The sequence below is a fragment of the Equus caballus genome, chromosome 9, assembly GCF_041296265.1.
Source record: "Equus caballus isolate H_3958 breed thoroughbred chromosome 9, TB-T2T, whole genome shotgun sequence".
Lineage (NCBI taxonomy): Eukaryota > Metazoa > Chordata > Mammalia > Perissodactyla > Equidae > Equus > Equus caballus.
Window position 1 is genome coordinate 55,125,511 of NC_091692.1, and position 72,089 is coordinate 55,197,599.

General features: G+C 40.2%; 2 long non-coding RNA genes and 2 pseudogenes across 4 annotated transcripts; 1 reads left to right on the forward strand and 3 right to left on the reverse strand.

Annotated features, from left to right (window-relative positions):
• Nucleotides 1–842: 842 nt before the first annotated feature.
• LOC138915594 (uncharacterized) lies at nucleotides 843–5,045 on the reverse strand. Its single transcript, XR_011421624.1, has 2 exons — nucleotides 4,928–5,045; nucleotides 843–4,045 (listed from the first exon to the last, which is right to left on the reverse strand). It is a non-coding gene; the product is annotated as an uncharacterized lncRNA (long non-coding RNA).
• LOC138915588 (uncharacterized) lies at nucleotides 5,017–46,516 on the forward strand. Of its 3 annotated transcripts, none has more exons than XR_011421615.1 (3): nucleotides 5,017–5,142; nucleotides 16,943–17,666; nucleotides 46,061–46,516. It is a non-coding gene; the product is annotated as an uncharacterized lncRNA (long non-coding RNA). The 3 variants fall into 3 exon arrangements; XR_011421616.1 differs by having other exon boundaries at nucleotides 17,060–17,666; XR_011421617.1 differs by having other exon boundaries at nucleotides 5,073–5,142; nucleotides 17,383–17,666.
• Nucleotides 26,655–33,978, reverse strand: LOC138915579 (large ribosomal subunit protein uL15m-like; annotated as a pseudogene).
• Nucleotides 36,120–41,185, reverse strand: LOC138915564 (ligand-dependent nuclear receptor corepressor-like protein pseudogene; annotated as a pseudogene).
• Nucleotides 46,517–72,089: the final 25,573 nt, after the last annotated feature.

Sequence of the window (72,089 nt, forward strand, 5' to 3'; positions counted from 1 at the left end):
TAAACTGTAGTGGAGCGAGCAAGCTGGCACCGGGCTGCCCTGTGGGGACTTGCTCTTCCCGGTCACAGAGCTCTGGGTTTAATGGCCTCCAGACCTCCTTGGAGCACTAACTCTCTGCATCTATGAGTACAAGGGACACAGACGTCAAAAATTAGAGGACAAGTCCAACACCGAGAGCCATACTTCTCTACACAATCATCCCCACTGCCCTCAATTGTAGCAGTATTTTACCAGTAAAATTTGGGGGTGAAGAAAAGAGGAAGAAGAGTTAGGAAGTTAAATGGAATGCCAGCTGAAGAGAGATGTGTGATTGAAATGTCAAATTCAACAGTAAAGACATGAAATACAGGAAAATGCAGGAATGCATAAGGCACCTTTTTGTCTGTCTGTGTGCTAAACCAGTCCTGCCAACAAAGGACAGTCGTCTGCCACATAATGAGTTTTTCGTCAACAACGGACTGCATGTATGACAGTGGTCCCATAAGATTAGCACCATATCACCTAGGCGTGTGGTAGGCTATACCACCTAGGTTTGTGTGAGTACACAACAATTAAACCATCTAACAATTAAATCACCTAACGATGCATGTCTCAGAATGTATCCTGTCGTTAAGCAATGCACGAGTGTACATCATCTTTATTCACATTCACGCCTTGCTCTGTGGATCCAGAAGACACGGCATGTTCTCTTTTGTGTCTTCATTTATTTTTCATTCCCACTCCATCTCTGGCAACTTTCCCTATAGCCTAGAAGGTTTCAACTCATCTCTTTCTAGACCCCAGGATATCCATTAAAACTGTTTCCTGGGATACCTTGAAAGTTGAGTACAAACACTGCAACATTCAGGTGAAAGTTGAGTACAGCGATTTATTCATATGTTGGTTACAAAAGAAACACAAAACACCAAAGAAATGTGTTCCTAATATTTAATATTAGTGTTTCTAATACTTAATTCGTGAAGCAACCATAAAAGTAGGTAGGTACATCTTCTGTGGTACTCTGGCCAAAAACACATGACCTCTTCCAATCGTGAAAAAACGTCAGATAAACCCAAACTGAGGGACATTTTACAAAACAACTGATCAGTACTCTTCAGCAGGGTCAAGGTCATGAAAGATAAGGGAAGACTGAGAAACAGTCACAGACAAGAGGAGACTAAGGAGCAATGACAAAATGCCGTGTGGGATTCTGCATTGGATCCTGGTACAGCAGAAGGGAAAGAGTGAAATTCAAATAAAGGCTGAGTCTAGTTAATAATATTATCCAATGTTAATTTCCTATTCTTGATAATTGTACAATAGTTATGTAAGATGTTAACATTAGGGAAAGCAGAGTAAGGAATATATGAGAACTCTCTCTGTACTACTTTTGCAACTTTTCTGTAAGTCTAACGTTACTTTAAAATATTATTTAAAAATATTTTTTAAAAGTAGATAATAGTAAATAAGGCAACCACAGTTTTCTTCTTGACTCTATTGACTATTTTAGAATATAAATTGCATGATATCAGGACGCTTACTTATCCCAGCCACCAAATTTCATGGTGGGAAAAAAAAAAAAAAGAAAGAAAGATAAAGTGAACACGACATTTGCGGAGATCACTGGGGGTAGTCTTCTCATTAATTTATTCAATGCCTTCTTTTCCTGTGTTTCAGTGTTTGGAACAGAACCAGATATGATCCGGGATGGATCAACCACACCAATTGCCAATATATTCCAGGATGTTATCCAAAAGAGTGTGATGATGCTCCCGCTGGGCACTGTGGACGATGGAGAGCACGCGCAGAAGGAGAAAATCAACAGTGAGCAGGTTCTTGAGGGGGCTGATCTCTCAGTGTGCAAACCACAGGGTGTCCACATCAGTAACCTTCCGACATGCTGCATATTTTAGATTGAATTTATGTCATCAAATCTTCCTGTTTAAATTGTAGACTACTTTTCCTCCATTATTTGAATGGAAATAACAGTTTCTCTTTATTTCTTCTTTTGTTAGGTGGAACTACATAGAAGGATCCCAATTATTTGCTGCCTTTTTCCTAGAGACGGCTAAGCTGCATTAACAACGACGGGAACCTTCCAGCTTACATCTGAGCTGCTGACATATCCCCTCTCTCACATCCCTGGACAGGAATAGAATCTAAATATCCAGAGAATTTCTGTCCAGTAAACAATATTTTCCCTCTTTAATACGTCTTTGGACATTTGGACCAGTAATAAACTATTTTAAAGGTAGAGACACTGGAAATGGCTTAATGTCTCTGTTGCACACCTCTCTAAAGTCACAGCTACCTTCAACAACTTGATTTCCCCAAGTCTGGCCCCAGTAGTCCCCGGACTGGACTCATTCTGCCCTTCCAGCACAAGGATGGTTCTTCGATTAGACTTCTCTTGCCATTTGATTGGTGGAATTGCTCTAGTTTGCTGTGTCCTGAGGTGCTCAGGACACATAATCATTCATCCACTGACTGTCAGTACTTATGTCACCGTTGCTTTCACCACACATTCCTTTTATATTGTTAATAAAAACACTGGTCTACCCCACCGGCTACCATGATTTCCCTGGGGGTTCATTTTCAGATGAGTTATTGAAGCGTGATACATATTCACTTCTTGCCTCCCCTTCACTTTTTCCTTTCTTGAAAAGTTTTGAAACAGAAATGACCAATATTCACACTCTTATGCCATTTGGGATTCCTTGTGAGAAGATGCGTCTATCTTTATTCTAAGCCTCTTTACCTTTGCTGTGAGTGACGCCAGCCCACCGCCCCTCCTGCATCCTGTTCTGTCTCACTACCCCATCGGGAGAGGCCACTCTCCCTCTGACACCTGCGCACATGGAAATTCACCACAGCAGAATCAGCCCTGATGGAATTCTCTCACCCCGTTGGGATTTTACTCAGTGACTACATCTAAATTGTTCAAAGCTTTAAATAGCATCAATTTTAGACAGAGAACTGATCAACCTGACATCAGTAACACATCCCAAATTTAAAGCTGTCAGCTCAGGTTGCATTCATCAGTCATTTCAGTCGACCATCTTGTTTGGCTTGATTGGATTTGATGGTGTAAACAAATAAACAAAAGCACGTAAGTTTTCTACAGCTAAGTATAAGTAAACAAATCACTTCAGTCTTTATGAATTCACTATTTAAATAGCATTAATGGAGAAGAAGTTAAGGGTTTATTAAAAATGTTTCTCTTATGATTCCAAATAAAAACAAAGTGCCACACATTCCATCTCTTTGTGGGTGCTTGAAATGTCAGTTTTAAAGCTTGCTGCGTCATGTCTAAAACGGCTGGATCATGGGGCCAGCTTACCCTGCCTCTTGTCACAGAAACGGGACCCACCTGTGGCATCAGCCTCGCTGAGGCATCCATAAGGAGCCACTTCTTCTCTGGTGCTGGACAACATCAAGTCCTCTTGGTTAAATATTCGCAGGTGTTTGGTACTCGTCACTATTTAAGCACAGTCCATGCTCGCCAGATTTGGTTGAATCTTGTGAGGTTTTCGGATTCCGTGGACCTACCTGATGTATTTGGCAGAGGTCCCAAGGACTAACTGTACACGAGGTTTCTGACGCCAATTTATATTTTAACAAGGGTGTTCATAGTAGTCAATTAACAAAAGTTGGTTGTAAAATATAACCATTTCTGAGCAAGGGAACATCAGTTTTACCAAGTCACTAAATAAGAAGATGTATTTGCTGATCTGCATTCCTGCTGAATCTCTGAGACCTGCAGTGTCTTGGTCAATTATTCAGCTGCCACCAGGTGAGGAGAGGAGGAGGACGAATGAGGTCATTGAATCTAGGAAATTCCAACCCTGGGATGCCTGAGTCCAGAGCCGTGGTTTTCTGCCTCCCCGGGTCATGATGGGTCTCCCCAGCTCTCATTGATGGGTCCACGTTTTCTACCCAAACCCAAGCCATGTGGCTACCTGGGTCTTGCTGTGGTTTGGGAGCCAGATAGGAAGTATTTTCCGGATAGATTACATTCAGAGGGATGACAGAAATCCGCCCAGTGATTAGCCAGAAGACCAATTAACTAGTAATAAGAAGACAAAGAGGTTGGGGATAGAGAAATTTAAGTATTTGCTTTAAAAAATTTTACCAAAGAAGCATATGCACATGGATAAAGATGACCACCCAGTATACTTATTGGGAGTATATAGTGACATGATCAGGAGGGGACGTCATCGTATTGAAGGAGGGCAACATGTCAGGTTTGGGACTGTCCAGGTTTGGACTGTCAGTTAGATTTGGTAGATGCTCTTATGGAAGATAACGAGGACTGGGAATGTTCTTGGTTTTACGTTGTATTCATAAAAATAAACCTTGCGTGAGTGTGTGCTGGACAGTGCAAGAGCCCTGTGGTGACACACGTTCTCTGCACTTGCAGCTGGAGGAAGGCAGTCGGCCACAGACACACAAAGAACCTGGTCTGGGCTTCTTCGCGCTCCACATGTTCATTCCAGCGCATCCCTCCCTCAGCCTCTGTGTTAGCCAGACACCAGCCCAGCCCAGCGCAGCCCAGCCCCCTCTTCTGAGAACTGGACCCCGATCCTCCTGCATTTTTCATTAGAACCCGTTAGAATCCGAATTCGGCTCGTGGCTTCCTAGGGTCTGCGACTCTGAGGACCCCTGCTAGGAGCATCCAGAGGCTGTTCTCCTAACCCGGAGGTGCGCACGCGCCTGGCACAGCAGGAAAACCTCGCTCCGTTAGAGGAGGCCTCAGAGGCGCCGGGCATCGCTTGGGCCGGTGGAGGCGGAGGCCGGCCGCCCGGCCCGCAGGCCTCCGGCTCCCGCCCGGCCCGGGCGCGTCCGTTTCTCCCGCACCGCCCTCGGGGTTCTTTACCGCGGGCGGGCGAGCGAAGGGGTGGAGTGAGGAGGGATGGAGAGGGAGGAGGCGGGATCGCCCGGGGGTTACCCGCTCGGGGAGCCGCTGGAAGTGCCAGGTGGCCTTCCCGGTCAGACGCCGCCAGGCTCTCAGCCTGACGCGCGTCTCCCCTTCCTTAGATTGACTCCTTCGGCTTTCCGTTTTCCTCTTGGGGAGGGGTGGGACTTCCGGTTTCATCACCGGAAGACGACGAGCCGGAGGAGTCCGTCAGAGGGGCCAGCAGGAGCGATTGCGTCGGCAAACGGGTAAGTTATTCTCTGACCGGGCCGGGGGGGGGCAGGTTTGGAGGCGGGGACCGTCCAGCGTCTGCGCGGGGCCTGGGGGCGGTGGCTTGAGGGCTCGGGCCGGGCAGCTGGGCGCCGGGAGTCCCGCCAGGGCCCTTCGCTCTTCCTCCTCCCTCCTCCCCCCGCCTCAGCCCCTCCCCCGCTCGCCGGTCCCTCCCGACGCCGCCCAGACTCGCCCGACACCCGCCCGCCGCCCGCGCGGCGTCGCAGCCGCCCTGCCCCCGCCGTCACCTGCTCGCTCGCGAGCCGGGCTCCCGGGGACCCGGCGGGCCTCCGTTTCCCCGCGGGCCCGGGCTCTTGGCGCGGAAGCGGCGCCCCGGGCGCCCCACGCACCCCTGCACGCAGTCGCGGCGCTTCCGACCGCCTGGCTTCTCCGACTGGAACGCGGGCGCCCAGGCGGGGAGCTGCCCGATGTGGGTTTCTAGTCCGGGCGGTGGTGTCCGTGGCTGCCCGCCCACTCCCTGTTTTCCCCAGCGCACCGATGCGCTGCTGCCACCCTCGCCTCCTTCGGTTGAGGATGCTGGTGCCCGAGAGCACCCCGCCTGGAAGTGGACGGTCCTGGCCACTCAGGGTCCAGCTGCTCTCAGCAACTAGCGGGAGACCCCAGGCTGCCGCACGTCGCTGTTGGCAGCAGCGGGATCGTCCCTGGAGATACCCACCTCTTCCTAGTGGGCGAGCACGGCCTGAGTGTGCGTGCCCGCTTTCTGGAGCTTAGTCGGGGGGAGGTGGGTGCCAGGAGCTGCTGACCCCTGCGCTTGCGTTGAGTTTTGAATAGCCTGTTTATTGGGTTGGGGGGTTCTGGACTAGGACATCTTGGCAGGGTTGGCATCTGTGGACACATATGTAGGATTATTTTCTAGGTAATCATAGCCCGAATGGTGATTGTGTCGGGACTTTACAGTCCGTGCCGGTGGAACTAGTTACAGTATGCACCTGGTTTGCGGTGAAGCGTTAGTCCAGATGCAACACTGCCTGGGGAAGGTCACTAACACGTATTGATTAGAACATCGTTAGGAGAGCTCATTTGATGTATACTCTGTAGACTTCATGTAGCACGGCAGCCGTGTAGGGTCGGAATTACTAGTCCCTTTTCACAAACTGAGACTAAAGTTAAACAGTTTGACCAAAGTTAAGGTCAGGATTAGCGTCTCAAGTGTTTGTTACTCATTGTTTTTCAAGTTTGCTACATGTAAGGTTACTGACTTCTGCTGGCACGTCTGAAAAACACTGAGGCAAGGCTCTCTAGTAGCTGTTGTCTTCTTGCGTGACATGTAAGGCAGGTGTGATTATTACTGATAATACAGTGGCTCCTGGTGCCTTTTTTAAAAAACCTGTTTATTTCGGAATAATCTCAGATTTGCAGAAAAGCTGTGAGATAGCACAGAGAGTTCCTCTTGTATTCAGCAAAGCAGAGTGGCTCCACTTGAGCAAACTGCTTCATGCCAGTCACCATTCTAGGTGCTGGAGAGAGTAACACGCTGCCCTAGATGATTTCAAGGTCTGGTGGAAGAGACAGATCCATAAGCAAGTATAGTGCCTTTTGCTCAGTGCTGAAATGGAGAAAGGGGAGCACAGAGTAATTTATGACTGACTGCCTGGGAAGGAGTGGCGCGAGCTTGCAGGATACAGCATTTGAGTTAGGTCTCAAGGATTAGTGGGTATTCACTTGATTGGTGGGACATTTCTGCCCACATTCATGCTACCTAGGTTTGTGTTCCAAGAGAACTCTCTAACCTTTATAAAACGGACTCTTCTTATTTGATTCTCCTCTCTCCCTCTTTCTCACATCTCCCCTGAGAGGTTTTTGTCATAGTTTCCACAGGCTGTGAGAAGAATCGCGGTTTATAAATCCATGACTAGGAGATGAAATTAAGCTGTGTTTCTTAGTAATGGAAGTATCTAGATCTGTACGTTTTAAAATTCTTTCTCTTTCATAGTTGCTGAGTACTTCAGTGGTCTGATCACACACATTCTTTATGCGAGGTTGGAGCACAGTTCTTCTGAACTATGCCCACAGCAGAGGGGTATTTTGAGTGAGTGTGTTGGTCGTTGTGGGCTGCTCTAGGAAAACACCATAACCCCAGGTGGCTGAAACAACAGTCATTTACTTCTCCCAGTTCTGGAGGTTAAGTCCAAGATCAAGGTGCTGATTCCTGGTGAGGGCTCTTCCTTGCTTACAGACAGCCACCTTCTTGCTGTGTCTTCACATGGCAGAGATGGAGAGAGAACTCTGGTCTCTCTTCGTCTTCTTCTAAAGACGCTGATCCCGTCTTGGAGACCCTACCGTTCTGACCTCATCTAAACCTAAGTACCTCTCAAAGACCTCATTTCCAAATACCATCACATTGGTGATTAGGGCTTCGGCATCAAAATTGGGTGTGTGTGTGTGTGGGGGGGGGTGCACAATTCAGTCTGTAGTAGGTGGGTTTCTTGGAATTTTTGTTATTATGAGGAATTGCTCCAAAATAGGCTTGATAGAGAACTAAATAGGAAACTGTAAAATTAGCATTTATATGGCTTTTGCTACAGCAAAGTAGTGAACACAATTTTATTTAAAATCAGAAGAAATTATTGTAGCTATGTTAAGTCTGATTCAGAGGCTGGTGGATGCCAAGAAGAAATTTTAATTGTTTCATTTGGATGAAAGAGAGAAATACGTGGTGAAATACTGCAGTGGTGTTTTCACTTTTAGGCCTTATACAAATGAATGCTTTCATGGTTATCAAATTAGGGTGTAAGGACTGTGGTAGTGAGCTATTGCAGTTCCCTCACTGATCAGGAGGCTGAGCCCCACAGAAGCTGAGCGGCTAATGCATTGTAGAGGTGTTAGTGGCAGAGCAAGGATTGGAATCAGGCCTCCGGATTCACAGGGCCAGTCTTTCTGCTGTTCCATCAGTGGTTCTCAAACTGATGGTGCATCAGAGTCAGCTGGGGGGGCTTGTGAAAACGCAGATGCTGGGCTGGGTCTCTGAATCAGCGGGTCTGGACTGGGACTGAGAATTTGCATTTCTGACAAGTTCCTGGGTGATGTTAAAGCTGCTGACTCTGAGGGCACACTTTGAGAACCCCGGCCTTCTGTGATGTTGCCTTTGACCTCTTCTAAGAGGATAGTAAGTAAACGTCTGTGGGTTTATACCAGCTTGACCCTTCCTTGACGTTCAGAGAATCAAGTTCTTTAATTTTGTGTTGTGTACTGTAATGCACCAACAACATAATGATTAGATGGAAAAAAAGTACTAGAAATGGAGTATGTTTTAGAGTCATTTTGGCATCTTCAGGGATAATTTTTGGAGATAATTGTAGAGGTCAGAACCGCTTATGCTGAAGGGGATGCACTTGAGCTCCTAGCAGCAATCACACTAAAAAGGGTGCCGGTATTGATTGCTAGATTGTATGGGAGTGAAAAGTTCCTTCCAGTTTTGTTACTCTCTGTTTTTCTTTCTCATTTTGTGTACTGAAATGTTCTTAATGTATCAAAATCTGATCAGGCCCCAGCACAGTTCCATGCCCATAGTAGATGTTAAATAAATATAAGTTGAATTGAATTAAAAAAGATTAATAGGGAAAATGAGGTAGATTATTTATCTGGAGAGACTTCAGTGCCCTAGGAAAGTTAGTCGGCTCTCTAGATTATCCCAATCACAGGTTTTTAGTGAATACTTACAGATTATTCTGGTTTACGCCTTATTTGCAATTACTGGGTTTTTTTTAGCACAATTATTGGAGGAGGTAGCATATTTTTTTTTTCCTTTTTCTCCCCAAAGCCCCCCAGGACATAGTTGTAGATTCTTCGTTGTAGGTCCTTCTAGTTGTGGCATGTGGGACACCACCTCAGCGTGGTTTGGTGAGCAGTGCCATGTCCACGCCCAGGATTCGAAGCAACGAAACACTGGGCCACCTGCAGTGGAGCGCACGAACTTAACCGCTCAGCCACAGGGCCAGCCCCGAGGAGGTAGCATATTTTTATGTAAGAGTTATTGAGTGATCCCCCATATCTCTTTATCATTCATGTGAAGTTACTTTTTCAAACATTTTACTTTGAAATAATTTTAGAAGTAGAAAAAAATGGCAAAATTAGCCCAGAGAATTCCTATATACCTTAGAACCAGCGTCCCTTTGTTAGCCTCTTATGTAACCATAGTGCGGTTATTGAAACCAGGCAGTTGATAGAGTTAATCTAAAGTCTTTAATCGGGGGGCTGGCCCCGTGGCCGAGCGGTTAAGTTCGCGCGCTCCGCTGCAGGCGGCCCAGTGTTTCGTTAGTTCGAATCCTGGGCGCGGACATGGCACTGCTCATCGAACCACGCTGAGGCAGCGTCCCACATGCCACAACTAGAAGGACCCACAACGAAGAATACACAACTATGTACCGGAGGGCTTTGGGGAGAAAAAAGGAAAAAATAAAATCTTTAAAAAAAAATAGAAATAAAAAATAAAGTCTTTATTCGGGTTTCACCCCTGATGTCTTTTTTCTGGTCGAGGATCCAGTCCAGTAGCCCACACTGCATTTAGTTATGGTGTCTCCTTGGTGTCTTCCAATTTGTGACAGTTTTTTATCTTTCGTGACCTTGGTACTTTTCCAGAGTACTGGTCAGTTATTTTGCAGAATGTCCCTCAGTTTGGATTTATCTGGTGTTCTTTCATGATTAAATTGAGGGTTAAGCATTTGTGACAAGAATACCACAGTGGTGAGGTTGTTCCCTTCTCAGTGCATCATATTGGCACATGTGTGATGTAGATAGGTCTTATAGCTGGTGAATGTTAACTTTTGATCTCTTGGTTGAGGTGTCTGACATGTTTCTGTGCTCCAAAGAAAAAAATTTTCCCTTTGTAATTAATGACTCTCGTAAGTTTACTGATTGTAGTGCAGATGTTTAAATGAAATGAATATAGAATGTCAGAATCCTTTGAGCCTGACCCTAATTATGAGATCTTTCTTATCTTGGAGGCTTCATTATTATTTGTTAGATCCCAACATAGTAGGGAAGGGTAAAGCTGTAGACTTGTAGAAGAACAGTTATTTGTTCAAGAACTTGTACCTGATCTTGGTCAGTCTTAGTCTTGAATTGTCAACAGCGGAAGCTCTTTGTTCCAATTCTTTTTCTGTGGTTCTGCGATCTGTCTCGCATCTGTCTTCCAGTGGATGACTTTCCATAACTACATTGCGTTTCTTAAGATTCTCCCTAGAGCATTTTTGTAGAAGATTTGTGTGCTTCAGTTCATCACAAGGCAGTTGCTCCAAGTATCCTCTTGTTGACCCACTTCCTAGTCCATACGGCTGAGTGTGTGTGTTCTCTTTGTAGACTATGCTGATGAGGTGCTGCAGATATTACATAGACACACAGACACATAGAAGTGGTCTGTATTTTCAAAACGTATATCCCTTTAATATGCCAACAGGAGTCAGTTGGAAGATATGTATGTGGCCTGTCTCCCTCCCCCTCATCCCCCTCCAAAGCTTGTAAGCTCCTTAGAAGCAGGGAACAGATCTCTTTTTGTTTACCAGTCACTTGCTTGGTGCTTGGCATACACAAGGCTCTCCATAAATATTTCAGAATAAAAGAATATCATATGTGCATCTTGTTAACTGGTTTTAGAAATTACCAGACTATTAGAAACATCTTTCCACATTAACACAGCTATATAATCATCATAGTATTCCACTATAGTCATGCCTTGCTTAACAATGGGGATACGTTCTGAGAAATGTGTCAGTAAGTGATTTTATCATTGTGCAAACATCATAAAGTGTACTTTCACAAACCTAGATGGTCGAGCTGTTGACACGAATAATCAATAGTCATTCTACAGCGGGGAGTTTTATTCGAGCCAAGCTGAGGACTGCAGCCTGGGAGTGCAGCCTTCGTAAGTGCTGTGAAGAAGAGTGATTTTTCAGCACCATTATATACCATTTCCAAACAGACATACATCAAGTGTGACAGGGGTACATTCTTTCAAGGGTTCAAGGAGATACTTTGTTATAGATGAGTACATACACAGTGGGTCAGCATGACCCCAGTGTCATGGGAAAGGACACTTATCTTCAAAAAGTACTGGTGTGATAAGAAGAGAGGCATTGGTTCTTACCTTCAAAGAGTACATTCTGGGGCCGGCTCTGTGGCTGAGTGGCTAAGTTCGCGCACTCTGCTGCGGCGGCCCAGGGTTCGCATCCTGGGTGTGGACATGGCACCGCTCATCAGGCCACGTTGAGGTGGCGTCCCACATCCCACAACTAGAAGCGCCTGCAACTAAGATATACAACTGTGTGCGGGGGGGGGGGGGGGGTTGGGGAGATAAAGCAGAAAAAGAAATATTGAAAAAAAAAGAGTACATTCTTTATTTTGGGACAATATACAACGAACATTTGACAGGCTGTAAGTCAGGCTTCTTTGGTTTAAATAAAATTTAGTCCAAATCGCATTTAAACCAGAACGGCTTCCCCGTACACCTCAATATATAAAATTTTCTTCTATCATAGCCTCCTACACATGTAGGCTCTGTGGTACTAATCTCATGGGATGGCCATCATCTACGTGATCTACTGTTGACTGAAACGTCCTTAGGTGGCGCATGACCATATATGGATGTGCTGCAGCAGCTACGTCTGTAACCCATCCTGCGTTGTTGGAGATTAGGCTGTTTCCAATTTTTTCTATTAGAAAGAGTTCCATGGTGAATATTCCTAAATATGTATTTTGTTCAGTTGTTTCCTTAAGATAAGTTCTGTAAAGAGTCATTGATAGCTCAAAGAAGATATGTATTTTAAGGCTTTTGATATATTGCAAATAACCCTCTAGAAAGTTTGTATAGATTTATATTCCAGCCAGTACTGTTGAGAATGCTCATTTTGCCACACTTTCCCCAATGCTCAACTTTCAGTTCTTTAGAATAAGACTATATTTAGAGTTAAAAAAATTTGTTTTTTGTTTTTACGATTTGCACCTTTGTTTTTCTTCTTCTTCTCCCCAAAGCTCCCCAGTGCATAGCTGTGTATTGTACTTGTAGGCCTTCCTGGTTGTGCTCTGTGGGACGCTGCCTCAGCATGGCCTGATGAGTGGTGCCATGGCCCTGCCTGCAGCCAGGATCCGAACTGGCAAAAGCTGGGGCTGCTGAAGCCGAGTGTGTAAACTTAACCACTTGGCCACAGGGCTGGCCTCTTTTTTTGTGTGTGTGGTATTTTTAAGGATTCTTCCTGGAGTATGGTGGGGTGGGGATCATAGTCTGACTAATTTGCTAATAACCCTCCAAGTTTTCCGTATTGAAATTATCCAGTGTTTGGTTTGCCTCGATGAGAGAGCAGAATAAACCTCAATAAGGTAGGGGTTAACAGGAATCATTATCCTCTCTGAAGTTATAGTTGGTCATATCTGTGGGCCTTAGCCAATAGGAAACTCCTTGAGAGTGGGATACATTTCTAATTCATATCATTCAGAAAAATCAACTACAGGTGAATTAAAGGCTTAAATACAGAAGGCAAAACTGTGAAATTTTTGGAAGACAATGTAGGACAGTAATTGTGTGAGTCTAATACAAGGAAGAGCTTCTTAAACAGATCACAGAAGGTGTAGACCATGAAGGAAAAGATTGACCGCTTTGACAGCATTAATTTGACAGCTTGTGGTTATGAAAAGAAACCATCAAGAAAGTGAACAGACAAGTCACAAGTGAGAATAGATATTTTCAGTACGTATTATTGAGAAAGGATTGTATCTAGAAAGGTAAACAGTGACAAATCAGTAAGAACAATAGAAAAATGGGCCTATGACCCAAGTAGGCATCTCACAGAAGAGGAAACCTGCATGCAGAGATTCTCGACTTCATTAGCAATTAGGGAAAGGCAGTTTAGGACCAACGTGGTGTATAGTTTCATAACATTGGGTTGGCAACAGTGTAAAAATCTGACAACGTCTGCTGTTTAGGAAGGTCGGAAATAACTGGAATGCTTACACACAACTGGTGGGATTGTAAATTGGTACCATAACTTTGGGATTACCTAGTAAAGTTAAAGATGGATGTACACTTTGACCCAGTGATTCTACTCCTGGGTCTTTATCCTGGAGCAGTGCTTCTAAATTGTGTTTTCAGCATCTCACAGGAACTTATTATAAATGCAAAATTTGGGGCTCCACCCTAGACCTATTGAATCAGAAGCTTTGGGGATGAGCCAGCTTTCAGTCTTAACAAGCCGTTCAGGTGGTTTAATGCATGCTAAAATTGGCAAACTGCTGCCCCAGAGAAACGCATGTATGTGAGTGCCTGAGGACATGACAAAATGCTCACAGTTGCACTGTTTGTAAAAGGCAAAAACTGGAAGCAGTGTCCATCCGAGGAGAATGGATAAATTGTATTCCTATAGGAGTGCAACTGAATGGATTTTAGCCACCTGCACCACTGAGGATTATTGTCAGGAATATCATATTGAGGAAAAAAAGCTACTTCCAGAAGAATGCACATAGTATTTTTCCTTTTTTAAAGTTTTGAAACATGTGAAGCAAAAGTCCATACTGTTAGGAATACAGATATGGCAAAGTAATAAAGCAGATTAATTACAAACACATTCAAATTAGTGGGTAGCTCTATTAGAAGAGAGAAGGTGATAGGGATCCCGAAACGGAACTGAAAGATAGGAATTTAATTGTTTTTTTTTTTTTTTTGGTGGGGAAGACTCGTCTTGAGCTAACATCTGTTGCCTGTCTCCCTCTGTTTTGTGTGTGGGATGCCTCCACAGCATGGCTGATGAGTGGAGTAGGTTTGTATCTGGGATGCGAAGCTGTGAACCCAGGCTCCTGAAGCTGAGTGTGCAGAATTTTAACTGCTTGGTCATGGGGCTGGCCCCCTGAATTTAATTTTCTTAAACTGTGATCTGTACTCGGGGTTTTCTTATGTTATGCTTAGTGCCTCGCACATATTCAAATTATTTTTGTACCTGCCAAATTTTTAAAAAACATACACTTATGTCTTTTCTTTTTGCGAAGTCTGTCTACAGAGGGACTATTCAGTTTGTATGAAAAAGATCTGGTGGGGGTGATGGTGGAGAAGATATGTTCTTGCAGCATTATGGTCTGAAAGTACTTTCAGCAGTAGGGATATCAAACAGAAGGTTGTTTTTGATGATAATGATGGTTAATACTTGCTGAGCACTTGCCAGGTGCCAAACACTGGTCTAAGGACATTACGTACTGAGTTTATCCTCAGTTAACTGAGGATTGAGCCTCACAGTGAGCATATGGGGGTTGGTACCACGACTCCTCCTGTTTCCTAGGGGAGGAAAGGTGTGTGTGGATACAGAGGTGAAAACGGTAGAGGCTGGCTGACTCCTAACACTCTGTCAGACCTGGTCAGAGGGAGAGGACAGCCAGACAAGACTGTTATGCCTGAGAGCGTTGGAGTTTCGAGACAAAAAGGAAAAGTCAAAATAGGAATGGGAGTGTGGAAGACTGGAGAGGGAAGGCTGTATATACCCGCATTTTTGAAGTTGCTTTCTTTATCTTAGTAGGTTTGTTTCTAAACCAGCGTATATGACTGTCATTCTAGCAGATGCTGAGTCCCTAAAGCAGAAAAGTAATTGGATTTTGTTTTTAGTTTTAAGGATTGCATCTTCCAGTTCATTAGAAATTGGTAAGATCACACCATAGGATTTGGGAAATCTTACTTCTTTGCTTAGGCAGTTTGGTTGCTAAAAAGGGCACTTTTGGGGACTCTCCCTTTGCCTATTGTTTTCTAGCCTTTGATAATTGTTTTTGTATCATGATTATCTCATATTATGAGGACTATTTCTTAGATAAACATTGGTTATATTGTAAACTTTATTTTAAGCCACCGTAGTATGACAGTCACTCCTTAAAATGAACAAATACAGAAAAAATTAAAAGATGTTTTAGAAGCCATAAGTCAAATGATATGAAACCAAATAGCACTACTGTTTTTGTTTGGTATTCAATTCAGAGTGCTCAAATTGTCTAAACCACATGAACTGTCAAGCATTTGTAATTGTGTAATGTCATACTTTCCAGCAGAGTCAGCCCCTTACTAAGCTGACAGCCAGGAGAGTCCTTCCATAGCAGGGATGTCTGCATTTGAGACACATGTAGTGCTTGTTGGAGATCCGAACATAGGCTTCTTAAAACAAATTTTAAGTACTTCAGCTCTTCTAGTTTCAGATGCATTTTGCTGAAGCTGGATAATCTCAGTCTTAATTGCCAGTGCTTTTCAATGTGTTTCATGTTCCTATTTCTCTTTTATTTTCTCTTATATGCTTTTCCCCCCTTTAAACAAAAACACGAAAAGTTTTAAATAAAAACAAGTAAGGTAATAGGAAGCCTAATAGGAAAAAGATATTTATTGTTTGATGCATTTGGAATAATAGCAGTGTAATCATCAAATGTAGCCAAAGCCCAGCATGCTTGTCAGTTACTAAGGATAATGGAAACTTTGTGTTTTAAACCTAGAGCAAGCAACAAACCACTTCTTTCAAAGTGTGTAATTCACTTGTGATTTCTGCTGATCGTGGATTCCAGACCAGAATTTGATGCGTATTATTGGATCAATTATTCTAGAATGAGAAATCACAGTTATAGAAGTTCATATAACTATAAAACCATTAGAATTTAAACTAAGGTGGTAATCTACTTTTACAAATAGCTTAGACAATTTAGATCATTCGAGGAGAGGTAGTAGGAATTATAGTCTTTCAAAAAATGAGACCAAATGGTTTTCATTAAGAATCTTCAGGGTCTGTAATCTGGTTTTCCATATGGGTGGTGTTTAACACGCTAGGATTTCAGGGTGGGAGGTGGAGGCAGTGTTTGCTAAAAGTGACATTCCTCAGAGTCATTTTGCATGACAGATTGTTGACATCCCTATTGAGTGCACTTTGTTTACTCTCCTTCCTGATTCACCTTTCTTCTCCTTTTTTCCCCTCTTCTCCACACTTCAGCTCTCTGTCTAGTAAATATATGTTAGGTTTATATTATTTTTTTTGAAGTTAGAAGGGACTTTACTCCAGGGGGTCCCAAATCTGGCTCATCAGAATCACTCAGGGAGCTCTCTGAAACTACAGATCCTTGTCCTTACCCCAGACTCTCTTAATCAGGATCTCTCCATGGGTGGGACCAAGGGATTCATGTTTGGCTGATTAGCTAAACTGATAAATGATTGGTATTGTCTGTTCTTCCCTTGTGTTACAGACGTGGAGGTAGTAAGTCCAGGCATGCTCTTCCAGGGACAGTTGCGTTTCTCAGAAAAGGTTGTCGAAGGTCTTGCAAAGCCTTCATTAATGGTAGAGTGACAAGCGATATGATAATTTTTGGGCATTGGTATGTGGCAGAGATGGCTAGCTGTCCATCTAAATCGGTTCTGTCCTTCCATAAGATACAGTTCTACAGCTCCAGGTTTCACTTTTCAGATTCCCTTGCGGCGAAGCAGGTATGAGTGGAAGTGGTAGATGCCCCTGTCCGGGAGGGGGAAATTTCCCCCTTATTCCTCTTGAGTTCTTGTGGCTGGCCTCATAGTAAAATGAACACAAGACAGATTAAAGAGAAAACTCGAATGTAATGCGTACACGTGGGAGATCCTAAAATTAACGCTCAGAAGTGACCAAAGCAGGCAGCTTTTATACTTTTTACACACAGAAACACTAAATTTGTGAGGATTTGACAGGACAAAGATACTTAGGTTTGGGTGCTTCATTAGTAAGCAATCTAAGCAGAGTTTGGACTTGTGGTGGTAAATTAGTAAAAAAGTAACAAGGTGTGTTTATACAGGCCTCTCCGCCCTGAATTCCACCCCCTCCCAGCCCCACCCTTTTTGCTTGAGGAAGATTGTTCCTGAGCTATCATCTGTGCCAACCTTCCTCTGTTTTATGTGGGATGACGCTGCAGTGTGGCTTGATGAGCGGTGCTAGGTCCGCCCCGGGATCCGGACCTGCAAACCCTGGGCCGCCGAAGCAGAGCACGCCAACTTAACCCTTATGCCGTTGGGTCAGCCTCGTGAGGAAGCTGTTTTTCACATGGGAGATTCGTTTGCTGCTTTCAGGGGGAAATGGAAAGGGTCAAAGTGCAATTTTTGCATCAGCTGCTTCTCAAATAACTAAGTCAAAATAATCAGCGTGCCCTTGTAGCATATTTTGGGGGCAGTCTGCCCTGGGTCCCAACACTGCTTTTGAGTCAAGATTGCAAGACTACTGTTAGTTATGTCTGACCAGATACTGAAAGTCAAAGGTCAGCAGATGGAAGCAGAGCTGGTTGGGACATGGAGAATTGTCTCAGAGCACGTCTCGATGATACTTCATCAAGAGTCTGCTGCTTCCAGGCTTGCTTTCTTCAGTCAGCTGAATGCAGGGAACGAGGAAGCTCCAGGGCAGAGCTGCAAGATGGAAGGAGCCAGGATCCCTGAGTCGGCCTGCAACAGACCGCCTGCTGACCAGGAACACCTGCCGTGGAAGTTTACCAGAGCGAGAGAGAGACTTCTGTTGTGCTTTGGCCAGTTGTAAGTGCACGTTTTATACCAGTATGGTATTAGGGCATTATCTTCTTGTTAGATGGATTCTAGCCACTGTATCCAAATCTCAAAGGAAAGGCAGGTTCTGAGTATGTAGAAAATTAGTATTCTGCAGTTTTCCTTCTCCACGTGTATAATTCTGTTATCTGTTCCTCAGAATGTAGACGTGTGATGTGACAGAGTTGGGACGTTTTATTAGGCTGCAGTACTTTCTTAGAGGTGTAATCTGAAGGAGGCTACTACTCATGTGAAAACTGGTGAATGAGGATTTGTGATGCCAACTGTGAAGGTTGCCAGCAGTGGAGGAGAGACTGATCTTCAGAGCACTCTCGTTTAATAATGATCTTAGGGCTAAGAATTGTTAGTTTTTATTGATTTCCTAGAATTTACATAATTGAAAAATTAGCAAATGTATGAGGTATGTATGATGTGGCATTTTCCAAACTTAAGTCATTTCCCTACTCCTTCATTGTTTTTGCTGTGTTTTATACCACAGCATTTTATCTCACTCTTGTTTTTTGTTTGTTGTTCTGTTTGTTTGGTAACGTCTGTTGCCAAGCTTCCTTTTTTTGCTTGAGGAAGATTCTCCCTGAGCTAACATCTGTGCCAGTCTTCCTCTATTTTGCATGTGGGATGCTGCCACAGCATGGCCGATGAGTGGTGTAGGTCTGCACCTGGGACCCGAACCCACCAACCTGGGCCACTGAAGTGGAGTGTGCCGAACTTAACCACTACACCACAGGGCCGGCCCCTTTCTCACTTTTTTCTTTTTAAACTTAGCATTGTCATAAGAAGTAATACATGTGGAGTCATAGGTTGGTGTGTTATTTTTTCCTAATATCTATTTGAATAATACATACTTATTTAAAAATCCCAACATGTGGTAGATAACTTTATTTTAAACGCCACTAGTGATATTTCTATCATACCTGGGAAATGCTGTTCACATAATGAATATTATTTTTTAGGATCTTCAGTGCTTAATCCATAAAATTCTAATAGAAATAGATGCAGTCACAGGAACTAGCGGACGTACTGTGTCTAACAGGGCTTTGGTTACAGCTTTTTCCTATCACAGATTAGTATTCTGTTTGATTAATATCTACATTTGTTTGTGACTGAGGGACAACGAAAACAGTGTATTTAAATAATTTTTGAACAGTGTTAAGCAGGATGTGCTTCTAAAGTTAGTGAGGAATGGGCCTAAGGAAGTGCTAATGACCGTGACATTAAGATACAAAAATCTTGGAAAATACTGATACTTGTGGTAGAGAAAGAATTGGATAATCCCGTGATCCGAGGGTGAAGAAGATAATGAGGCTTGACCGGCCCCGGGGAAGCGTTGTTCCCTGCTCAGGTGAGTGTCAGGGCATCGCTGCTGGTGAACAGATGGGAAGGTCTCGAGCCCCTCCTTCCTGACTCTGACCAGCTCATTCCCTAGAGACCATCACAGACAATAAGAGGCTCGTGTGGTTTCTGAGGCAGCGGCTTGGTCAGAATCTAAAATGTTTTGACTACAAATTACTTCTGGGTACCTGCATTAATTTCCTAGGGTCACTGTAACAAGTTGCCACAAACTGGGTGCCTAAAAAAACCATAAATGTCCTCTCCTCCAGCTCTGGAGGCAAGATTCTCAGATCCAGTTGTCGGCAGGGCCGCGTTCCCTGCAGAGACTGCGGGGAGCATCCACTTCACGCCCCTGTGGCTTCTGGTGGCTGAAGCTTCCTCAGCTGGTGGCCACATCCCTCCAATGTGTCTCTGTCCTCACGTCGCCCCCTCTTCTATGTCTGTCTTCTCTTGTGTGTGTCTTATAAGAACAGCTGTCACTGGATTGAGGGCCCACCTGGATCCTACAGGATGATCTCATCTCAAATCTGTAATTTAACTACAACTGCAAAGGCCCTTTTTCCAAATAAGGTAACAGTCACCAATTTCAGGGGTTAGGATGTGGACATATCTTTTGGGGACCACCGTGCAGCCCACTACAGTATTTGAATAATGTCTATGAAGTTTAGGGCTCATTTTATTACATTTCCCATATTTCCCTAATTCTTAGCTGTTTTTCCTCTTATTTCTTTCGTTAATAAAAACAAAAACAAAGAATGCATCCCTCTATGTCAGGCATCTGTTGTCACAATAACGAGCATAATAAACCCACTTCAAAACGTAACTTGGGTAGAACAAAAAACCTGTTACTGACCATTTCTGCACAGTCTCGGGGGTAGCTGGCTGCTTGCGCTGGTCTCGGACGGGCTCTGCCGAGCTCTGTTGGGCTCACTCAGGTGTCCGCATTCAGCTGGCTTGTCAGCTGGGTGCTGGCTGGTCTGGAATGTCCTCTAGGGGGAGTGAGGCATCTCTCCTCCACATGGTTCCTGATCCCCCAACAGGCTACACAGACGTGTTCTCATGATCACGACAGAGGGGAAATCAACTCCACAGGCACACACAGCTTCTGAAGGCCTAGGGTCAGAACTGGCACACTGGCACATTTGCCCACTCTGTTGACCAAAGCAGCTCACAAGTCTAGGCCTGTTTCGAAGGGCTGAGTTGGCAGACGCTGCAAGTCACATGGCGAAGGGCACAGAAACCGAGGGATGTGAAATATTGGAGCCTCCGTGCCACCCAGCCACAGCAACTTCCTACACCCAACCAGGAATCTGCCACTTCTAACAGGGTTCATTGAAACTCTTCCAAATGTCATTTCAGTTAAGATAGAGGATTCAAACTTTATTAGCTTTTTAAATACATATTTTGCGTCTCATTTGTGAATGGGTTTCTCCTCTAATTCAGCAAAAATATGTTTTAGTTTTCAAAACCTTGCTGTACTCACCTTACAAGGCTTGAACAGCTGTATAATGAGCATCTTATTACATTTAAATGATAAAGACAAACTCAAGTTGCTCTGTAGTCAACATATTCCACATAATAGCCAAATTCCCAAAGAAAATGTAAACTATTGTAAAATATTGAAATAGTCAACAGCATGAGGAACTGTGGTAGAAGCCTTTACTCCAATGAAAAAAAGGACATGCGCTGCACCTGACGTATTTTGTGACACTGTTGTGTCACAACGGTGCAGGATGAATCAGCACAGTGGAGAGTGGTCATCTTGCTACATCTGTTCTAAATAACTTAATACAGATGTGACTGCAAACCACAAAAATCAGTGCCATTCAGCCAAATTTAGTCATACCCTAAGTCAGCTTTGTCGTTCTCAAGCCTTCTGATACGAGAGAATATGGGATGTAGGGAAAGTTGAGAGTTGGAGACAGGAGTCAATTGCATTTAAAACTATTTCAATGTTACAAAAAAATCTCTGACCAGGTGAACAAACTGCTGGATTTTATCCCAAGGCCCTTAAGGAGTGCAAGCAAGTGTAGGAACCCTGATGGCTGAGCTTCATTAGCTTGATGGAAAATGCTTAAGATCATAGCTTTTATGGATTAATCTAGGATCAGAGTGGCAGCCGCTAAAGGGAATAGTTCCAAATTTGCTTGAAGCAGAGGACCGTCTCTGGACCTCACTGTCACATAGCTGCAACTGGCTGAAGGATCAATAATACAGATGATGATCCCTGGGAGTAAAGACCACACCCTCCCCCAGGCTTTCATATGATTCCTGAAACAGGGTTTTATCTTCTCTCTCTCTTACTTTCGTGATATTTTAACAATTTTAATAACTGTCATTCATTTAAGAATGTCTAAAGTTAGTTATGATTAGTCTCCTCCCAAGATATACAAGATGACGCATATAATTTATAGGTATTCACTTTGGTTCTTTTCCAAATCTGCCTGGTCCTTACTGAAAGAGTTTTTCTTTTTCTTATTTTCAATTCCTTCTTTTATCTGTTTAATCACTTACACATATTTTATAGTTTATTGATTTGTTTAGTGCTAGCTGTTGCTGCAAAAACGCAATCAGTCTCTGTGCCATATATTCCTTGCAAACAGAAATCAGATCAACAGGTATTTGGGGCTGAGTGGTCTTCCTTGTGCCTATTTGAGTATACATCTTGGATCCTCCTCCTCCAAACCCATACTGTTCTCTCCATTCTGCAAGGTTGAGAATGGAGGATTGTATTTTGGAAGTTTCTATCAAGTAGGCCTGAAAGTGACACATTCCATAGGCCAGAACTTGGTCATATGGCCATAGCCAACCATAAGGGAAACTTGGAGATGTAATGACTCCATCTCTGAATCCGAGAGGAAGATGAAATACATTGAGAGAACAGCTAGCCAGTCTACACCACATAGTCTCCGTCCAATAATTCTATTCTGCTTTTCTTGACAGATTAGTGATGCGATTTGTTTCTGTCTGCTGCTGACATCATGATAGCTTGCTTCCTCTTGTATTTTGTTATTTTAGATTCAAAGTTTCCATTTGGTGCGACTTTATCTCAGAAATCCTGTGTCGTCTGAGTTCCCAGACCTCATAAGTAAAGCAATACAAATATGAGCACAAAAATCCATGTGAATGGAAGCATGTGGTCATAAAATGTTAGGGGGAAAATTTTTTTTCTACCCTTTCCACAGCCAGAACTGAAGCAGACAGTATTTCTTTTCATTTCCTATTGAAGGTGGGCATTTTCTTTTGGTCCACATTTACACGGAGAGCAGAGATCCTTTGCAAGTCCAGGCTTCATGCTCAAATCTGTTGCTCAAATTCCCACATCCTATGTGACCATTAGCACTCAAGCCCTTTGATCACCACTATCAACAATTGCCACAAGCACGGCTGAAGCATCGGTGCTCCCTTTCAGCCCTAGTGTAGAACTTACACGTTGTCTTGTGGACGACTATCAGCCATGCCTTCGGTCACCACTATACAGACGTGCCTCCTGGCACAGCAGCTGTGTCAGCTCTCACTTTCCACTCCAGCTGTCCATTCACTCTTTGTTTTTGGAGCCGAGGTGTTACACTTTCAATCATGAGCATTTCAGTATACCTTTACAATGGTGTTTGCAATATTCTAAGTGCTTTTGTCATGAGAGAATTTTCAAAGTCCCTTCTCTTCTATATTCCTGAAACAGAGTTTTATCTTCTCTCTCTGACTTTTGTGATATTTTAACAATTTTAATAACCGTAATTCATTTAAGAATGTCTAAAGTGAGTTATGATTAGTCTCCTCCCAAGATATACAAGATGCTTATTATCTGTTACTTCCAGTTACTCCACTGCCTCCTGTCTTACACAATTTTCTTTTCCATAATTTTTTATATCTCCAGAACTTGGGTAAACCTTAATTGGACTTACCCATGTATCTAACAGATTCTTCGATCCCCATTGGATCTAGTATCCTATTCCTTCCTAGTGTGGAGACTTCCCTCCTCCTAAATGACACCCTTTGTAAGTTCTTTTATGAATGTCTATAAGTGGTAGACACCTCCTGCCTCGTGGTTTCTCTAGAAAATGTCTATTTCATGCCTACGCTTAATGGTAGTTTACCTGGGCTTGGAATTCTAGAATGATAGTTAATTTTTCTGAGCACCATGAATATATAATATTATCTTTCGACATTTTATTGATGTTAACTTTAACGTCAAGCTTACTGTTTTTTGTAGTTATCCTGTCTTTTTTCCCCAGGCTGCTTGTAAGATCTGACTCTGAAATTTCCTTTAGAATATTTCTAGGTATAGATTTATTGTTACTTATCCTTTTGGGGGGTAATTATACTTCTGGGATCTAACGATTTAAGATAAGTCTGGAATATTTTCAATCATTTTCACATCATATATTGCCTCTTTCCTTTCCTCAAAGACATTCCATTAGATATGTTAGACCATACAGTTTTATCCCACAAGCTCATTAAACCTTACATATTTGTTTTTCACTCTAATCTGCATTCCCTTTAGTCCTTTCTTCTGGTTAACTAATTCTGTCTTCAGTTGTATCTAAACTGTTATTTTACCCGTGTAAGGTGTTTTAAATTTTAATAAAACTTTTGTTTATAAAATTCTACTTTTTTATACCTACCCCTTCGTGGTATCTTATTTTTCAGATTTTAAGATTGTGTCTTAATCATTTAAAATATGCTTTTTATAATTTATCATACCACTTTTATAAATTCTTAGCATTCTAAACCTACTTTCAGTTGATATTAATTACATTCAATCATGTTAGGTTTTTTCATAATGGGCCTTATAACTTGGCATCTTTAGCTCATAATTTGTCATGCTTTATCTATGGAAATACCGTGCAGCTTGTCAGAGTACAGAACCAAGAAACCAGAAGTCAAAGCCAAGCACCATGGGGAAAGCAAAACAAAAGCAAGAAAAAAACCCTCCAGAGAGTAGGGCTGAGCCTACATCAGAGAACTGCCAGCATGCACCTGGGTGTACCTCAGAATTGCTGTGGATACACAGCATATGTATCCGACACTGTATCACTGTTACATAACAAATTTTTTTTTTTGCCATCTTTTTAAGTGGGTATATCAGTAGCAGTTATCCAATGCCTGTATCCCCACAGATGTGTATGTTTGGAAGAGGGGTGTGGCTAGAGGGGGCAGAAAACTTACCTCTTTGCTTCACAGGTCTTCATATCAAGGGTGACTGTATCTGAAGAACTTAATCTGGCCTGGATCTGATTTAGATTATGAGATCCTGGGCCTTGAACCGGACCCAAATGCTGTAATGAAATCAAATTTTTGAGGGGTCTTGGGAGAAGGTAAGTATGTTTTGCAAGTGAGAGGAATTTAAATAATTTGTAGCCCAAATGCAGACTGTGGTGTTTTTAAAATATGTCCATAAATCCTTTAACACTCTTCTCATTGAGGGCAGTTTCCGTGTCCCCTTCCTTCAAATCTCAGCTGATATAAGTAACTCACTTTTAACAAATAGAATATAGCAGATGTGATGCTGCAGGACTCCTGAAGCTATGTCATGAAAGGCAATGTTGATTCTGACTTGTTTGCAAAGACGCTTGCTTTTGGAACCTTGGGGCCACCATGCAGTGGAAATCCCAAGTCACACGGAGAGGCCAAATGCTGGTGCTCCTGTGAACCCTCACTGAGGACCCAGACTACAGCCAAAATCAACTCACAGACATGTGAAGACTCCTCTGATTGATTCCAGCCACCAGCCACGGAGTCACCCTGACCTGTCAAGTCTTCACGAGCCTGTGCCCCAGACACCATGCAACATGTAGAAGCTTCCTCCTATGCTTTTCCTGAATTCTAAACCCACAGAACCCATAAGTATATGGAAAGGTGGTTTTCAGCCAGTAGTTTTGTAAGAATTTGTTATCTAACAATAGAAACCCCAATATAGGATTTGTAAATTTATATTTATACTAGAAGCTAAAACTTCATAATGCTTTATCTTGAAACTGTTGTGTAGCCTGGGTGTAGAGTTTCTCTTGCTACGGAAATGCAATTAATTTAGAATATACTTTTATATTTATTTTTCGGCTAGACTTTTCCTAGGTACAGTTGTGGTGGACACTGAAGCCACACCAACTGGATGGCACACATTTAGTGACAAATTCTTAGAGGAATCCCAGCTGGAGTCCAAGAAAAAAACAAAGACTTGTCTGTCAACTCCCTGTGTTTGTGGGTTTCTATTTCAGCCAAGTTTTTCATTGAGGGTTAGTTTTACTGTAGGGGTTTCATTGTGAAACACGGATCCTTCAGGGTCCCAGTACAGAGTTCCTCTTCCAGTAGGGATAGTAAAACCCAATCCTCTAGGTTCTAGAGAAGCTCCCCACCCATCCTCCCATACCCATCAACTTAGGGAAGCGGTACACCAGCCTCAGCACTGGATGCTCATTGAGCTTGTTCTGAACTCCTCCTCCTTTGTGGAAAACGAGGCATTGTGCTTTCCTTTATATGACCTCAATTTTGCAGGTACAAGAATGCTTGATATAATTTGTCTTGCATATCCAGGCGTTTACAGTGGAAGGTTTTTCAGATTAGCTACTCATGCACAGTGCCATGCCTTATTTTATTTTTTGTTATGAACAAAAAATGGTGCCTTTAGAAAACATAAATAAGCATTTTCAATGTTTTTTACTATGTATTTGTTCAAATAATGATAAATGTTTTTATTTTACCAAAATGAAGTAATATCAGACACAGTGTCTTCTAACTCTTTTTACTTAAAGATACTTCATGGCTATATTATCCATGTTATTAAACACAACATTTATTAAATACTCATAACTTTTATTGCCTCTATTTTGTACTATTGGATTACTTCAAATATTTTCTGTTAGTCTTCTAATATTGGCTGGTTATGTTTCAAATATTTCAAAATTAAAAGCAGATTTGTGATGATTATCTAAATATTTTCTGATGTGTGGTCTATGTTTTGGCTTATGGTACCTGCTTGATTTCTCTCCAAGGGGAGGTGGTTTTGTATTTTAATTAGGCATGCATCTTCATTATGCACATCAATTCATATAGAACTATTTTAACCCACCACCGAACTTGATTGTCACGGTAGCTGTGCTGCTTTAGTCAACTGGAAACAGAGCAGCTAAATCCCAGATACTCTGGAGTTGGACTGTCCAACACAGTAGCCATTAGCCACATGTGGCTATTGAACACTTGAAATGCAGATAGTCTGAATTGAGATATGCTGTAAAAGCCAGATTTTGAAAACTTAGTACAAAAAAAGAAGATCAAATATCTCATTACTAAGTGTACACTACGTACATATTGAAATGACAATACTTGGAAATACTGGCTTAAGTAAAACAAATCATTAAAATTAATTTCACCCGTTTAGTCTTACTTCTATTTTTAGTGCTTAGGGGACTGCTGAAGGGCCAGATGGTGAATGGGAAGTTCCTTTTGATAGCGAAAGTACACAACTTTATTCCAAGTGGAGACAAAGGTTGGGGTTACAAGCTGAACAGGTGAAATCCAGTCACATTCGTCTCTCCATCTGACGTTGGGAATGGATCCAGAGAATGGAGATGATGGTTTCACCCAAGTATTTTCGCAATTAGGAGCTCCTTTATGAAATAAATGCATATCTAGCCAGGAAAATAGTCCATTTTTATTCTGGTCTCACGGATATGTACAGGAGAAGAAATTAATAGTAAAATGGTGTGTTCATACATTGTTGTAGACTTTCAAAATACATTTTTAAAAGAACAATTTAATGAAACACATTTATAGCACTTTTTCCATTCTTGAAACTTCCAAAAGTGACTTTTTTCAGATTGAAAACAAAAATGAATTTGCCTCAACTTTTGTTATACTGTTACTAATGAGCTCAGAGTGAAAATTATGTCTTAAAAACATAATAATAATATCTTAAACATAATAATGATAATCTTGAACATAATAAAGATACTATTAAACAGTTGTCTTAAATTTACCAAATAAATAGATGTGCTATTATAAGATAATACTATTCCTGTTGTTTCTCTATCTCTTTCAGGATCATATATGTAACTTCAAAATTAAATCGCCCCTTTTAATTTTCTCTTTTCCACGGCCCAATATTTTCTCACAGAACACAATGTGTTATTATCATCTACCCTAAGTCTATCCTATTGCGTTAGTAAGAAAAACCAACTTAATAGCAGCAGCAACGGATCAACGAGTATATAAAAGCTACGGTGCCTGGCAGCACATTGTTAAACCCTCTGTCATGTGCATTATGGGTACATCAGCCCTTTATGTTCTCACAGAAACATCTTTATATCTACAAGTTTTTGCTACAACTATTTACTTCTGTTTTCTAGCGTAGTACCATTCAAACTGCAATACCTGTTTTCATTACATTTTCCAGAATGCCTAGGTACGGTTTTTGAAAGCACATTTTAAAAAATGTACATTGAAAACTTCTATTATGATCTTTTTTTGAAGTAGTGCACCTTTTCTAAAGTATTTTTAATTATTTTATATTTATAAAAATATATTTTGTAAATATCAAGTACCCTATAAAATATATGTATATTATGTTATTTAAATAGAACCTAGAATACTTGACATTCAACAAATATATACTGAATGAATAACTTTTTTGATGACGTTGGCAGTCCTTAGTGGTTGGCTAATCAATTTCCATCCCCAAGGATGTTCTGCCTCTCCCATCTACCAACTGTAGAGGCAGGCATAGTTAAGTCTCAGTGCGTCAGCCTCATTGCCCTTAGAGGGAATCAAATGACACAGCTATGGATAATAAGATGTATATGAAAGTCTGCAAGGGGTGGTCATGAGAAAACTTTTGCTTCCTTATGAACAGGGCAGCTATAGCTTGAACCATTCTCCCCGCTTCTTCCTGCCCTTTAAGGTTATTCTTACTGGAGCCATGGTGATCATCTTAGGGTCTTGGGGAGAGGCCATGAGAATTGCAGATACAGAAACTGCAAGATTATTGAACTGCTATGGCTATTACCGTCACTACCAATTCTTCTTAGGTGATAAAAAATAAGAAAAAAACTAATTTGTTTAAGCCATTGCTAGGCAGACTTTCCTTGACAATGACTATGATAAGAAATAATACAATGACCAAGATGAAAGTATTATTGAGAGCCAGGTCGTAGACATCACTCAAACACAGTGACCGCACCAATTCTTTGTTTTATCGCATGGCCTCCTTTTCCAGTCCTCTTTTCCAACTCTGCTTTCTTGGAAGGGAATTCATGAGCTGTAATACTTGAGGACATTCTCCTCTGTAGGTTTCAGGATTTTCTTATCTGCCATATTCACCACCCGTCCAGGAGCAAGACCAAAGAAAATCTGCCTTGGGTCCTTTCGAGTAGTAACTTTGAAGAGTTCATCTTTAGTAACGTCAGGTAAAATATAACCATACTTCTGGGCGAGTTCAAGTCTTGCTTCAGGAAATTTGGCCGGATCCGCCAGGTCACCACGATTCTTTGCATCAGTATAATACGGCACCAGTGCTTCAGGTGCAAGCATTCGTTTTGGAATGGGTTGTCCACGCAGAAAGAATGGAACAGGTTTGCATAGAATTTCTAAAACAATTTTTAAATTAAAAAAAGAGAAAGGCAAATGTTGACTATTTTATTTACATGATGGTTTTCTTTTAATAATGGTATTTTATAATCATTAATTTTTAAATATGACCAAGATGAGAACTTAATTCCAAGAACTCTTTTAATTAAATAAGCTTGTTTTAAGTAAACAAATGGAAATGCTTAATTTTCAAAAGTTTGTATCTTGAAAGTCAGAGTTACTCCTGGGTTACCAACCATTAGTGAGTTTCTAGACATAGGTAACATTGTATTTAAGCCCTGTGTTCAAAAACAAAAACAAAACCTTTTTATGACCTACTGGCTGAGGTCTATCAGAGGACAGAGCCCCACCAGCCACAGCACTAATAAGAAATCCTGAAACAGAAAACAGAGGTGTCCAAACGGCAAGTCAAACAGCCATGAGGACTTTTACAATCCTCACATGCAGCCAGCATGAGACAAAGAGGGAGAGAAGAAAATGACTGCGGAGCAAGCTTACCCAGACTTCTGGGATCACAGAAGGCTGTAGTAACGACACCACCACTCTCTTCGATTGCAGCAATGGCTAGTTCCGAAGCCAACTGTACTTCAATATTAACTTTCGCCTTAAAGGTATCAGCACCCTGTAACACGTCAAAATAGTCTGTGAGTAGCTAGCTTGGCTAAAAGTAAATTAACTATGGCAAGCTTCCTTTTTACACTGTGTTTCCTCCTCCAAAATGCCCACAATGTAACAGCAATTCCTACTTCAAAGACTTCTGCTTCCAGGTCCTATCAAATAACATCAAATTCTTTTACATTTTCTAGGCCCCCTTCTTTTACCAATTTTCCTTCCCTGTGAGCAGAGATGACTATATTTTCACTTGATGTATTTCGTAGACACCAATATAAGCACCCATTCCCAGTACTTCGGTAATAGTTGGCTGTTTAACCCTCATAACAACCCTATGACAGGATTATTGCTAAACCAACTTCACAGATGGGGAAACTGAAGCACAGATAGGTTAAATAACTTGCCCAAAATCACAAAGCTAGGATTCTAACCCAGACAGTCCAGCCACAGTATGTGTTCTTAACCACAACATTATGCTGTAGGATACAGATCATGACTTATCTTCCTATCCCTTAACAAGCAAGAGGCCAAGAGAAGGTTAAAGAGGGGGACGAGTGGGCTAGAATCAGCGAAAGAATAAAATATCTGAGCTTTGGAGGGGTCACCCCCTCTAAGAAAAAAGGGAGCAAAGGACAACAGAAATTCACTTTGCATTCATTATTGACTTTACTACAGCCTCTAAACTGACAGAAAATAAGTTTACCTTTCCCTACCATGGTCAACACTGAAAAATGTAGTCCTGAACTTTTTTAAGTTCTACTTTTGATCACTTTAGTTAGGATGTGCTATATTTTAATTTCAAAACAGATTCTGACAAAAATAAAAAGATGGCATCATTACCATTCTTTTTGTAGTGATAAGAATTTTTTCCTATTTTGGTGTGGTTGAAACAAGCTGGCTCCCAATCAAGTTCCTTTTATTAATTATGAACCTTTAATATATTTAAAAAATATTCCATCAATTCTAAGATACACTTTTTCCATCTATGATACCGACCTGCATTTTAATAATTATGGTACGTTTGACTCAATAAAGTAAGGTCTTGCCATATTATTTGTGATTTTTTTTTTTTTCTGCTGAGGAAGATTCACCCTGAGCTAACATCTGTTGCCCGTCTTTCTCTATTTTGTCTGCGGGTTGCTGCCAGAGCATGGCCGTCGACGAGTGGTGTGGGTCTGTACCCAGGAACTGAACCCAGGCCACAGAAGGGGAGGGCGCCAAACTTAACCACTAGGCCACAGGGCCAGCCCCTATAATTTGTGATTTTTAATTACTATTCCATAGATTGCTTGACCACTCCCCATCCTTGGACATTGGGGTTAGTTGCAGTATTTTAAGTATTATAAAAGCATTTTTAGGAATGTCTTTCTATCAGTTAGGTTTATTTTGTTTTTCCTTGAAAACATGTCTTTCCAAATTGGTAATTTTATGCTGAAGGATCAGAAAGTCTTATTATCCACTATTTACTACAAATCGGAAATCAATTTACAGAGCTGTAAACGATGTGGAACTGTACTTACACAACCACTGCCCTGGTGTCGTTTTCAGGATTATTTTTGTTAGTTTAATAGACACATACCTGTGAGTTGCTGGGATGCGCAGTTTAACAGCTGAAGAGGTCACGGATTTTTCCATGTCAATTTACATGTGCATTCCCTTATACACCCAGAGTAGGATACTGAGACTTAATCGCATATTTGGTAATCTATCTTCAAATCATCTTATTTGAAAATCCTTTATCCCTAAGGTTTACTTTTTCAAAGGAATCTAAAAGGTTTTTCCATAAACATATGCCTCCCTCTAGTGGACACTAAGTTACTCACACAGTTACATTACTGACAACAAGGAGGAGGAGCAGTTAATTAACAACACGTTTATTTGCTTATGAAATGCCTGGCCAATGTCTATAAATAGAAAAGTCCTTTACTGCGATTAGAATTGGATTTGATCCCTTTCTTCCATAAATACTGAGTTATTATCATGAGCCAATATTTCCAATATTGCAAACATAGGAATGAATCACAGTACCTGCTCTCAAAGAACTTACATCACACTGAGGAAGACAGTGAAAAATAAATGCATTACTTAGTAATAAATGTCAGGTGTTCATATATTCAAAGAAAAAATACTTCGGGCAGAGTAATGCAGACAGAGTACGACTGTGGGGGAAGCGGGTGGGGGCTGAGTGTTCCTTTATAAAAGAAAATCAAAAAAGACCTTTCTGATATTATCAGATCTGAACAGAGAACCAAAGGGAGGGAGGGAACAAGCTGAACGGACACACGGGAGAAGAGCATTCCCGGACCATGGGAACAGAGGCCCCTCGACGTGATCATGCTGGCTTTCTAAAACCACAACTGAGTATAAACACAATCACCACTATGTAATGGTTATAACAATTCAAAAGGGATAAAAACAAAGGAGGCAGAGTATAGATTATATGAAAATCAGAAATAGCCTCCTATCTAACTCCAAAAATACTAATCCAGACTTACCTCCTCTACCAGCTGGACACCATAATCCCTTTTATATGGCTGGATGGTCACACCTCTCCCATTGACAAGCTGGGTTAAGTCAATAGGCTGAGTAGGATCAACTCGACCCAAATCAATAAGACACTGCAGCCTGTTGAGACTCAAAGGCTGATACCGGCGTCTGAAGCTACAAAACAAGAAAGTAACAGTTGGAAAACTCAACTCTCTTCCTCTTAAGTTCTCCACATCAACTTAAAAGTTTTGTTCTCTATTTTCCTCCAACAATTTAGATGGTAACAAAATAAGACCCTCCTGACTACAACAGAAACGTTATACTGCTTGATTTTTGGTAACGACACAAAACCAGTATTTCCTTTATTTTGCTAAAAATACTTTGCCTCTTAAGCATTTTACTTCACTCATTTACACAAATCAACAAACAAATTTGGGGAAAATTTAACCCACTATCTGAATTATGCATGAATGGAACTCAAAGTAACCATGGTAGTTGTCATTTATTGGGTAATCACAATGAGCCAGGTTTTTATATATATTATTGCTAAGCCTCTAAACAACCAGGAGAGCAGGCATCATTATCTCCATTTTGCAGGCTCAATGTCTGGGCTTTTTTCCCTGCTATTCCAAACTAATTGCACGACTAAAGATGCTTCAGAGGAACAGGGGCAAAAGTTTGCTTCAAAGTGACTATCAATTTCTACCAAGCTATTTTTTAGGTGATTCTCAGCGAAAAACAGGGCTTTCTACTTTAAAAAGCAGAACAACCTACCTATGTCCTTCATTAAACCCGTATTTTGGGATTTGTATGTAAAATGGAGTCTGGCCTCCCTCAAAGCCCAGTCGGGGCCGGGTTCCTCTCTGTCGTTCTCCTTTATCTGTCGCCTCTGCCACATCTTCTACCTCTTCTCCGCCCCCTCGGTCGTCTTTCCTAAAGGAAAGAACAAAGTTTTATGATCTACAGATGCCTTTTTATAAACTGTATCTCATCTTTTCGTTGTATATTTTTTGTTACACCATTTATTCATCCAACCAACCAGTACTAGCTAACACTACCTTGTGCCAAGCACTGTCCTAGCTGCTCTAGCGTCCAAACACTCTAAATCAGCATCTTTGCCTCTGAAGATGTACCTAATTCTTGCAACCAAAGTGCAAGCTGTGTTTCAAAGGCAAACTTCCAAGGATGGGATGGGGATAAGGGTTCTACAACAGGCTCGAACGGAAAAAAACCTAGAGTTAAACATCCACAACAAACAAAGCTTACATGATAGTTAAGAAATTCTATTTTGGAATTGTAAATATGTCATTGCTACCCATACATTATTTTATTTAAAGATTAATTTATAAAGAAAACATTTTTCTTAATTTACTTCCTGTCACTTCACGAAGGCAACGAACTGATTTTCAAAATTACAGTACGTCACCTAACAGCTTTTCTGGCTGTATTTAGTGATTTGAAGAGACATCTAACGGAATAAATCAATTCAACTCTTTCCCATGAAGCTATACTGGAAAAGTCCTTCATTTTAATTCCAATTTTGAACGGGACAATCATTTTGCAGTGCGACTTCGCTCCTACGCCCTAGCATAATTATGCTTTTAAGCATAAACCGTATTACGAGTTGACACCACGCGAGAAGATTTTCCTCTGCAGTTAAGGAGAACAGGGACTCAGAAACCCTACCTCCATCCCAATACCCTCTGGAGTAAGCAGTCCCCGGAAAGCGCGGGCAGTGCAGGGCCGCTTCCATCGCCCCGTGCGCCAGCGCTTGCCCGCAACGCCACCAGCCACTTACCAGTTTCCTGGAGCCCGGATTCGGCTTTAAGTTGGCCAGGCTAACCCGGGGCAGGGTCCGGAGCAGGTCCAGAGCCCTGGACCCACTGCCCTGCACCGAACCTGCCATGACCCCCCAGGAAGAGCCTCCAAGGGCACCGGGCCGCGTCGGAGCCCACGTGGTCTGGGGCGCTGCTTTACGGCTGCGGCCCCGCCCCTGTCGCAGTGCCGCGAGCGCGCCAGCGCCCTGGAATCCGGCAGCGGCTTCGGAAGCTTTAGAAGACTGACATGTCGGTGTTGCTCTGCCTTTTTTTTTTTTTGTAAATTCGCTGCGGATGTCTTCATGGTTTGAGAGATCGTGGCTTGAGCCCGGGCTTGAACGTCCGGTGTTCTCTTCCGCCACAGCAAACGCGCACTGCAAACGCTGCGGTCTGCGGTCCTCAAGAGGCAGCGTCTTCTCTGACCGCGCCGTGGAGAATGAGATAACCTGAGCGCAGAATTACTAATTTTGAATTTGGCTAATCAAACACAGTGAGATTAAACAATACTCAGAGTCCAGCTAGTAAAATGCCTGGCTAATACTAACCTGTGTAATGAAATTCAACCTACGCATTCCCATCAGTGTGCTTCTACGTGTACTGCATTGACCCACCGAGTCGCTGAGATACGAACTTCACTGAGCTGCTCGTGATGACAGGTGCCATAGGAGCGCTTGGCACGTGTCATCGCTGTGTTGTCAGCCTTATTCGATCAATAGCTTGTGGAGGTAGATGTTACTACCTTTTACGGACCGGGACGGTAAGGGTTGGCAAGGTCGGGTAGCTTGACCAAGGTCTCACAACAAGCGGCAGAGCCAGGACTCACACTTACACTGCCTCCTAGTAGAACAGTAGTGTTTCCTAGGATATAAAATTGAATATCTGCAGCATAGAACACATAACATTATTTTCAAGCTAAAAAATAGCTTCCCTATTTTTGTCTTAAGTGAATGTGGTATAGAAAACAAGGTTCCTTTCTTTTTCTTTCTCTTATTCTTTTTATATTTCACTTGTCTCGCTGGGGAGTTTTCTTTCTGGTTCCTCTTAGTGATCACAAATAGTGAAGGAGAGAAATTTTTGGAGGGGAGCTACTTCTATGTTTAATTAAACCCTTTTCAACTTATTTTAAAACAAGTATAAAATACTACAGAAAGAAAAATTTGCATTCATGCTTTATTTAAGCAATATTTATGAGCAAGACACTGAAACCTGTTACTGAAAAATATACGTGGATGAAGTCAAACAAGATCTCGCTCCCACGTTGTTTGAAATCGAGTAGGACAGACTTTCCCAAATTGAGTATTTTATAAAAGTTAAAAAAAAAAAAGTACGTCTCTTGTGGACCTAATAATGCAAATTCAAGAAAAATACAGATATATGAGTTCTATAAAACAATGTGAAGATAAAGTCCAGACTCTATTTAGAAGTACAAAAGAAAATACTGAAAAAAAATAAGCTAGTTCCTGCCTTTAAGAGGTTTCACTTCAATATATTTCATAATCTTTTCTTTAGAATTTTCATACTTCTGAGAGGAAAATTACAAAATATGTTGCAAAATGTGCCCTCATCTACAGAAATATATACAATTTTTTTCTCTACCTAGAAAATCGTTTGCATTAAGTAATGAACTTTTGGATGAGTGTTAACACCAATAATGTTTCTCATGGAAAAAATGTGTATTGAATAAATGAGATACAGGAAATAGAAAACAATGTGCTGCATTTCTTGCAAGTAGATGCTCTTTGTTGTGTAGGTTATATAATGCTATTGGTGAACATCCGTTAATAATAGTGGAAATAACTGTTTGTAGTTAATTGTAGGCCGTTTGTTTATCCCATATCCAACATGTTGATGAAGCATATAAAACTGTCAAAATAATTTAATGAGTTTCATCTGTGTTTTAAGAATGTAGTTTAAGGTGTGTGGTGAATAAGTCATCAACCCTTACCTGAAGCCTATAGTTTTACATCATCATTATCACTGCATGATAATACTTACTAAGCACCCACCTGCTTGGGGTGTTGTGCTATACTCTGTTTAAATGATGTTAATGAGACCTTGCCATAAGAAAACATCTCAACAAGAGATTTAAAGTCCATCCTAATTCCAGTCCCAGTTGATAGTGACTACTGAATCATTACGTAAAAAGAATAAAACAAGCCCTGTAAAGATGGTGTAATTTGAAGTTCCTTGGGAAGGCCTCTTTCTCACACACTCCCAAATAATTTTCCCCTACCTATCCCAGTGCCTTAACAGTCTGCCAACAGAGATGAATTCTTTTGAGCTCATTATTTAGAGTTAAAATTCTCAAGGTGGGTAGAGAATGAGAGAGGGGGATGAAAATAAAAGGGGATAAATTTATCACATGAGGTACTTGGTATGAACCGTAATACTAATACACCGTGCAGTGAAGCATCTGATCAATTTAACCCTCTGTTTCTGAGATTAAAAAACAAAAACATGCATATAAAACTCTCCCATCTAATCTCCCTAAATGAGATCACACATTAAATAATATTTGGCAGGGATGGGAACAGGAGGAGGAAGGGAATTTCAGTTATTAGATTATTACTGATTTTTACCATGAGCCAAAACCAAATCATTTTTATTTTTTATTTATTTTTTAAATTTAAGTGCAAAAGCACTGAAGAGCTTTACTACAAATTACAACCTAGAAACACGTTAACTGAACAATTAAAATTCATACAATCAGATTTAGATATATAACAACACAAAGTAGGAACAGAATTACAGTACAACACAAGACAGATACATGAATTCATTAGAAAATATTGTAATAAATAATTCATGAATCATAGAGCAATTGATTTATGCATAAATATAACTAATTGCCTAACAATCAGTTTATATTAACAAAATCTGTCAAAATCAAGGCAGCCAGAGTTTTACTAAATTACTGTGACAATGGAAATACTGCAATTAAAAAACAAATACAAGTATTTGTACTGTAAACAACTAAAAAAATCAGTCTCACTAAAGTTAGTATACAATTTAATATAAAATTATCATTAGCTACCAGAAATGGTTTAAACAACTTTACTGAGCAGTAGTTTTCTAAAAACAGAGGCACCGTTTTTTCTTTTCCTTCTTTTTTTTTTAAAATATAAAATACTTGAGGAACATTCAAATAAGTAGAAAGCACATAATGGTTGCTTTCACCTTCATTAAAAGTCTGCTGAAACTGGATTTTTCAGAAAATTGTCAATTAATAAGTAATAACTGGTAACTAAATTTATAAAGTACTTTGAAAGTTTAACATAGAGAATATCTTAATGGAATCACTGGGGGGAAGGGGAAGCCATAAATTTCCCTGCCTTTCCAAGTTTGTATGATCAAAAGTGAACTCAGTAACTAGAAACATTTTGTTTCTTTTAAAAGTTAGGAGTTGGGGGCTGGCCCCGTGGCCGAGTGGTTAAGTTCGCGCGCTCCGCTGCAGGCGACCCAGTGTTTCGTTAGTTCGAATCCTGGGCGCGGACATGGCACTGCTCATCAGACCACGCTGAGGCAGCGTCCCACATGCCACAACTAGAAGAACACACAACGAAGAATATACAACTATGTACCGGGGGGCTTTGGGGAGAAAAAGGAAAAAATAAAAAAATCTTAAAAGTTAGGAGTTGATCATTACCTACAAACTATCAAAAAATATTTAATTTACTATTTCTGACCAAAAATAAATAATACAAGTACTAAAACGCGGCAAATTAACTATAATATTACCTATAAAACTACTGAGCACTGTGAAGTCAATAGCAAAATGATCCCTGATTTTATGAATCCTGTCAAGTTTTTGGTCAGGTCATCTTTTAAATGATATAAAAGTGTTCTGTAAGTATCCCTTTACTATAAACTTCTCAATCAATTTATTAATGTAAATATAGTGTGAGGAATAAAAAAGCTCAATACAATATAAATATTATGTAATGCCTTCAAGCCCCCAAATTTTTGCAAGTAAAATTCTGTATAAAGAGGTCAATAAAATTGTGTTGAAACATTAACTTTGCTTTTCACTGGGGGCGCGGGGGGCGGGGAGGGGAAATACATTAAATCATCCAAGTTCTGGCCCTCACAAAATATGGCTTAATTCTTTAAAAAGAAAGATGACCCTGACATCTGCTGTTTTGCAATCTATTATGTATACTTTCTTGGGGGAATAAAAAAGAGCGAGAGGATTCATACCCTAGCATGCAGGTAACATTAATTGCTGAAGAGGGTTCAGTATAGATCGAAGAGACCAAATATCTACTTGGTTGTGTATTTCCCTCTCTTCAGTTTCCTTATACATATGTAAGCAGTTTTTCAATGTAATAGCTGAAAATCTCTTTAGTATTACATGTATATGTGATTATTAGATACACACAAACACAAGTGTAAAAACACAAGTATTTGACAAGGTGCACTTATTTTTTAAATTCAGCTTTAAGTATTCCTTTTGGACTTAGGAAAACTGGCTTAGAAAAATGATCAGAACCTGACTTTTAACAGAGCAAAGGGGCACTCGGAGAACTGTGAACATATGAAGCAAATCCCCAATCTTTATATGGAGGCACATGCTTTATAACATTTTACCACTAAAACGGCATACTCCATAAATCCAACATGGATACTCTGAACCACATTTTAAAACTGCTATATAAAAATTACTGGTCTCTTTTATGAGGCTAGTAAAAGTTAAAATGCACTGCCCAGCTTCTAACTGCCCAATTAGTAGAGTTTACATTACTGAAAGTTCAAAACAGCTTCAGTGTGAAATATCTGTAAATCCATTTAAGACCCTGAACAAACTGCAAATTTGGTTATTAGCAAAACGATAATGTATCGCCCACCAAAATGAAATCTGTAATTCATTTTTGATAAACTGAAAATGTTTTGAAATGTCACAGCAGCAAATATATTAAAGTTACACTGAGGTTTTTCAATAGTAGGAGTCTATCACAATCCTTAAAATTTAAAGTAGTCATAACATCAACCAACCAGCACATTTAAACCAAAATGATCATTCTCAAGCTTTTTCTGTGCCCATTATAAACATGCTCTAAGTTGCATTCCAACTTTCTTTTCTAATCTTACACATTAGCTTATTTTTCAAATGAAAAACAAAATTAAATTATTTTAATAATTAAATTTAAATTACTTTTTGTTCTTAGTATTCCATCTTATATTAAAGGATTTTATAGCTCCTGGGGTTAACAATGTGTCAGTTTTTTTCAAAAAGTGTATACCTTATAAACCCCAACTTCCTGCTACAACAACTGTTAAATGATAAATATTAAATTTCATTATACATATCATTTAAGGTTTTCTTGTCTATTCCTGGTGGATGCACTTGAGTGCATTTCATATTTCATAGAATGCACTGTAGTGTCCTAATACTGTATATATTAATTTTTCTTAGTATGGAGATAGCTGCGTATTTAAACTCTGATTGGTTGGTTGACGTACTTACAGTAACTCTAAGTATGTTAGGTAAAAATGTTTAAAAACTATTAATATCATATTTCCATTATAAGATGGTTTAACTGAATGGCTGGGGTGGTCTTTCACCTATAAAAATGTTTCACTTGACAATTACTTGTTTTCCCACAACGCTTTATGCTATTGACTACTAAAGAAAACCTCAATCTTTTTCACCTATTTATACAAGGATTAAATACAAACTATCAGAATTAAGTAAGCAACTATATAATTCTGTCCACAGTGAAAACCCTGAATAAAACTTTTTTTCAAAAGGCATGTAAGTGGTTTTTCAACTGCAAAATTTCATGTCTCCTGTCAGAGTGAGCATCTGTAATTCCCACGTGTGTGTATATAGACACACAAACACACACCTGTGCACATACACACACACACACAAACACACGTACAAACATTTTCCTAACAAGTAATCTACACAGGCTTGCTGCTGTTTTTGCAGCTGCCAGTCCCTGAATCTGTCATATTATATAACCCAGTGTCTGGTACTCGGAGTTTCTTCGGAGGAGGAGTCTTCAGTGTTCCAGATCTTTCTTTTACCTTGTATTCTAAAGTGCCGTGAGGTACCCCATAAATTCCTTGTGCTTTGGAAGCACTCATTTTGCCACTCATTACCATTGCAATAGCCTCTTCCATTATTTCATGATCATACTGCCGATAACGGCCACGTTTTTTCCTGGGCTGCTTATTATCTTTTCGATCCAATCCATCTTCAGTATTTTCAGAGGTTCCATCAACTGTTCCATTTTTAGAATTAAGACACAAAGGAGAGAGGTCCCCGGGTAGAAAGTAAGAGTCAACACTTGAGTGAGTTACGGGCCCAGAACATTCTATTTTCTTCTGTTTAGGGAGTATATTTTTCAGTTTTTGGAGAGCTGATCCTTCTAGGACTGGAGAGGTTTTGGAAACTTGATACATAACATCCAGCAGACCAGGACCATCAGGTTGTGGTTTTGAAACAGAACTTACTCGTAGTTGAGGAATTTTTAACTGTACAGTAGGACGTGAAGTTTCATATTGTAGGCTTTCATTTTTTTCTTTAAATTAGATTGAGTTTACTTTTTTCTGTGCGCTCTGCTTGAGCTCTTGCCCACAGGGCTACTTTATGCAGCACTGCACAAGTTTCTTTACTGTCTTTATATGAGTAACTATCACTGAAATCTCGAGCTTTGTTTTTAAAAGATGCAGGCTTCCCTGCTGGTAAGGCTTCTAAGTGGAGAAGTAAAGTTTTTTGAGGTATGCCTGCTTTATTTCTGTCCAGTGCTCCAGACTGAATGTCTTTCAAAGCTTTTGAGAGCAAACCATCTGCAAACTCAGCACTTCTCTCCACATAGTCCTCTCTGTTTCTCTGTAGTCTCCCAGCCATTGAATTTTCAGAAGAAGGATCGCATACGGACGACTCTTCAGATTTTATGCTGGTTTTCTTTGTAGAGAGATCTAACACTCCATCCCCTTGCTGAGTATTTTGTTCTTGCATTCGATTCACAGTGAGGTCTAAGGGGCCTTCCTGTTCTTCCTGAAGGGAGTTTTCTGCTTGATTCATTTGAATACTTTTACATATTAGACTTGGTCCAATTGAACCATTTCTATTCTCTTGAATTTTACCACTTTTTGAAATATACTCAATTGCAAACTGACGTATCATCTTTTTCATTAATTCCTGAGCAACTAGGGGAATGTTAGGATCACAGTTCTGAGGAAGGTCTTTCTTTCGAAAGAGTGCATTTAGCTAATTTTCTGCTTGGCATTCAGTCTTTCAGTGTTGGACTGGCCCTGAGATGACAGTTTCTCTGTTGGTGTTGACTGTGAAGAATCAAGAGATGGTAGACAATCCTTCAAATAAACTCAGGGCTCTTCGTAGCCGTGGTCCATAAAGCCCTTCTAAAATACTCTCAAAACCTACACAGTGCATGAGACGGTGGCGCCAAGAGTCGAGTTCCCGCCGGCATCCTCTCCTCTCCGCCGCGCACCGAGGGCTCCGGCACCGGGCGGCGAGGGCAGCGGCCACTCTCTCTCTTCCCTTGTCCATCCGCGTCCCGCGTCACGCGCCCTCATTTACATACGAGCGGCGCAGGCACGAGGCAGGGGCGCGAGCCCCGGAGCGCCAAAAACAAATCATTTTAAGAATGAGACCAAGAATAGACTCATTTTGTAATGATCAAAGTTGAGGAGCAGAAAACAACCAGAGATGTGCTTTTCCTCAGTGAAGGCGGGAGGAAGCCAGGGGCAGGAGGGCAGTGAATCCCTTTGATACTGGGAGAAAACCAATTCCGAGAGAGCCAATCAGAGGGCACGGGAAGGGGCTGGAAATAAATGTCACCTCGACAAAACCTACCCAGTTGTATCAAAGCTTGGCCCTGACTTCAAGGCCTTCATTCGCAGTTAAATAGTTTCTGTTTTAATTTTATTAAAGTATACTAACGCATACATTTGTTATGAAAAAAATCAAGTCATACAAAATAATAATGAGGGACAAAAGTTCTCCACAGGCAATTACTTTTCACTTTGTTTTTTATTTCTTCCGGTGACTGCCTCCATATTTATAAATTAAAGGATCTCAATCACTAATTGTTTTATCAATTTTTGACATTGTGGATTCACTTATGACAGGTGAGGATTTAGATAATTTAAACTATTTCCTCTTAGTATTTTAGTTATTTTATGATAAACCGTATAATTTAAATAAGGTAAGTACTTCAAACATCTGTTTTTTTGGATTTTCAACTTTCAAAATTATACATTAGCTCCTCACTCTGTGCGAGATGAAGATACTTACACACCTAACCTCTCACACTTCTTTGCTCCTTCTACTTGCCAACTTCTGTTAGCTATATATTTTCTTTAACATTGTTATAGATTATAATGTACTTATACACTTTAAGTGATCATTTAGGGTAAATAAGAAGCTACAACAATCACTGTATTTGCTCTCTCTAGAACACTTTTCATTATTGCCCTCTTTCCTGGCCACAAAGAACTGGCTTTCAGGTTGACAAGCTTTCTTTAAATTCCTGATCACAAACCTTAAGCTGGTCATCCTTTTCCAGGGTTTTAGAAAACTTACTTTTTCGCTCTCCACGATGACTATTTTGTATGTTCTCTCTTGGCCAATGATTTTCCTTTACACTTCAGAAAAAAGTCACGAGATAGGGAACTTCTCCCACATCCCACCACTAAATGTACAATCCTTCCTACAACTGCATTTATCTTCTGCATCATATTAAAGAGAAGGAAGTGGCTTTTCTTCTGTTAATCTTCAGTCTTTCCAGCTGTGATCTGGACTCCTATGTCTGCTACCCACTTAGGGGTTTAGTTGTTTTCCTTATCCCCTCTCTTTACTGCATCATCAATCTCTCCTCAGGCTGGATGGTCTCTTCATCATAAAAAATGTTGTAATATCGCTCATCTTAAAAAAACAAAGACAAAACACCACTTTTCTTTACCCCGTAATCCCTCTAGCTGAGCCTATTTCTCTGCTTGCTTTCATAGCAAAACTTCTTGAAAGAGTTCTACGTGGACTCTCTTTTCCTCCTCTTTGATTCATACGTTTTCCTATGAATAACCTCCATATTGCCAAATCTGATAAGAAATGCAAATCAAAATCACAATTGAGATATCACCTCACAAATGTTAGGATGACTATTACCAAAAAACAAAAAATGGCAAGTGTTGGCAAGGATGTGGAGAAATTGGAACCCTTGTACACTGTCGATGGGAATGTAAAATGGTGCAGCCACTATGGAAAACAGTATGGAGGTTCCTCAAAAAATTAAAAGTAGGGGCTGGCCCAGTGGTGTAGTGGTTAAGTTCAGCTCTCTCCGCTTCTGCAGCCCAGGTTTGCAGGTTCAGATCCCGGGTGCAGACATACACCGCTTGTCAAGCCATGCTGTGGTAGCAACCCACATATAAAATAGAGGGAGATTGGCACAGACGTTAGTTCAAGGCCACTCTTCCTCAAGCACAAAGGGGAAGATTGGCAGCAGATGTTAGCTTAGGGCCAGTCTTCCTCAAAAAAAAGAAAAATTAAAAATAGAGGCTGGCCTGGTGGTATAGTGGCGAAGTTCATTCGCTCCACTTTGGCGGCTGGGGTTTCATGGGTTCAGATCCCAGGTGTGGGCCGACACACCATTCATCAAGCCACTCTGTGGTGGCATCCCACGTACAAAAAATAGAGGAAGACTGGGGCCAACCCGATGGCATAGTGGTTAAGTTCGTGTGCTCCACTTTGGCGACCTGGGGTTCGGAGGTTCAGATCCTGGGCATGGACCTAGCACCATTCGTCAAGCCACACTGTGAAAGCATCCCACATACAGTAGAGGAAGATTAGCACAGATGTTAGCTCAGCGACAATCTTCCTCAAGCAAAAAGAGGAAGATTGGCAACAGGTGTGTTAGCTCAGGGTCAATCTTCCTCACCAAAAAAAACCACATTAAAATAGACTACCACATGATCCTGCAATTCTACTCCTCGGTATATATGCAAAGACTTGAAATTAGGATTGTGAAGAGATATCTACACTCCCACATTTATTGCAGCATTATTCACAATAGTCAAGATATAGAAACAACTCAAATGTCCATCAATAGTCAAGTGGATAAAGAAAATGAGGAAAATGCGAGATAGACACACAATTAAACATTATTCAAACTTAAAAATTAAGGAAATACTACCATTTGTAAAAGCATAGATGGACCCGGAAGATATTATGCTAACTGGATACCATTCACAATCGCAACAAAAAGAATAAAATACCTCGGGGTAAATTTAACCAAGGAAGTGAAGGACCTATATAATGAAAATTGCAAGGCCTTTCTGAGAGAATTGGATGACGACATAAGGAGATGGAAAGACATTCCATGTACATGGATTGGAAGAATAAACATAGTTAAAATGTCCGTTCTACCTCAAGCAATCTACAGATTCAACGCTATCTCATCAGAATCCCAATGACATTCTTTACAGAATTAGAACAAAGAATCCTAAAATTTATATGGGGCCACAAAAGACCCCGAATTGCTAAAGCAATCCTGAGAAAAAAGAACAAAACGGGAGGCATCACAATCCCTGACTTCAAAACTTACTACAAAGCTACAGTAATCAAAACAGCATGGTACTGGTACAAAAACAGGTGAACAGATCAATGGAATAGAATTGAAAGCCCAGAAATAAAACCACACATCTATGGACAGCTTACCTTCGACAAAGGAGCTGAGTGCATACAATGGAGAAAAGAAAGTCTTTTCCAAAAATGGTGCTGGGAAAACTGGAAAGCCACATGTAAAAGAATGAAAACTGACCATTCTTTTTCACCATTCACTAAAATAAACTCAAAATGGATCAAAGACCTAAAGGTGAGACCTGAAACCATAAGGCTTCTAGAAGAAAACGTAGGCAAGTACACTCTCTGACATCAGTATTAAAAGGATCTTTTCGGACACCATGTCTTCTCAGAGAAGGGAAACAACAGAAAGAGTAAACAAATGGGACTTCATCAGACTAAAGAGCTTCTTCAAGGCACATGAAAACAGGATTGAAACAAAAAAAACAACCCACTAACTGGGAAAAAATATTTGCAAGTCATATATCTGACAAAGGCTTGATATCCATAATATATAAGGAACTCTCACAACTCAACAACAAAAAATCAAACCACCCGATCAAAAAATGGGCTGGAGACATGAACAGACATTTCTCCAAAGAAGATATACAGATGGCTAACAGGCACATGAAAAGACGCTCATCATCGCTGATCATCAGGAAAATGCAAATGAAAACTACACTGAGATATCACCTTACACCCATTAGAATGACAAAAATATCTAAAGCTAATAGTAACAAATGTTGGAGAGGTTGTGGAGAGAATGGAACCCTCATACACTGCTGGTGGGAATGCAAACTACTGCAGCCGCTATGGAAAACAGTATGGAGATTCCTCAAAAAACTAAAAATAGAACTACCATACGATCCAGCCATTCCACTACTGGGTATCTATCCAAAGAGCTTGAAGTCAGCAATCCCAAAAGTCCTATGCACCCCAATGTTCACTGCAGCATTATTTACAATAGCCAAGACATGGAAGCAACCTAAGTGCCCATCAACAGATGAATGGATAAAGAAGTTGTGGTATATATATACAATGGAATACTACTCAGCTGCAAAACAGAACAAAATCATCCCATTTGCAACAACATGGATGGACCTTGAGGGAATTACGTTAAGTGAAATAAGCCAGTTAGAGAAGGATAATCTCTGTATGACTCCACTCATAGGAGGAATTTAAAAATGTGGACAAAGAGAACAGATTAGTGGCTACCAGGGGAAAGGGGGGGTGGGGGGCGGGCACAAAGGGTGAAATGGTGCACCTACAACACGAATGACAAATATTAATGTACAACTGAAATCACACAAGATTGTAACCTATCATTAACTCAATAAAAAAAAAGATATTATGCTAACTGAAACAAGTCAGTCACAGAATGACAAATATAGCATGATTTCTCCTATAGGAGGTATCTAAAATAGTCAAACTTAGACAAGCAGAAAATAGATTGGTGGTTGCCAGGGGACGGGAGTGGGGAAAATGGAGAGTTGTTGTTCAGCATCAAGTTTTAGTTATGCAGGATACATAAGTTCTAGAGATCTACAACATTATAAACTTAAGAGGATAAGTCTTATGTTAAATGTTCTTCCCACACACACACACAAAAGCAAAGGGACGTAAGAAATCTTTTGGAGGTGATGGATATATTTATTACCAGGATTGTGGTGATGGTATCATGGGTGTAAGCATATTGTCCAACTTCATCACAATGTATACATTAACTATGTACAATTTTTTAATGTTAATTATACCTCAACAAAGCTGAAAAAAATATAAATTCTCTGTTCTCTTAAATGAGTTCTTAGCAGCATTCAAAGCAGTTGAGTACTTGCTCCTTGAAATACTTTTCTTGTTGGGTTTCTGTATAGCCCATGCTTCTCTCACTTTTAGTGGCTCCTCTTATACTATCTAACCCCTAAATGTTGAAATCTATTTTTCCTATGCAGGTGATGGGGTTCAGGGCATGCCCACACCCCCGCCCCGCCCACCGCAAGATGCACCACTCTGGTATGTGGATTATTTCAAGCTGAAGAAAATAAAGGCTCAGAAGACTCAGGAAGAACATTCCACCTTCTCCCCAACTGACTAAAAGAAATTTAAAATAAAGGCCAGTCCCCAGGACAAGCCATCACCTTAGATAACTCTGGGTATCTGGTAGACTGGGAGGATCCTTGCTAAGCCCATTCTTATCAAAGTTCTATTTACCAAACATTTGCTTTTCCATTTCCAGGAGTTGCCTTCCTCCCCTTTGAAGCTCCAAATCACTACCCCCAACATCCTCCTTGTCTGTAGCTGAAGAAATTTAAACAGGCAGCCTCAGCCAGATGACTGAGTTACTGTTTCTCCTGAGTTTCTCCCATGTATACATGCTATTAAACTTTGTTTGATTTTTCTCCTGCTAACCTGCCTTTTAAATTATTTGACCAGCCATAAGAACCTTAAGAAAAAGGGGTGGGGGAGGAATTCTCCCACTTCCCCAACACAGGTGATCTTAAATGGTTTATAAATTCTCAGGTTTATATCTGCATCCCAAATCTGAGTTCAACTTGTTTGTATTGACAAATAAAAATGGCAAGCAATAGGATATATTGGAGAATATGAGGAAGCCATTTGGTGTAAACCTAATTCGGCCTCACCTTGTCTTTCCAAAAGGGCCTGACCGTGGCTGTTGAGCATGCATTGTATATCTGCTTTAGATATTCCCTATGGCAAGAACAAAGGCCCTTGAGATAAAGGTGCAACTTCCCTCCCTCTCCCAAAGTTGGCATCTCCTTAAGGCTTAAGCGTCTTTCCTTAGGCTAGAAACTGATTGCTGTGCTCACCTGTGACTGCCCAGCTCGAGACAACAGACTTGCCTCCTGCTACGCCCTCTGAGATAGCAGACCCACTACCTGCGGTGTCCATCAAGAGCTGTGCCGACAGGGCAATCTTGTGACTATTGTGGGAGGGACATTTCAATCATATGTGAAACGTCCTGCTTGGCGGTATATAACCACTCTGTACACCTCACTTCTTTGGTGCCCTTTCTTCCTGTGGGAAGAAAGGCCCCGGGCCATGGTCCTCAGATTTCAGCTCAGAACAAATTCACCCATATTTTCGTTTATAGATTGCTTATGGATTATTTTCATGGACAGTATCTAGCTGTTTAATTGATATCTTGACTAGGATGTCTTCATAACATAGTCAGAAGGAAATTCTAGATATCCAACTCTCTGCCACAGTCCCCCCAAAGTGCTCTTCCCTTATATTCCCCATCTCATTAAATGGCACCTCCATTTATCTAGTTATTAAAGCCAGCAACCTAAGAGTCTTCTTGATGCTTCTCTTCCCTAATTCCCACATAAACAAGACCTATCTTTTTGATCTGCAAACACCATACTTGTTCAACCCCCCTTTATCTTGCCTAGAACAATGCTAGAGTTTACTGACTGATCTACTTTCACTTCCACTGTTGCCCACTTCCAGTCCATTCTCCAAAAGTAGTCAGAGTCTCATTACCCTTCAGTGACTTCACATTGCACTTACCATGGCCTGTAAAAATCAGGCTAATCTGATTCTTTCATGTCTCTCTATCCTCAAAGTGCTGGGAATACTGCAGTGAATGAAACAGGCAAGTCTTCTATTCTCATGGAGTATTCTGGGGGCTTTTTTTGGCAGGGGGTGGGGAATAGAATAAAGAAGTGCAGATAAATAAAACCATTTCTGAAAGTAAAGAGTACTATGAAGACAATTAAACAGGGGATTGTGTTAGACAGCAACTGATATTTGCGGTGGGTTTTAGACTGCGTGGTCAAGGATTGCCTCTCTGAAGGGACATTTGAACTGAATGATACAAAGGAATTTTTAGCACTTTCTCAGCAAAGGTTTATTTCTTGATTGTATCATAATCTCATCAAGGATCATCTGGGAACTCTAGTTTTTATCTAATTCCAGGACCCAGGCTGAGAGAGCAGCCACCAAACTGAAACTTGCAGGTTGCTGTGACAAAAGGAAGTAAGATTCTGAAGGGCCTCACACCAGCAATGAAAAGCTCTAGTCTGTAAGTGACACAGATTTCTTCCACCTATACTTTATTAACCAGAACTATTCACATGACCCCACCCAAACCAAGAATCTGGGAATCGCAGTCCTACCACGTCCTGGAAGGCAGAGAATCAGAAATATTCGGAAAACATAATTAACTACTACTATAGTCCTTCATGTTCACAGGGGAAAATATAAAGGAGGGAAAGTCATAGATACATGCATGGTAGTGGCAGGAGTTCTCCTACAACTGTGCAAGGCCATTAGAATTGCTAGTTCTGGTTCCTCTGGGAGGCATATGGTAGAAACAGAAGACAGTTTGGTGAAGCTTTCCGAGTCTTGCTGCTATCTGATCCCTCTAATACTGAGGAAATGGTTTCTTACTGTTTTGCAGACCTGGAAGAATGAATCCACAGAATGTGACCTCATTGTCCCTACTCAGGATTCTAGTTTGCTCACTTCAGTCAAGGTGCCTTAAACTTTTCTAAAAGTCAAGAACAGTCTGGAAATACATATATTCTCCATATCAACTTCTCAGAGCAAAAATCAAAGAAATGGGCACAAGACCGGCTCAATGTTTTTTATGAATGATTGATAATATTAATTTGAAGACTATTTCTTACATATTATACATCCATTTGTAGAGGGAGTAAAAGGTTATAGACACCACTAAGACATACCTGCTTTTTCTTCTAGCATTTTCAGTTTGTCTTTTTAAAAAACTTAATCCTTTGTTCTGTTTGAAATCTTTCAATTGTGAAATATTTCAGGACTGATATTAAATGTGACTAACACTAAGCCAAATACCTATGTGCCCAATACCCAGCTTATGAAATAAAATATTATAAAAATAGTCATAGGTCTTGTTTTTGCACGCTTTTTGGTGAGGAAGATTGGCCCTGAGCTAACATCTGTTGCCAAGCTTCCTCTTTTTTGTCTCCCAAAAGCCCCAGTACATAGTTCTATATCCTAGTTATAAGTCATTCTAGTTCTTCTATGTGGGAGGCTGCCACAGCATGGCTTGATGAGCGGTGTGTAGGTCTATGCCGAGGATCCGAACCAGCGAACCCCAGGCCGTGGAAGTGGAGAGCATGAACTTAACCACTCGGCCATGGGGATGGCCCCCTATAGGTCTCTTTTTATACCTAATCACATTCCTCTTTCTCCCAGCTTCCCCAGAAGTAACCACTATTCTGAATTTAGAATTTATCCTTCTTGTGCTTTTCTTTGTACTTTTACTACATCTGTATGTATCTGTTATCAATATGTAGTATTTTTGAGATTTGGGGTTCTAGCAATGATGGGGTAAACACAACTGGATTAAAAAGAAAACAACAAGACTTATCCTCCCACCACACACAACTAAGAAACCGGACAAAACATACAGTGGTTTCCAGATATTAGACAACAGTCAGTGAAAGATAATGATCTCTGAGAGAAATGAAACAAAAGATGTGAGCCATATTATTGCCCCAGCTTACAGCCTGGAGAGAATTTTTAGGCTATGTGCAGGCAGGAAGTACCCAAACGGAGCCTGCTGGTTCCAGGAGCTAAAGATACAGAGCTCATACAAGGAAATCTTATGAGCATTTATGGGATGAAGTATGAGAGAAGACAGATCTGCGCAGGAAGAGCTCCAAATGAGTACTGATCAATGCAGGTGTGTGAGGAAACTACTCAAGGCCAGTGAAAGACCATGAGAAAGATTCAAGTATAGCCATCCCAGAACTCACACAGGGCTGGTAATACTCTATATTCCCACTAGCCAAATAAAAAAAACCTCCTAATACAAGGACATTCTCAAGAGGGTATCACATCAGTGTTGGGACCAAATTAGTCCTATACTAAAAGTTGTACTGGATCCACCTAACAAAGCAAGAAAGCAAGCCTCAAAATGGCAGAGTTGATTACAAATGGCTTAACTGAATCTCAAAACAAAGCCTGAAAATATTTTAGAAAAAAAATACAGAAACTCCAACAACTAAGAAAATAAAATTCACACTATGTGGCACTTGACAAAAAAAAATTACCAGATATGCAAGAGACAGGAAAATAAGACCTAAAATGAAAAGAAAAATCAATCGATATGAACAGACCCAGAGATGACAGAAATAGTTGGCAAGAATGTTTAAACACTTAGTATAAATATAGTTCATATGTTCAAGAAGGATGAAAGATGAGCATTTTAAGGAGATATGGAAGATGTAAAAGAAATCTATTCCTCAGCAATATGAATTTACTTAACACTACTGAATTGTGCTACACTCATAAATGGTTAAGATGGTATATTTTATATTTTTAGCATGGTAAAAGAACCTTTGTTAATCTAAAAGGAAACAAACAAAACAAACCACAAATAAACATCTAGAAGTGAAAATACAATGTCTGAGAAGAAAAACAGTATGGTTAAAATTATCAACAGGTTAGACACTGTAGAAGAAGATTAATGAACTTAAAGACAACAGAAATCATCTAAAATGAGAGAGAGGAAAGATTGGAAAAAACTAAACATCAGCGAGCTATAGAAAAACATCATGTGCCCTAATACAGATATAACTGCACTCCCAAAAAGGAGGAGACGGATAGGACTGAAAATTTTGAAGGACTTACGGATGAAATTTTTCCAAATTTAATGAAAACCATAAACTCATATTTCCAAGAAGCTCAATGAACCCCAAGCAGAAGAAACAAAGAAAACTACACCAATGCACATCATAATCGTATTGCTTAAAATCAGTGATAAGGAAAAAACGTAAAAGCAGCCCAAAAAAAGACACGTGTACAGAAGAAAAATGAGAATTACAGCAGACTTCTCACTGGATTGAATGAAAGCCAGAAGACAACGGAGCAACACCTTTAAAGAGCTGAAAGAAAAATAATGGTTGCCCAGAATTCTATATACAGTAAACATACATTTCAGAAATGAAAATGAAATAAATACTATTTCAGACATATCAAAGCTAAAATTCATCACCAGCAGCCCAGCAATATAATACATATTAAAGAAAATCCTCCAGACAGAAGGAAAATGACACCAACTATAATTCTGGATATACACAAGGAAATAAAGAGCACTGGAAACGCAAAGTTTGTGAGTAAATACAAAATACACTTTTCCCTAATTTTTAAACATCTTTAAAACATTACTGACCGGTTAAAACAAAAATGTAACAATGCATGTGGGGTTACTAATATATGTAGAAATAAAATGTATATCCACAATAACCTAAAATCTAGGAAAGGTGAAATGAAAGTAAACTATTGTAATGAGCTTATACTATACATGAAGGATAATAATATGATCAGAAGGTAGAGCGCAATAAGTGGAAGATGTCTAATATAAACCCTAAAACAACTTATAAAATAAAGAAAACAAAGAGTACAGATAACATGAAAAGAATATTGACTTATTCCTAACAAGTCAATAAAGGAGATTAAATGGAATTAGAAAATGTAAAATTTTCTGCCTTCTAAAAGAAGGCAGAAAAAAAATACAAAGAGATCACAAATAAGAGAGAGAATGAATAAATAGCACAATGGTACATTTAACCACTTTAATCACAACAACCAGTAATCATTTTAACTGTGAATGCTGTAAAAAAAAATCAAAAGGCAGAGATTTTTGAAACAGGAAAAGATAGAGACTGTCATGAAAAGGTAGAGACTGTCAAATTGTACGGAAAAGAACAACAACACTAAATACATATTCACCTAATGACAGAACTTCAAGATACATAAAACAGAAAATGATAAAATTAAAAGAACTGCACCAATCCACAATTATAGCCACTATTATAGATGTCAATACCCTTCTCTCAATAAATGACAAATGAAGTAGACAGAAAAATCAGTAAAGGAAGACCCGAATAACTCTATCAACCAACATTCTACCTAACATTTTTCCCAAATACAACTGGATCACTGACCAAGATAGACTGTAAGATTGGCCGTAAAGAAAGTCTCAATAAATGTAAAAGAATTCAAATAATAAAAACTATGCTTTCTGGCCACAATGGTATTACATTAGAAACTAACAACAAGCCAAAGCAATCTCGAGAAAAACCAACAAAGCTGGAGGTATCACAATCTCTGAATTCAAAACATACTACAAAACTACAGTAATCACAACAGCGTGGTACTGGTACAAAACACACACACAGCTCAATGGAACAGAACTGAGAGTCCAGAAATAAAACCACACATTTACGGACAGCTAATTTTAGACAAAGGAGCTAAGTACAGACAATAGAGAAAGGAAAGTCTCTTCAATAAATGGTGTTGGCAAAACTGGACAGCCACAGGCAAAAGAATGAAAGTAGACTATTATCTTACACCATACACAAAAATCAACTCAAAATGGATTAAAGAGATGAATGTAAGACATGAAACCATAATACTCCTAGCTGAAAACATAGCCAGTATGCTCTTCAACATTAGTCTTCGCAGTATCTTTTTGAATACCATGTCTCCTCAGGCACTGGAAACAAAGAAAAAAATTAACAAACGGGACTACATCAAACTAAAAGTCTTCCCCATCAACAAAATGAAAAGACAATCCACCAACTAGGAGAAAGTATTTGCAAGTCATATATCCAATAAGGGGTTAATTTCCAAAATATATAAAGAACTCACACAACTCAACAACAACAAAACAAACAATCCAATCAAAAAATGGGCAGAGGATATGAACAGACATTTTTCCAAAGAAGATTTACAGATGGCCAACAGGCACATGAAAAGATGTTCAGGGGACGGCCCGTTGGCACAGCGGTTAAGTTCACACCTTCCACTTTGGCAACCTGGGGTCTCCAGTTCAGATCCCGGGGGCAGACCTACACAATGCTTCTCAAGCCATGCTCTGGCAGGCATCCCACATAAAATAGAGGAAGATGGGCACGGATGTTAGCTCAGGGCCAGTCTTCCTCGGCAAAAAAAGGAGGATTGGCAGCAGAAGTTAGCTCAGGGCTAATCTTCTCCAAAAAGGAAAGAAAAGAAAAGATGCTCAACATCACTGATAATTAGAGAAATGCAAACCAAAGCTACAATGAGATATCACCTCACATCCATTGGAATGGCTATTACTAAAATGACATGAAATAACAAGAGTTGCAGAGGATGTGGAGAAAAGGGGAGCCTCATATACTGCTCGTGGGAATGCAAACTGCTACAGCCGCTACGGAAAACAGTATGGGGATTTCTCAAAATATTAAGAATAGAACTACCATACAATCCAGCTATTCCACTTCGGGGTAGATATCCAAAGAAGACGAAAACACTAATTTGAAAAGATACATGTACCCCTATGTTCATTGCAGCATTATTCACAATAGCCACAACCGGGAAGCAACCTAAGTGCCCATCAACAGATGATGGATAAAGATGTGGTATATGCACACAATGGAATACTACCCAGCCATAAAAAAGACGAAATTGTGCCATTTGAGACAACACGGATGGACCTTGAGGGTATTATGCTAAGTGAAATGTTAGACAGAGAAGGACAAATACTGTATGATTTCACTCATGTGGAATATAAACAAACAAACAAACAAACACACAGAAACAGAGAACAGATTGGTGGTTACCAAAGGGGAAGAGGGTGGGGGAAGGCCAAAAGGGGTAAAGGGGCACATATATATGGTGACAGACGGAAACTAGACTTTTGGTGGTGGACATGATGTAACTTATACAGAAGCTGAAATATAATGATGTACACCTGAAATTTACACAATATTAAAAACCAATGTGACCTCAATTACAAAAATTTTCAAACTCAGAGAAAACAGTATTTGAAAGAGAACTGAGGGGCTGGCCCCGTGGCCGAGTGGTTAAGATCACGCGCTCCGCTGCAGGCGGCCCAGTGTTTCGTTGGTTTGAATCCTGGGCGCGGACTGGGCACTGCTCATCAAACCACGCTGAGGCAGCGTCCCACACGCCACAACTAGAAGGACCCACAACGAAGAATATACAACTATGTACCAGGGGGCTTTGGGGAGAAAAAGGAAAAAAATAAAATCTTAAAAAAAAAAAAAGATAACTGAAAAATCCGCATATATATGGAATCTAAACGTATTTCTAAATAACTCACGCATCAAAGAAGAAATCCCAGAAGAAATTTTAAAATATTTTGAATAGAATGGAAATGAAAGCATGACATATCAAAATTTGTGGGGTATACCCAGGCAGTTCTTAGAGGAAAATTTATAGCATTAAAAACTCATATTAGAAGAGAAGAAAATTCTCAAAACTATGGTTAAAGCTTAAGAAGCCAGAAAAAGAAGAGCAAAATAAACCCAAATAAGTAGGAAAAAAGTAAATGAAAGGAAGAAATCAATAAAAATAAAAAACAACCAAAAATGACAAAAAGAGAGAAAACCAATTAAACCAAAAACGATTTGTCTGAGATCAATAAAATTGACAAATCTCAAGCAAGTCCAATAAGGATAAAAAAGAGAAAAGACACAAATAAATAATATCAGGAAAGAGAGAGAAGACATCACTACAGAACCTTCAAACATTAAAAGTGATATGGGAATAGAGTAGACAATTTTACGCCAACAAACTAATGACTTAGATTGAATAGACAAATTCCTTGAAAGACACAAACTAGCCAAGTTGACTCAAGAAGTAATAGAGACAGGACTTCCAGAATGGTGGTATAAGGAGCTCGGCAGAACATTTCCCCATGAAACGATCATTTAAATGATCAAAATTGGAGCCAGCCTGTGGCACAGTGGTTAAGTTCGCACATTGCACTTTGGCGGCCCGGGGTTCGCCGCTTCGGATCCTGGGTGTGGACATGGCACCACTTGGCAAGCCATGCTGTGGTAGGCATCCCACACATAAAGTAGAGCAAGATGGGCACAGACGTTAGCTCAGGGCCAGTCTTCCTCAGCAAAAAAAGAGGAGGATTGGCAGCAGATGTTAGCTCAGGGCTAATCTTCCTCAAAAAAAAAATGGTAAAAATTATTATTATTTTTAAATTTAAATTTTCTGGAAATTGTCCTAATGGCATACAGCAAATTAAAAAACATTTACTCAGGAAAATCTAGTAAATCTGGGTAAGAACAGCAAGTCTGTGCCATTTGAGCCATGTCCCACTCCTACCTCCACCCCTCCTACAAGTCGGAGTGATCCAGCTTTACAAGAAAATGAGACCCTCTCTCTCCTCTTAGCTCGCAGTCTAGGGTGAGAGTTTCTCCCTGGGAGAGCAGGCTGCTGCAGTCTCTAACGTTCTCAGCTTCATGTTGCAGAAGTTCTATTCCAGGCAAATGTAGCCAAGAGGACTGGGGCTCTGTTACCCCAAGTAGCCCCTACTTGGAAGGTGGACCTCTACCACAGGTAGGAGCAGGTTGAAAACACTGGGCCCTGAGCACCCACACCCCAGCTTGCTGACAGGATGCAGGTTCCATACCAGGAAGTATGTCACGGGCTGAAGTGTGTTCCTGAAAAATTCGTATGTTGAAGTCCTAACTCCCAGTACCTCATAATGTGATTGTATTTGGAGAAAAGGTCTTTAATGAGGTAATTAAGCTAAAATGAGGTCATTAGGATGGGCTCTAATCCAAGATGACCGGCGTCCAAACAAGAAGAAGAAATTTGGACAAAGACTCGTCTAAAGGGAAGACCTCGTGAAGACACAGGGAGAAGACGGTAACCTACAAACCACGGAGAGAGGCCTCAGAAGAAACAGCTCTGCCCACAACTTGATCTTGGACTCCTCACCTCCAGAACTGTGAAAAAATTAATTTCCGTAGTTTAAGCCCCCCAGTCTGTGGTAATTTGTTAAGGCAGCCCTAGCAAACTAATACAGATTTTGGTACCAGGATGTAGGGTGCTGCTGTAACAGATACTTAAAATTGTGGAAGTGGCTTTAGAACTGGGGAATGGGTAGAGGCTGGAAGAGTTTTGAGGTGCAAGTTAGAAAAAGAAACCAAAATTGAAGATTTGAAAGTTCTCAACCTATCTACATTACAAAAAAATGAGAAAATCTGTTCTGGAGAGAACATCAAGGGTGTGGCTGGACAATCACTCACTAAAGGAGCCCAACAATAAATCTGAACCGAAAGATGGACAAACCCGAAAACTTAAACACAGACTGATGGAGATTATGCAATCTGAGGAGCAGAGAGAAAAAAGAATGAGGAAAAATGAACAGAGCCTTAGAGAATTGTGGAACACCATTAGGCACACCAACCTATGTGTAATGGAAGTAACAGAAGGAGAGGAGAGAGAGAAAAGAGCAGAAAAATATTGACTATGTAGTGATCGAAAACTTCCCAAATATGATAAAAACAATATATATCCCTGAAGCTCAACAAACTCTAAGTCGGAGAAATGAAAGGAGGGCTACACCAAGACGCATCATGGTCAGATGTTGAAAGCTGAAAGTATATATCCAAAGGAATTCAAAGCAGGGACTCAAACAGATATTTTTATGCCAATGTTCATTGAAGCATTATTCACTAAAACCAAAAGGTGAAAACAATCCAAGTGTCCATCCACAGATGAAAGGATAAGCAAAACGTAGTGTATATGTACAAAGGTATATTATTCAATGATAAAAAGGAATAAAGATCTGATACATGACACAACATGGATGAACACTGAAAACATTATGCTAAATGAAATAAGCCATGCAAATGGACAAATACTGTATGAATCCACTGATATGAAGTATCTAGAATAGGCAAATTCATAGAAATAGAAAGTAGATTAGACATAACCAGGGGTTAGAGAGAGGGTAGGGTGGAGACTTATTGCTTAACAATTACAGACTTTCTGTTGGGGGTGATGAAAAAGTTTTGAAAACAGTGGTGAAGGTTGCACAACATTTTGAATGGAATTAGTGCTACTGAATTGTACACTTAAAAATGGTTAAAATGACAAATTTTATGTTGAATATATTTTACCACAATTTTAAAAAATCAATAATGTAATATATCGAAACCCACTGAATTGTACACTTGTAATGGGTGAGTGGTATGGTATGTAAATTATATCTCAATAAAGCTGTTTTTTACCCTTAATAAAAAGATATAAAGAACATAACTAGCTTTATGCCTACTAAGGAAATTGATTTCCACTTCAGGCCTAGATGACTTTATGGCTGAATTCTACTAAACATTTTTTTTCGAACTTTACAGAAGTATAATTGACAATAAAAATTGCATGTACTTAAGGTGTACAATGCAAACCGTTGATATACACATACATTGTGAAATGATTATTACAGTCAAGTTAACTAACACATCCATCACAGTTACTTTTTTGTTGTGTGTGGTGAGAACACTTCAGATCTACTGTCTTGGGGCTGGCCCAGTGGCATAGCAGTTAAGTTTGCGTGCTCTGCTTTAGCGGCCCAGGGTTCACCGGTTCGGATCCTGGGCACGGACATGGGAACCACTTATCAAGCCATGCTGTGGCAGGCGTCCCACATGTAAAGTAGAGGAAGATGGGCACATATGTTAGCTAAGGGCCAATCTTCCTCAGCAAAAAGAGGAAGATTGGTGGCAGATGCTAGCTCAGAGCTAATCTTCCTCAAACAAAACTACTCTCTTAAAAAATTTCAAGTATACAATACAGTATCATTAACTATAATCACTATGCTGTACAATAGGACCCAAAGGTTATTTGTCTTATAACTACAAGTTTGTACCCTTTGACAAGCATTTCCCTATTCCCCCCCCACCTTCTTCCAAACATCCCAGGAGGGAGTATACCAGTTCTACGCAAAATCTTCCAGACTTTTAAAGAGGAAGGAATACTGTCCAACTCACTTTATGTAGCCAACATTATCCTGATACCAAAACCAGATAAAGACATTACAAGAAAAAAGAACTATAAACCAATATCCCTCATGAAAATAGATGGAAAAATTCTTCACAATTTTTGAACAAACAACTTATCATGAATTGAGTGAAAAAACAAAATATATCATGACCAAGTGGGGTTTAACCCAGGAATGCAAAGTTGACTTAATGTTAAAATCAATTAATATAGTTCACCATGTCAACAAACTAAAGAAAAAATAATCATTTTAATATATATATAAAAACATTCGATGCACAAAGATTCATTCAGTACAATAACTCTCAACAAACAAGGAATAAAAGGGAATTCTTTCCACCTGATAAAGAGTATCTACAAAAACCCTACAGTTGACATTCTATTTCAGGATGCAAGACTGAATGCTTTTACCCTAAGATCTGGAATGAAGCAACAATGTTTACCTACCACTTCTATTGGAGGTCCTAGACAGTACCGTAAGGCAAAAGAAAAAATCAAACATGCAGATTGGAAAAGAAGTAAAACTGTCTTTATTTTCAAGTGCATAATTGTCTAAGAAAACCCTGAGGAATCTACAAATAAAAGCTACTAGAACTTTTAAGTGAGTCTAGCAACATTGCAGATACGAGGTCAATATGCAAAAATTAGTTACATTTCTATGTCTAGCAAGAAATGGTCAAACTGAAATTTAAAGTACCATTTTCAATAACGTAAACATGGATTTTCTAGGAATAAATTTGAGAAAAGATATTCAGGACTATACACTGAGAAGTGTAAAACATTGCTGACAGAAATCCAAGATTACCTTAATAAATGGAGAGAGATACTGGTTCATGGATCGGAAGACTCAGTTGTCATTTTTCCTCAAATTGACCTGTAGATTTGAGAGAATCTCAATGAAAATCTCAATAGGTTCTTTTGAAGAAATACATTAGTCAACCCTAAAATGAATATGGAACTACAAAGGATATAGAATAGCCAAAACAACTTGGAAATAGAAGAGCAAAGTAGAAGGACTAAAACTACTTGATTCCAAGCTTATCATAAAGAGACAGTAATCCAGACAACGTGGTATTGGAATAGTCACAGGCCAGCGGAACACCATAGAGAGTTCAGAAGTAGACTCACAAATTTATGGACAATAGATTTTTAAAGTAACAGTTTTATTAAGATATAATTCACATACAATACAATTCACGCATTTTAAATGTACGATTAAATGGTTTTTCGTATATTCAGAGAGTTGCGCAACCATCATTACTATTTAATTTTAGAAAATTTAGGTCACCCACAAAAGAAACCCTGTATCAATTAGCAGTCACTCCCCATTTCCTCCTGAATCCTCCTACCCTGGCCCTAGGCAGCCACCAATCTACTTTCTGTTTCAATGGACTCGCCTATTCTAGACATTTCACATAAATGGTATCATACAATATGTGGTCTTTTGTGACTGGATTCTTCACTTAGTTTAATGCTTTCAATGTTGTAGCATGTATCATTTCTTTTCCTTGCTTAGTAATATTTCATTGTATGGATATACCACCTTTTGGTTATTTATTCATGAGTTGATGGACATTTGCTTCCCCTTTGGGGCTTTTACAAATCATTCTGCTATGAGCATTTGTTTACAAGTTTTTGCGAGGACATACGTTTTCAGTTATCTTGGTTATATACTTGGGAGTGAAATTGCTGGGTAACTTTATGCTTAACCTTTTGAAGAACTGCCAGACTTTGGAAAATATCCCAAGCAGTTGCACTATTTTACATTCCCAACAGCATGAATGTTCCAATTTTTCTACACCCTAGCCAACACTTACCTGTCTTTGGTGATTATGGCCATCCAAGCAGATGTGAAGTGGTATCTCATTTGGTTTTAATTTGCATTTCCCTATTAGTTAATTATGTTGAGTATTTTTTCATGTGTTTATTGGCCATTTGTATATCTTCTTTGGAGAAATGTCTATTCAAATCTGAGAAACCATTGCCTAATCCAAGGTCACAAAGATTTAAATCTACGTAGTCTTGTAAGAGTTTATAGGTTTAGCTCTTGCATTTAGCTCTTTGATCCATTTGAGTAAATTTTTGTATATGGTATGAGATAGCTGTACAACTTCATTCTTTTTATGTGGCTATCCTGTGGACAAATGATTTTTGACAAAGAAGCCAAGAGAATTCAAAGAGGAAATGATCATCTTTTCAATAAATGGTGATAGGAAATTGGAGAGCCATACGCAAAAAAAGGTCTTAATCGTTGTTTCACACCATATGGAAATATTAGTTCAAAATGGATCATAATAAGTGTCTAAATATAAGAGCCAAAATTATAAATTTTCTAGAAGAAAATATAGGAGAAAATCTTAGTGATGTTGGGTTAAGCAAAAATTTCTTAAATAAAGCATAAACTAAAATAAAAGGCATAAACTATAAAAGAAAAGTCAATAAATTTGACTTCATGAAAATTAAAAATTTTTGTTCCTTAAAAGACACATAAGAAAATAGACGATCCAGCCACAGATTGAGAGAAAGTGTTTTCAAAACACGTATCTGACAAAGTAACTGTATCTAGAATAGACATAAAATTCTTACAACTCAATAATAATAAGAGAATCCAGTTTATCACATGGGCAAAAGATTTGATCAGATGTTTAAACTAACTATTTTGGAAAACATTTTGGCAGGTTCTTAAACAGTCAAGACTTCACCTTCCAGTTGATTCAGTACTCCCACTCCTAGAGAAATGTGAACATACATGCACATGAAAACTTGTACAAGATTCTTTATAGCAGCTTTATTTGTAATAGCCCCAAACCGCAAACAACTCAAAAGCCCATCAGCGGGGGAACAGATAAACAAATTGCGTTATATCTATATAATGGGTGCTACTTAGCAATAAAAGAAATGACAACTGATACAACAACATGGATGAATCTCTAAACAGTGATGCTGAGAGAAAGAAGTGCTAGAAAATGCAAACAAATCTATTGTGACAAAATAATCAGAGGTCTCCTGGGGATGGGGCACAGAGGGAAGAGACAGGGATAGACTACAAAGGAGCAAGAGAAGTTTTGTGTGTGATGGATATGTTCCTTATTTTGATTGTGGTTATAGTTTGAGTAGTATATAACAAGACAAAACTTATCAAATTGTACACTTTAGGTATGTGCAGTTCATTGTACATCACATATCTTAATAAAACATCGGAAAGAAACAATATATGGTACTTTAATGTGTTTTCACATATAAATGAATTTATCCGTTTTCTTGTTGATGAGTGTCTAGGTTGTTCTCAGTTTTCAATTTAGAAAGAGCGCTGCAGTTAATATTCTTATATGTCTCTCTGTGTACGTACATGTGAGGGTTTCCAAAGTAGGCCCCCAGAGTAGAGTTGCTGGGTCATAGCTATGCACATCTGCCACTTTACTGGATCTTCCCAAATTGTTCTTCAGGGTCATTCCCTTTTATACCACACACCATTAGCAGTGTACGCAATTTAAGCTTGTTCCACTCTTTCCAATATCATGGATCTAAAGTAATAAATTGTTTTAATTTGTACTTCTTTAATTATTAGAAAAGTTGGGCACTTCCTTGTAAATGCTAGTCATTTGAATTTCTGGATACTGACTAAAATTTGGTGGGAGGAATAATGGAGGAACCACCTGAATTTTCTCCCAAATGTAGCCAATTACTTTAATATCATTTGCTGAAAAATTATCATTTTCCACTGATTTGAAATGCCACCTCTAATATGTACTTATTTCTCCCGTGTGCTTTTTTTTTTTTCCTGGAGTTTTAATTCTGTTCTAGAAATAAATCTGAGTAACTAAGGGCATTCAGTAAATGACCTGATCTGCTTATCCTTTCCTACATTGGTAATTTACTCTTGCAATTTTTGTAATTCTAGATGATGTTGATGAGGAGGAAAAAAATTTTTTCCTTTACTTTCTCAGGTTCAATAACTGGGGTCTTGCAAATTGAACTGACAAAAGACAGATTAACAGGAGAAAAAGGTTTATTTCATATGCATATGGTGGAGGGGCCTCAGAAATGACATGAAAATCCTAAAGAGGCAGACTGTTACCATTTTCACAAAGGGAAATAAATTTGTGAAGAAATGACAAGACAAAGGAAAAGAGGTTTGAGCTTCTAAGGGTGGTAAATTGTGAGGAGGTAAATATAGGGGGAAACTAAGGAAAGATAAAGGTTATTTATTAAAATTTGTTTGTGCAGGCTCATGTTGGTGCCGATTTTCTGTCTTCTTCATAGCCATAAAACTCCCTTAGGAGAAGAGACTTATGGCAGCCCTCAGCTTTTAGAAGTTTCTGCTCTTAGTCAGATAAAGAATCTCCAAGAAGGCTTCTTTCTGTATCTGTTGATTCTCAATGGCCTTACCTCAAAATAATCCATATGGCATATTTTGGGTGGTGCATTCTAATCCCCTTCAATAAACTGCCAATTACTCTATTTCTTTTTTAACATTCCTGGATACTCCTACATGTTTATGAATTTTAGAATTAGTTTTTAAGATTAAAAGAATTTCCAGAACTAAAAGAAACAACTGGGTTCAAGCAGAACAAGAATTAATAACCTGGGACTGAATAAGCTGAGAAGGATAGTTACAATTTTTACGACTTCTTGTTTGAAACATTTCTGGTTCTTTGGTGTTTTGTTTTTCCAGATTTAAGGAAACTTTTTCTCTTAAGCTACCTATGATTTACAATTGGTAAAGTATACCTTTGTAAACAAAGAGGAAACATTTACTTTTTCTCCCTGTATGATCCCTCCAGAATTTAGAAACTCAAGTGTTCTTTTCATGGCAATACAGTAAGTTACTTGCATAATTTCAATAAGAATCTGTTCTCCTTCTAACAGGGTACAATTGAAAACATTGGCTATGTTACCAAGGCTTTGACTGGAATGTCATAGTTGAGAGAGAGATGCATAGATTCAGACATGACCAGACAGCTGTAAGGAACTGCCTGAAACTTGGCTGGGCTTCCTGGCCTCAGAGGCTTTGAAAGAGTCAAATCTGAGATTCCTTATAAAAAGTTCCAGCAAAGCAGTCTTAAAAGAGCTTATGTGGTCAATCACCATTCTTGCTACACTCATGTAAATAATCAGGCCAAGTTTAATACAAACAAATTAGTTTTACTGTGATTATCTTTGGTAAAAAATGGGGTAATTGTAGAGAGAAAAATTATGTTTGCACCTTTGTAGATATTTAGATTCTAACCCTGTTAATTGTCTTTGAGGTTTTGTTATATACCTGTAAACTGAACTGGATCCTAAATTCTTCTAATTTTCTCAAATATCTGGCTACCACTCTCCAACCGAATGTTTCCTATTTCCTCCCATCCTTCTGATTTGGAATCACTGAGACCAAAGACTGTCCTTGAATCTCCTTGGAAAGGAATATACTAGGTCTTCCTCCCGACCCAGATGGCAGCCAAACCTCCAGGACTTAAACCTTGGCTACACATCTCACAGTGGAAGAAAGCTCCTCCTGACCTCTGGTCCTTTACAAACACTGAAGACCTCTGAATCAAACTGATGAGCAGGAGAAGCAGCTGACATTGACGTAGACTGCTTCCACCCAAGACACCAGATCAAGATTTCCCATTTTAACTAAACATGAAACACTGTCTTCCTCTCTTTCTTTCCTTTACTCTGGCATTGGCCTGGCAAGATAATGCCACCATCATATCTCCCAAGCCATTACTAAGGGAGAGCAACCTTTCAGACAGCTGGATTCATCATCAAAAACTCCAATCTGTTCATGATGCTGGAACCCATGAACAATGCCACCTGAGCAGTAATGGTTTACGCCCCAACAGGATTTAATTTCATCGGTGGTGGTGATCATTCTCCTTGGACCTATAAATGCTTAGATGGCTAACACATAACTGGGCAATGCCCCTTAGGTTATCTAACTGTGCCACTCAACTGTTCTCAAATAGGCTAAGACACTTCATTGGTCAACTCCCCTAATCATCCAATTCGAAAAGACCTGCCAGGAGGCCTTCATGATTCAGGATGTGCTTCTTTCGGCAGGTCCCTACTTCCTTTGTTAGGAGTGAGTACAAATGAGGCTGTGATCAGAAATCCCTCCTTAACTCTTGAAAGTATTGCAGAATTCGCTGCTAAAGCAATAGCTGCCCAATGAAAATCTCTAGACTCTCAGCTCAAAGTAGTTCTTGATAATATGACAGCCCTTGATCATTTGTTAGCTGAGCAAGGATGTGTCTGTGCTGTGGCCACCACCCGCTGCACCTGGATTAACACTTCTGGGGAAGCTGAAATTTAGTTACATAAAATCACTGAGTGCGCCACTTGGCTTAAAAAGGTGACTCCTTCAACAGAGTATTTCTTTCACTTATTGGATTTTGATTGGTTTGGGTCTTGGGGACCATGGCTCTGAAGTGCACTCCAGACATGGGAATTATCCTACCAGTAACAGTCATAGTAATCTCCCTGATGCACCGTATTCTCTCAAAAGCTTTAAATGCGTGTTTGCAGCTGCTAACCATCAAGCAAATGAATGTGAAGTCGTGACCTGTGAATACCACAGGATTCGGCAGAAAACCTCATGACCTGTGACTATAACACGGAGAAACAGTAAAAGCTGCGAGACCAACAGAGCGGTAGCTGAGAGTGGCACTAATGCCTTAAATTTTGATCACATCTTTCAAGTTATGCTAAGAGTCTCACGCAAAGGGGGAGAACTGTTAAAAAAGAAAAAACAGGAACAAAATGGTGTCACTTGTGCTAAGTCCCACATCAATAAATCAAGACTTAATTGCACTTTCAGTCTCTCACAGGAATGTGACCTTTAACTAGTCAATCTGGAATTACCTGGTCGGCATGAGTGAGTAATCTGCCTCATAGATCCCCACACTACTCTTCCCCAAAGGAAGGTGATCTTGCCCGAATCTGCTCTTTGCTAGAAACTTCCTTTATTCCGTCCCTTCTGCCCCTAACAGCCTTCCACTTTGCATAGCTCCTTGGACCTCCCTTCTATTTGCTAGCTGGGATGCTGCTCAATTCATGAATTGTTGAATAGAGCCAATTCGATCTTCAAATTTACTCAGTTGGCTTTTGCTTTAAACACCTTAGCATCATCATCCTCTGAAAATAATGCTAATTTTGTCTTTTTTCTATTACTATATTTCTTTCTTTCTCTTATCTGGGGGACAAAGAGATTAATTAGAACACTAAGGTTCCTTAGAGGATGTAAGACTTCGGTGAATCTTGCAGGAATAGCAGCATTTGGACTGGCTAAGAGGGGAGGATGACAGAAATATAGCCACGCATTGCTCAATGATGGGGATACATTCTGAGAAATGTGTTAGGCAGTTTCATCATTGAGCGTACTTACACAATTCATCATAGAGTGTACTCACACAAACCTAGATGGTATAGACTACTACACACCTAGGCTATATGGTACTAATCTTACGGGACCACCCTCCTATATGCCCTCCGTCCTTGACCCAAACGCTGTTATGCTGTGCATGTCTCTAGATAAAATTGAGCTGTCCTACTCCCAACTAACGGAAGTCAGTTGATAGAACCGCTGGTGGCACCTGGAACTCTACATATTACATCACAGAAAAACTCAGACTAGTAGTGTCTTGGAACATGTTTTGTTCATAGTAAGTGTGAAAATAAAGGAAAACCTCTTTTAAAATGGAGTCATGAAACCCTGAAGGGGGACCTCTCACGTACATACCACTCACTGCTGCCTGCCTAACTGGCAGGAAGATGGACGATAAGAATTATTTTAACCAGGCCTATTTGTATAAAATTCTCTCAGTCCCAACTTCTTATCCGTGATGATAAGAATGTAACTTTTCTGCTGGTGCAACGGAGGACATCTTCACCTAGGAATTTCATCTCCTGCTTTTAAGAAAAGGAAGGAAGATCCGTCCCTGCCGCAGCGACAACGCATTGTCACAACCTTACACTCTTGTTCTTCTCCAATGAACTTTTATTCTAAATAACCCTCCTTAATTTCCTCCTAACACCTAATAAAAACTAACTTTCCCCTTGTCTCTTCCAACTTGCCTATGGTTCACCATAGTTTGCACGTCCAGAATTGCAATTCCTCGGCTATTCCCAAATAAACTCATTTTTTGAGCTTGCCCCCCAGACAGCTTCATTTAGGTTGACATAACAGCTAAAGATAGTTTTAGTCTCTATTAACATCACAACCAAATACTTAAATCACAACCAAGTACTTAAAAGCCTGACATAATTGTAGACTCATAAGTGAAATGTCACATTATCATTTTCAATAAATCAGCATCAATTTAACATTTCGGAGAGCCCCCCAAATTCTCAGCACTCAAATCCAAGACAAGAAAGATAAAAAACAGTACGACTGCATTCTGGTTATCCTATGAATTAAAGTGGAGTGAGTGTGAGTGAGTGTGTGTGTGTGTGTGTGTGTGTGTGTGTGTTTTAAAGCCTTTTGTTCACCAGCTTCTTTCCCTATCTTACACTGTACTCCCTAAGGACTGTGTATATCATTTAACTTTCTCCATTGAACGATAAACTTCAGAAGGTCTGGCCATTTTGGTTCTACGGGGTTTCTATCTCTTGCGCTTTCCCAGATCATACCATGTATTTAATATGCATTGACCCACCTGTGCAGAAAAGGGACCGTCTAGTCTCATGCTTAAATCAGTACTATGTCACTATCCATCGATCAATAAGTTGTGCATTCTCGGTGACAACTGAATGTTTTCTCTTTCAGCTGAAGTTTAAAGGAGGAGGGGAGTCGACTCCAAAACTGCACACTGGTGTAGCCCCAAACGGAAATACAGCGAAAGCTCGAGCGACCTCTCCCAGCGCAAACGAGTCCACCCCAGCTTCAGGAAACGAAGGAGTATGTGGGGTTGCGGATGACTGGCTTTGGGGCTCATTCTTTTCACTACAGCGCCCCAGGAGCGGAAGGCAAGCCCAGGCTCCAGGGACCACGCAGTCCCGCTGGGGCTGAGAGCGTCTCCCCCAGGGTGTCCCGGACGCCCGGCAGGAAAGAGCGCCGCCGGGCCGCCGACACCTGAGCGCGCGCCCGGTGGGGCGGGCCGGGAGCCCTCTCTCCCTTCCGCCTGCGACGCGCGTTGTCGGTCGAGCCGGTGTATGTGCGGTAATAACATGTCTGCCCCGCTTCCCGCCATCATCCCCGCCGCCCGGAAGGCCACTGCTGCGGTGAGTGGCGGCAGCCGGGGCTCGGAGGGGACCCTCGGCCCGCTGCTCACCACTGCCCTTCGCGCAGGGTTGGCGTCGCTGACCGCCTGGCGGCCGGTGGGTGGGTTCCCTCCGCCGGGTCCGGGGTGGGCTGGGTGGGGTGGGGTGGGGTGGTCGGTGTCGGGAGGGCGCCGGGGCTGCGGCCGGGCCGGAGGATCAGCGCGCCCGCCCCCGTCAGCCCCGAGCCCTCTGCATTGCGGAGCGAGTCCCCAGCTTGTAAGGACCGGCGTTAGCGGCCAGGCACCCTAACTCGAGGTGGCTCCGTTGCTCGTTTCTCTCTTGTTTGTGGGTGAGGGAAGTCTGAAGTCCTCAAGAAAATGACTTTATTTTCTTACCTTGCACTCGTGTCCTGAATTAAAGAAGTTTGAAGATTGGCAACTTATGACATCACAGGGTGCTGTTTTTTAGAAAACCGTGTACGAGGAGCTCAAATGTCTTTTTAACCCCGGAAGCTCCTTTTTGTGATGGAAAAAGTCTACAGTTTACATGAGACTTGCATGGTTTGACTTGAAACAAACTATTTTTCCTAGAATGTTATTTGCACTTAAGAATGTCTAACTGGGACCTCTTTAAGTGCTAAGGCCGCACATTAATTATCTTCGGAACTACAGTGAGAGAAATTAAGTATTTTTCCCACTGAAGAGAGCTCTATGGAGTTTGATTTGCTGAAGGTAGTGTTCTGAAATTCTGGCATCCAGAATTGACCAACGCTAGTGTGTATCAATTCTGTGTGGGTTTATTTGGGCATTGTTTATTAATTTTTTCTCTTGTAGGTGATTTTCCTTCATGGATTGGGAGATACAGGGTAGGTACCATTATTTTTAATAACAGTAATGAAATGGGGTCATGCAACTCTACTTACATGATCAAAGGTTTAATGTTAATGAACTCTAGGATTGTATGAAAAAAGATTGCTAGTGATATTTCTTACAGTCCAGTAATATGATAGAATCTTTTCTTTTTTAAAAACCTCCAGAATTTCCTCTCATCATCGTGAATTCGTCATTTTTCAACTCCTGTTTCTGGAACGTATTAAAATTGCAAACGCCTCCTTGAGTTGCTGTGGGCATTGGATACCAGAGATGGGTGGAATGTTTGTAGAGAGTGTGCAACTGAGAGCTTTCCGGAGGAGTTAAAATTTCAGGGCAAGTTGAGGAGAACAACTGGTTGATTTTGATAAGAGCAATAATCGCAATGTGAGGTATACGGCATTCTGAATGAAAGCTTAATTATGCCCTTAAGAGAAAAAATCAGTTCAAGGGTCGGGGAGGCAACTCAAAGATTTATTTGGCAGTTTATCAAACACATTTTGTTGTGCTAACTTGAGATGTACAATTTATCTTTCAGTCAGGCTTTTCCTATATTGTGAAGTGTTTGTTTTTAATTTAAATTGTGATTATCTGTTTGAAACTTAGGTAAAACTGTAACAAAATTGCAGAATTAGAGGAAAACTGAAGATAAACAAATTTTGAGTAGGTGGTCAAATAAACTATTAAATAAACTATTAAATCTTCTTTATAAGGGTGAGTTGGGCTAGATTAATTCTTCAAAGTGATTCCTGATATTCTTTTATGCCCTTTAAGTAGAGGTACATGACAACACGGAAAAGATTGTAGGACTCTTTCCGGCAATGAGGTAGTCCTATGAAAATGATAGACTTATATTTTACTATTTATTTTCCTGAACAGGTTTAGAGAAGCTCTCTTTTATAATCAAACCCTTCTTGATACTGAGCCGGGGAGGAACTTGCTACCCTGTCACTTGCCCAATAAAGAGAGCTTCTAGGCCTGAAGAATCAGTCCAAGAAAAAAAACTTCAGTGTAGAAAGCTTCTCTGTGGGCCCCCATTTTGACATATTCTGTAGACTGAAGTTAAGAGTGAAAATGAACAATGTGAGATTAAAAATACCAAGAGCATCCAGGACATCTTGACCGAGAATTAAGTTTACATACAAAATTAGCTGGCCAGCCCCATGGCCGATTGGTTAAGTTCACGTGCTCCGCTCCGGTGACTCAGGGTTCACCGGTTCCGATCCTGGGCGCAGACCTGCACGCTGCTCATCAAGCCATTCTGTGGCAGCATCCCACGTGGAAGAACTAGAATGACTTACAACAATTCAGGCGTGAGGAGGGGAGAAGTCCTAAGGCTCTGACATTCATACCGTGTCCCTGGTTCCATTCTAAGCTAGGAAATGCTAACTCTTATGAGGTTCATGTAGAAGAGTGAGCTTCGGGTCTTTTCTCTCAAAATTCTATGACGAGACTAACCAAAGGTGGGAATTCTAATGAGGGAACTTGGCTGAACTTTAGGCTTTGAACACTGAATCTAGGATATCGCTGAGAGTGTAAGTACATGAAGTGGATTAAGTGACGGAGTGATGGCCATAGTGAAGATTTACTGGGCTCCGAAATAGGAGAGAAATCACTGAACATGAGGCTCAACTTATGTCCTATCTACGGAAAGCCCATTAAGGGAAGATCAATTTTAGAAAATGTTAAAGAACAACCAGGTTTAAATTTAGTACCAATACTGAATACTCATTGATTTTAAAGAAAAATATATATGCATATGCTATAATGCTAGTACCCCATTTTAAATAGAAAAATTACCATACCTGACTCACCTTCTCTTCACTGAAAGAGAAATTACTAATCTTAAAAATGAAATTGTCTAATTGCCATTATATTTACATTTCTCTACATTTTATCAGTGCCAAAACATTTAAAATATATCCTTCTAGAAAATAAATATACTACAGAAGATAAAACTAGTTGAAAACACAACCATGTAACGTTTTAAGGCACTGCATTCCATTAGACAGAACCCAAAGTGAACTGAGTACAAAGACACAATGTGAAGTTTATACGTGAGACTCTTCCCTTCTCTCCGATTTTGGACTCCAGTGTTAATCTACATGAAGTCAGCTCCCTAGCTACACAAAACATAACTTCTCAGGATTTATTTGAATTGTTATAAGCAGGTAATTAAGTAAACTAAAAGAAGTCTAACTGAAAATTCAATGTGCAAGTAAGCCGAGATACACTTGATAAGGATTCCATATGCTAATGGCCTTGGTGCCACGCCAGCTCTTTCCTCTGAAGTTCTCAGATTTCATCAATCTTTGTGGACTGGCAGCTCAGCAGCTCCCTCACCTTCACTGAGCCACAAACACGTCTGGGCCATCTGTGTCCTGAAGACAGGGGAGGACATATCAGCATTTCCCCTTCCCCAGGAATTCAGTTGACATTCTTTAGTAAAATACACAAAAGAACAGATTGCGCTTCATCTATAGGGCAATTTCACATTTCGCAAAGCTGTATGGTGCACAAATCTCATCCATACACATCTGAGGTCGTCAATTCATCATCTCATTATAGCAAGAAAGAACAAACATTCAACAAATATATATTGAGTGCCTAGCATACGAAAGGAAGGACACTGATATGAACCCATTCTTTGCCCTCATATTCTATTAGAAGCCATGTGACATATACGCAAAGGAACTCACACAAGGCCAAATAGGATCACGTGTGTGATACACACCAAGATCTATAGCAGTATAATGAGCAAGAGATCCTACTCCCAAGTAGAATAGCTGGCTAAAATAGTAGAAATGTTATTTCAGCTAAACCTTGAAGAAACTAAAACCGTTTTTGTCTTTTGTTGAGGAAGCAGATAGGAAGAGTTAAACATCTCAAGTAGAAGGAAGGGATTAGGCAAAGCCAAAAACACACACAGTGAGTGTGCAAGGCCGTGAGCAGTCCAGACAGCGACAGCACTGGCTGTCTACTGCACAGCAACTTAAAACAAAGGCAAATGACCAGCCCGGACCAGACCACAGAAGGCTCTGACTTCAAAGCTGGGATTTATCCAGTAGCGTCAGTGGGGAGTCACCAAAACACAGCACCGCTTAAGGAAGGTTAATTTTTCAGTACACAGGACATAGTATAGGTCGAGAAAGCCTCGAGACAGAAAAAGTACATTCTAATAGTTTAACTGATAAAGCCCAGAACTAGAATGATGTCAGTAAGCGGGAGTGCAAGGTGATTTAATAAGTATCTTAAAGTGATCTAGAAAAGTATCTTATAGTGATCTACAGAAGATGAAACAGAAATGAGGAAATTTATGCAAATATAAATTAAAAGGAAAAATCTTCATCAGAAAGCTTATTCGAACAAGTACCTTGTAACCAACGGAGACAGGGGATGGGGTCTTTCTTAAAGAAGAATTCAAAAATCACCCAATTGGGACGGACAGTTTAAGGGCTCATTCTTCTGGAGACAGATTTCGTTTACTCATTCAACAAACACTTATTGCAAGCCTACTGTGTACCAGAAAGCATCGTTAATTCCCTCAAGAACAAAGCAAACAACAGAACAAGCAGGGGATTCACTGTTGGCCCTTAAGAAAGGCATCATCTCTGTCCTCTCTGAAAGAACTGGGACTTGTTCCACTGGAGAAAGAAAATGAGCCTCGAATTTCTTCCCATAGTCAGGTTTCAAGACTCACAAGACATAGCAGGTGTTCAGACTACAATAATGAGATATGTTATTCCCAAATCTTAAAGCACATGCTGCCTATGCAAATTCAACAACATCCAACTCCACAAAGATTTTCAAATATGCAATTCCACTTAGACTATCAACTCTTATCCAAATTCTCAACTAGCTGTTCCTTGACTAAAAAGTTACCTGTGACTTGATCTTCAGTGTTACCCATAAAAAATTATTAGCCCAGCAAGAAACTCCCAAAAGAAAGTCCCCGCTCTGACTGAAACAGTCTCTGCTGTGGTTTAAAAAGAAGAAAAAAAAAACACACTTGCAAGAAAGAAATCGAAACACTCCAATACTCTTTAAGAACAAGAACAAAACAAATCAATAGCAGCCCTCTGATGACACCTGGTGGCCGCTTCTCACA